Below are 72,089 nucleotides of genomic sequence, written 5' to 3'. Positions count from 1 at the left end.
AAAATATGTGTAAGCTGATGGGTATTAATAGCCGACTTCACACCCCCTACCGACCGCAAGCCAGTGCCAAGGTAGAGAGGATGAACGGGACTATTAAAAATAAGCTAAGTAAAATCATGGCAGAGACTGGACTAGGATGGCCAGAAGCATTACCCTTGGTCCTACATAGCATAAGGACCACTCCTAGACCTCCTCTGAATCTGTCCCCATTTGAAATATTGTTCGGTAGACAACCTCATTTGATTATAAGTCCACAGGAAGATCTAAAGGGTAACAACGAGGTAACTGTAAAGTATCTTATATCAATGAGTAGGCAGTTAAAGCAACAGCAGCAGAAACTGAAATTGTTGTCTAATGATATGCCTGAAACTAACTGTCATGATGTTGAACCAGGAGAATATGTAATGATCAGAAATTTCTTGCGTTCAGGTTGTTTGACTGACCGGTGGGAAGGTCCATACCAGGTGCTGCTGACGAGTACTACATCTTTGAAGGTGGCCGAGAGAGATACCTGGGTCCATTCGACTCACTGCAAAAAGGTCAATCAACCGGTGGAGAAACAAGTCGGAGACAAGGCTGATAGTGTGGACCTGTCACTCGCGAGCTTGTTCCGGGAGGATTGAAAAGGTCGTAGTGAGATACCTGAACCGAGAGAAATTTTGCAGGACTTGTTGTTAAAATGGACAGGCCTGCTGTGTTCATTTTCATATTCTCTTTTAGAGTGTTCACCATTCTGGTCAGTCCAGGGATATCCAGTGTCTGTGATGGGGGACCGATTGAGGAAACGGGAGCTGATGGCAGTGCCGATGGAGTGGAGACAGGAGGAGTGCAATGGCAATCAGGGGAGTGTCTTTCCAATCTTAGTACTGTTATTGTTAAAAGAGCTATCATTCCGGATACTCGGGGAAGGTGTGGAGGGTTATCGTCTGAGGATTCCTGTATTTGTGAGCTTTGTGGGTCCCTAGTTGATGAGAACTGTATCCAACGGTGCCAACCAAAATATAATCCGTACTGGGGAGGGTATCCTTTAGAGGATTATCACAGCATGGTAGGCAAAGTGTTAAATCAAACCGATTGCTGGGTGTGTTCACATGTGCCACAGGGACAGCATAATGTAGGGTTGGTGCCATTTCCGCTGAATATCACGGAAATTTTAGAATTGCAAAAAGGGAAAACATTGGATGGAAAATTCCTCTCATCCAAACCACCTCATTTCAAACTCTATCAATTCCAAGTAGATAGATCACTCTTGTGTTTGAACATAACCAACCCCAATAAACCCGGAGGTTGGGAAGTGACGGGGAATAATCAGACGATGACCTTCTCACAAAGAGCTGATAATGAGTCCATAAACTATGATCTGCTACGCTCAATTAAATCCAGTGGGAAACATTTTAGGTACCGGTATACATTGAGTTCCACCAAAGAAAAGATTGGTAAAGTACCAGATGGTTATTGTGCTAAAATAATACAACCAGAAACTTGCATATACCAGATGGAAGAGCCTGAGATAGGATTGTTTGCAAGAGAAATGTGTTTAATGGTAATGATGCATACCATTCCTTATGTTCTCCCTGATAATGTATATTTTATATGTGGAAGAAAAGCGTATAAATGGCTCTCCCCGAGTTCCGATGGTTTGTGTTACCTGGGAAGAGTAGTCCCAGAAGTTATGACCCTCACACATGTTGAAATGCTGAGTATACATAAAAACACACCGTCACCATATCTTCACACTCAATATGAACACAGAGGCAAGAGAAATATGATACCTGGTGATATGCATAATGCCGCTCAGTTAATCAGTGAGACAACTGGCTTCCAAGTTTTAGTCGCCCTGGATCCCACCAGAATTGCGAGGGGTACATTAAATTTTAGATATATCCAAGAACTTGCTAAATTAATAGATAATATCACCGAGATGTACGATGACACATTCAGGTACACAGGGAGAGAATTGCAAGCGTACAAGAAAGAACTGGTGCAACACAGGCTAGTGTTGAATTATTTAACAGCTGTTACTGGAGGGTATTGCATAACATTGGCCACTCAATTTGGAGTAAAATGTTGCACCTATGTCACCAATGATACCAGCGACCCTAAGGAGGTGATAGACCGGAAGATGGATGAAATTCTGCAGCTAAAGTGGGAATTTCGCAAGAACCATAATGCTTCAGTGGCTGAAGTAGGGGAAAAGATAGAAGGATGGGTGTCATGGCTGAACCCAGTGAAATGGTTCTCGGGTCTAGGGGAATGGGTCCAGGAAGTGATCACCAGTATAGGCAAATTCTTGATCCTTATACTGATTGTCATCATAGTAATTGGCATATGCGTCCGGTGTGTTCCTATTGTGTTGAAGTGTGGAAAATGTAAAAACAGAGTGGAACGAAGGAATGAAACTATGATGGTGGTTAGAAATGATAATATGTATACCGAGGTAGATACAGAACTGCATTACAACCCTGAGCTAGGAAGTACCATCATTTAAATGTGTAATATTTAGACATGCATAGAGGATATTATTGAAATGTTATTTATAGAACACCCAGAAAATGTAAAGTCTCAAATTCCCCTTCAAGACTGCTGTTATAAGACTGGTGCATTCCCACACCTGTCACATGATCTCCCAAGATCCGTGGTGTGCTTATAATAGTAGTTTTATGTCCCCACCCAGAGACACATTATTGATAGATTAAGAACCACCTTGTGCCATCCCATAATAACACTAAATAATATATAAATGTAAGCCTAAATTAAATCCTAATAGCAGATTGTGATAGCATGTTGTTTGCTATCAAAGGGTGGACTGTCAAAGCTGAATAATTGGCTGAGACAAGTTCAGTTTAAAATTTAATCGCGACGACGCCATTTTGCGACTGGCCTCAAGACGCCATCTTGTGAGTGGCAGCAAGACTCCATTTTAGAAAAGAAAGCTTACACAAGCGCCATTTTGTCAAAAATACATAGTACACAATCCACAGTGCAAAATTGCTAAAAGTAGCAATTTTGCTACTCACAACGCAAAGTTGCTAAAAAGTAGCACAAACAGCTTTTTCACAATCTTCCCCAAACACCTACCGACGGTGTTTAGCAGACATAAAATAACTTTGCAACACATTAAAATCACCACAAACATATTTGAGCAGTAGCAAAGTAGTGGTGTTTTCCCCTGCATTCACATTAACACATACGCGATGTAGCAAAAAGTAGCAAATTAGTGATGTTTTCCTGCACTTCATGTTAAACATAGGACAACGCAAAATAGCTATTTAGACGCACAGCCAGCTTTTTAGTGATCTTTCCCAAACCCATACTGGCATGCTCACACACATACACAGAAGCCTTTCCAACTTAGTGCTGGTCGCTAAGTGCCCCACAGACCCTCAAACGCACAACACAATTTAATGTCATTTCTCCCCGCATACACATTTAAAAGCAATGGTCCCGCAGCACGAAAGGAATGATTATTATTTGGTTTAATCGCAATGTCAGCATATGAAGAAATGAATGTTTTCTGTAACTATGGTTTAGTAACTGGCAAATGGACCGTGATTGGTGCCGTACTGATCTACTCTTTTCCCACAGCGTTCCGGTGGCATCGGTGAGGAGATCAGAACATGCGGCTATGAAATATGAATGATAGAGAGAATAACTCCTTGAAATGTTGTATGCCATAGTTTAGACTAGATTTATTATGCAGCGGGAAAGTGGACACAATCAGGCTGTTAGAGGCTGGTTTGAGTCTTTGCACTGACCTATGAATTGTACCGTAACGGAAGAAGCAAGAAGAGGAACCAGTGAGAACCTGCCAACGTATTCTATTGTATTGCTTATCCCAGTACGGGTATATATGTGAGTGCTCTGAAACGAGATGCCAGTCTGCGGTGGTCCTGTTATGCTGTTTCGACGAAGGTTTCATTACTGATGCCGGTATCTGGTCCCAGAGCGCTCGCGTATGTATTGACTGTACCTTATGACCTAATGTTTGTACAATTTAGTTTGCGCTCATTGTTAGATCATAGCGTGGTAACATCTGTACTTTTACCTGAATAATAATCTTTAGCGCGTTGGACCGCTATTCCACTGTCTTAGAGTCTTATTAATGGTATATTTAAAACACAGCGCTAATTAGCGACACCTTATGGTTTTAGGAGGTATAGGCAGGTTTTGTCTTAGAGGTTCTAGGCAGGTGAATCTTAGAGGTTTATAGGAAGGAATTTACTAAAGGCTCAGTTGCACGATTCAACAGGATTTAGACATTACCCTGCTGTGTGTGCCGAAGAGGAGCAGCGCACTTATGACCCAATGCCACAGCTGTATCTCCTGGAACCTGAAGAGGAGAGGAGAGGGGGCACTACCAAACACTATCAGGTAAGTGTGTACACTTTATTACTTTTTAAATCTGTTGCTCTTTACCCTAATGACATTTGTATGTATGTATGTATAATCACTGTATCTCCCCTCAATGTCCCAGCCCCCACCCTCCCTGTAACCCCCAATCAGTGTCTCAGCCCCACCCTCCCTATAACCCCCCCTCAGTGTCCCAGCTCCACCCTCCCTATAACCCCCCTCAGTGTCCCAGCCCCCACCCTCCCTATAACCCCCCTCAGTGTCCCAGCCCCCACCCTCCCTGTAATCCCAATCAGTGTCCCAGCCCCTCCCTCCCTATAACCCCCCTCAGTGTCCCAGCCCCCACCCTCCCTGTAATCCCAATCAGGGTCCCAGCCCCACCTCCGTATAACCCCCTCAATGTCCAAGCCCCACCCTCCCTGTAACCTCCAATCAGTGTCCCAGCCCCACCCTCCCTGTAATCCCAGTGTCCCAGCCCTAACCTTTCCTGTATCTCCCCCTCAATGTCTCACTGTAACTCCCTTCAGTGTCCCAGCCCTCACTCTCCCTGTATCTCCCCCTCAGTGTCCCCATCCTCACCCTCCCTGTAACTCCCTTCAGTGTCCCTCCAGCATGGCACTCCGCTGAGACAGTCTGCGGGTTCTGTCTCCACCAGCAGGTCGCAGTGTCCCTAGAGTGGTCAAAACAGCAGCGTAGCGGTCACCGCTAGTGAATGGATGCCGGGCACATGTGCCCAGCATCCATTCACAGTGACCGCAGCGCTTGGGGCTACCCGGCATGTACGTAAGTGCCGGGCACACTCCCAGGAGTGCCGAAAAGAGGACGCGTCATAAAGACACGCCCCCTTTTCTTTGGCCACACTCTCGCTTTGTATACGCAGCTGCTATGGGTCAATATGTCAATGTCACATACACCAGGAGATGTATTGAGCTGCCCACTGGGTCCTTGGCAAAGCTGAGCATCTGTGTACAAAGATGCATTATTGGTTCCAGATCATTCGATGATCTCACTCCTGAGTGAGCCTATAGGTCCCGCAGCATAGCCTTGGCAACTGAGACACCGGAGCCATATTTTTTGCTTATGGGATCGCAGACGCTGTGTGTGACACGTCCCCGATGCGCCTGCGTCCTTTGCCGACACTCCCTCCCTGATTGTCAATCACACGGCGAGTAAATAGTCGCTGTAAGTGATCAAGGTAATGTAGGTTGACGCATGCACAGTGCAACTTAAAATAATGCGCGGTTTACCAATAATCACCATAAACGTGGCCTAGCCTACAACTCTGATTTGGGCCCTATGTTTATTGGTGAAGGCAAGAGTAATGATGTCACAACAACTTAACTTACTGAAACTTCCCGTATGAGATCTCACTAGGGGACTGTCCTTATGGCACAAGGAGATGAGACTCTATTGAGGTTTCATTTTCACGTGGCAATTTCAGTTCTGCGGTTTAGTAGACTTTTAGATTTCTGCACAAATTATCAATTTTTCCCCCTGAATATACAGTCAGGTGCATAAATATTGGGACATTGACAGCATTTTCATATTTTGGCCTCTATTCACCACTACAATGGCTTTGAAATGAAACAAACAAGATGTGCTTTAACTGCAGACTTTCAGATTTAATTTGAGGGTAAGTACATCCAAATCAGGTGAACGGTGTAGGAATTACAATGGTTTCTATTTGTGCCTCCCACTTTTTAAGGGGCCAAAATTAATGGGACAAACTAAACAATCCTAAATCTAACTTTCACTTTTTAATACATTGTTGCAAATCCTTTGCAGGCAATTACAGCCTGAAGTCTGGAACGCATAGACATCACCAGACGCTGGGTTTCATCCCTGGTGATGCTCTGCCAGGCCTCTACTGCAAATGTCTCCAGTTCCTGCTTGTTCTTTGGGCATTTTCCCTTCAGTTTTGTCTTCATCAAGTGAAATGCATGCTCAATCGGATTCAGGTCAGGGGATTGAATTGGCCATTGCATAACATTCCACTTTTTAGCCTTTAAAAACTCTTTGGTTGCTTTTGCAGTATGCTTCGGGTCATTGTCCATCTGCACTGTGAAGCGCCGTCCAATGAGTTCTGAAGCATTTGACTGAATATGAGCATATAATATTGCCCGAAACACTTCAGAATTCACCTGCTTAATTGATAATGAAATAACGAAGGAATATCCCACACCTGTCCATGAAATAGCTTTTGAGTTGATAGTCCCATTACTTTTGGCCCCTTAAAAAGTGGGAGGCACATATAGAAACCGTTGTAATTCCTACACCATTCACCTGATTTGGATGTAATTATCCTCAAATTAAATCTGAAAGTCTGCAGTTAAAGCACATCTTGTTTGTTTCATTTCAAAGCCATTGTGGTGGTGAATAGAGGCCAAAATATGAAAATTCTGTCAATGTCCCAATATTTATGCACCTGACTGTATGCATTTATGAATGTGAGCCTTCATGCGTTGCGCACCAAAAGAGCACGCGGGGGGGGGCTTCTCACCATGAAGAGACAAGCAGGAGAACAGACAGCAAGTCAGTATGTGTTGAGTCTGTGCTCAGGGTATAGTGTGGAGGAAGCAGTATCAGCTGATGGAGGATAGGAGACGAGAGAGAGATGGTGATCGGGGAGGAGGTTAAGGACGTTAGGACATACTATAGTTGTGCTGGTGACGTGGATACTGAGATGAGCAAAGGAGACAAGGGAAGAGCGCCCTGTTTGTGAGAGCTTACAATCCATAGGAGAAGGATGTATAACAGAGAGGGTTATGCAGGATGGGAGAGGAGGTACGGGCAGAAGGGAGTGTGTTATTAGGATGGCTGGTAGACTTTTATGAAAAGGTGATTTTTTTTGGGCACATCATTCTGAAGCTATGGAGACTGTTAGATAGTATGGGTAGGAGTGAGTTTCAGACGTGGGGAGCAGCATGGGAGAGAAAGGGGATTGACATGAGGGTGGAGATGTAGGGAGAAGAGGAAAGACTGAGGACTTTATATTTATAGGCGAGGGTAAGGGGATGTAGTCGGCATCCCGGCGTGCAGGATGCCGACGGTCCAAATACCGGCGCCGAAATCCCGACAGGTCGGGATCCCGGCACCAGTATCTCGACCGCCGGCATCCCGAAGGTAAGTATCGAGGTGTTAGGGGGAGGTTACCGTTAACTAGCGGGGTTAGGGTTAGGCATTAGGGGAAGGGTTAGGGTTAGGCACCAGAGAGGGAGTGTTAGGATTAGGGTGCTGGGAGGGGGAGGTTAGGTTTAGGCACCAGAGAGGAGGTCTTAGGTTTAGGGTGCCGGGAGGGAGAGGTTAGGTTTAGGCACTAGGAAGGGGGTGGGGTTAGGTTTAGGCACCGGGGACGGAGGGTTAGGGAAGGGAAAAAACTTACTTGCCTTCTTATGGGTGTCAGGATTCTGGCTGTCGGTATTCTGAACAGCGGCATCCCGATAGCCGGGATTTCATACCCAACCACTAGACATCTGAGCTGAGTTGCTTAGGGATAGTAATCCATTGTTGCGACTGAGAGGAGTAGGCTGATGTAGAACAATTAGAGAGGAAAATAAGCTGAGCAGCAGCATTAAGGATGGATTGAAGTTGGAAGAAGTGGGTGAAAGGAAGGCCAGAGAGGAGGAGGTTGCAATAGCCAAGAGAGTGGATGAGTCTTATACCCCTTTTACTCCAGAGCTAAAACCCAGGTTATTTCTGGGTCTACCCGGGTCGCAGCTCAGTGTAAAAGGGTCCCTGAAAAATAACCTGGGTCAAGTGGCCCGGCAATCCAACCCATGTAGCTAGCAAGGTCGACCCAGGATGGACCTGGGTAATGGTGCAGTGTAATTGGCGCAACCCGGTTTATCTGACCTGGGTCATGCGTAAAATGAGCTGATTGGTGGTTGTGGGGCAGTCACCTCCCACTTTTTATGAACTCACAAAGTTAGCAGGGCAGACCCAGGTTCAGTATGAATGGGGCTGACCTGAGAATAACCCAGATCAATTGTGCTGTATAAACGGTGTCTGACATGTCTGAAAAGCCAGGTCGGACTCAGGTTTTTGGTGGAAAAGAGGTAGTAGTTGCATCCTGGGTGGGAAATGGTGTGATCCTTGGGGAAACATCTGGTTATCACAAGAAATCGTATAAAATACATGTTAGAATGTGCAGAACTGCAGTTATGCCCTGTGCCGTGGAGTGACACGCACTTTGGGACTGTTTCATGGGAATCGGTATGAATTCGATTCCCGGCAGCGCCTGGCCGACAAAAGCAGAGTTCCCGGCAGCGGAAGCCCGACAGCGCTGGAAATCCCAATCGTTGCTAAGGTATGTATAAACTAACCTAACCTAACCCCCTAACCTTAACCCTCCTTAGGGGTGCCTAACCCTAATCCCCCTTCTAAGTGCCTAACCCTAACCCCCCCTTCCCCGCTGCCTAAACCTAAGTCCCCTGGGGAGGTGCCTAACCCTATGTCCCCCCCGGGGGTGCCTAACCCTAACCCTCCCTCCCCCTAGTATAACCCTAACCCTCCCGGGTGGGAGCCTAACCCTAAGTCCCCCCCTTCCCTAAACCTAACCCTTCCCCCCGCAGCTGTCCGCTCGCGGCGCCCGGCATCCCTTCGATCGGGATGCCTGGCGCCTGTGTCCCGGCGTCGGGAAAATGTCAGGCGTCTACATCTAGACGCCCGGCATTTCACCCTCACCAGGATATGACAGTTGGGAAGCCAGCTGTCGGTATTAAGGCAGCCGGTTTCCCGATTGTATAACGTTTCATGCGGTGAAACTGTGACTGGAGCTTGTGACATGGTGAGGTCCAGTGAGCGATAAAGAAAAAATATAGGTTCCACCACTTTAGGGAATAATTAACACTGTAATAAATAATTAAGAGCAGTGTGAAACCAGCTACTGAATACCAGCCAATCAGAGTTCAGTAGTGCTGTGTAACTAGTAACAGTGCTAAAACAAGTTACACTTCCTTCCGAGAGTGGTGCCAGCTTGTGAGTGTCTGTAATGCCTACATCAGAAGTACAGGGGATTAGTGATAGAGATGTATACATTTATTGGCAATTTGTCCATTGGAATTAGCCCGAATATGGCCTCAAATTTTGAAAATGCTCAAAATTAGCATTTTTCTATTTCTACCAGTGAATTGGCAACTTGCTTTGGTTTGATTCCCAATGCTGAATCGCCATGCCCGCTCCCTGTCATTCATAACCATTTTTCTGATAAACACAGTGGCAAACAGTAGGTGGGGGGGGTACTCGAATGTTAATAATTAAAAGAATATTTACGGATATTTGCAAGCTGTTGCTTCTCGGTGGGTTTGAAAATCTAAATCTGCACTGATATAATGAGCACAGTAAACATATATCAAAGAATTTTTAGAGTGTTTTAGTTAGGTGTTGTTATAAGAGGAGCGCGCTACTGTAGAGACTTCAGTCATCCTGTCCCTACAGTGAGGCTTTGTGCCATACTCGCCTACTCTCCCGGGAGTTGCGGGAGGCTCCCGGTTTTTTGGGTAACCCCTGCACCCCCGAAAGAGTAGGCATATCTCCCGCATCCCACCCACTTCCCAGTGAAGTGTGCAGGATGGGGAGATTTTCCAAGATTTTTAAAGATCCGTAAGGAGGAGACGGAGCTAAATGCCACGAATCATATCATTTAGCCCCGCCTCCTGTTTACGGACTCGCAAATAGCGGGATTTCAATGTAAAGGGGTGGGGCCTATAGACGTACGTAGTCTGGCCCTGCCCCCCCCCCGACGCTAAGAGCAGGAGCACCTCTCCTGCTGCTACCGGGAAGGCTTAAAGAAAAGTCAGTAAGTATGCTTTGTGCCCCGTTCCAAGATGGCCAATGAGGTCACTACTAAGCATATGCAGGGGCCATCTTGTATTTACTGTGTAAGAGTGACATAGTGGGAGACAGAGGTCTTCTGCTTAGCTCCTATGAAAGACCAGGTTATTTCCAGCATCCTGCACCACTACCTGTTTGCAGTATACACTCACTGACTGGTGAAGTATATAGAACCCCACTTCGCTCAAACTCCGCTCCATTACCAGTGTGCATGTAATAGTGAGTACGACTGTACCTGTTATCTATCAATAAACCAACACCACTGGTTAAGTAACTGGGCTGTTCATAGTTTGAGTTATCCGCTGGTGTATGCCTATATAACTCTGCAATATCAACACCTGCACACACATCATTGCCAACAAGGGTGAACGATTGGTGTATTTGTTTTACTAATTAATTTGCATGGTATGCTTTCTTTTTGGTTGATGATTTTTAGTTTATTATAGGCACTAATATTTACATTTGTTATTTTTCATAGAAGTGTTTTTTTTTATTTTTTAGAGCAGCTTTGACCTTGGAGAGAAAGGTCAGGCTACTGGAGCCCCCGCACCTTCCACCTTCTGCTGACCCGTCCAGCAGCAATGCTAATGCAGCATCTATGCTGATGCGCTACATTGGCAGCTGAGAGACTTCAGTCTCGCCTCAGTTAATAGCCTCAGTTTCTGGTGAACAATGTTGTCTTTCCAGACTGAATGGGATTCTTAGTTTGGTGGATGAAGCGGGATGCAATCGGGAAGCTGACTGACATTATACCAACAGCCGGCTTCCCGACTGTCATATCCCGGCAAGGGTGAAATGACCGGCGTCTAGATGTAGACGCCGCTCATTTCACCGACACCGGGAGACCAGTGCCCGGCATCCCGATCGAAGGGATGCCGGGCGCTGGGGGGGATTAGGTTTAGGGCTCCCGGGGGGGATTTAGGATTAGGCACCCCCCGGGAGGTTAGAGTTATACTAGGGGGAGGGAGGGTTAGGGACCCCCGGGGGGGACTTAGGGTTAGACAGCCCCCCAAGAGACTTTAGGCACTTAGAGGGGGGGGATTAGGGTTAGGCACTTGGGGGGGAGGTTAGGGTTAGGCACCCCTAAGGAAGGGTTAGGGTTAGGGGGGTAGGTTAGTTAATACTTACCTAGGGACGATCGGGATTTCCAGCGCTGTCGGGCTGCCGCTGCCGGGATCTGTTCCACTGTCGGCCTGACGCTGCCGGGAATCAAACTGTTGGCCATGTGGCCGGCGGTATTACATACCGATTCCAATGAAGCTTCCAGCAGGAAGTGCCGTGCCTTCAATATTAGCAGTGTATCCATTTCATTGTGACAGCGCTAAATGGACCAGTGTAGTGTGTTGTACATCTGTGGAGGGTTAGGTCCAGAGACATGTTGTGCAGCTGTACAATATGCTGCAATGGACCTGGTCCCTTACTGCTGCGTTGTACTCCGGATCATACTTACTGGGGCTGATTCACAGTTGCAGGCGAGTCCGCTATGTGGACGTATCTCACGCTTTGGCTGCATCTGCATACACAACTTTGAGCAATTACCAGAGATTGGGAGTCATACGTATCTCAGCTGCATCTCCACTTGTTTAGGCAACGGGGTATACGCACCTGGTATAAGTGTTCTGGAGGCGTGTGCTGGGTGTATGGACTCAACTGCTGGCCATTCAGAGGTGAGCGTATGCAGAGGTCTGTCTGACTTCAGATGGATCTCTTGCACCAAGGATGGGACTGGTGGAAATGCCTGCTGATAATGATGACGGCTACTTTTACAAGTGACTGCACAGACTGCGGCCATCCCCAAATACAGATGAAGATATATTTCTGTGTACGTAATGCTGACACAGAAGGAGGATTGCACTTCCTCGGTATCAGCCCCCCAATTGCGTCACTTCACTGTGGTGAAATGTGTAGCGGAGGAGAAGCAGCCAGAAGCTTTAAACCTGTTGACTGCTACTCTTAAATATTAGTGATGGGTTGTGGGAGTGGTGCTGGGCATTGATATCACAGCCCAGAAATACACTCCAAGGGGTACATTTACTAAGAATCGTGAATGGTCCGAGATTGCACAAGTTTAAACACTCACAGCATCTCAGGGACATGGGAGAGTTTTGTCAGCTGAAACACTGAAATTTACCAAGAATTGTGTTTTGCGTAATCGTGATTTCCGATGGTTTATGTGATCGTGTTTCTCACCCGAACATGCAGCCTGTATACATCAGTGAGATACGTTCAGACTGCATGCATGTATTGTGTAAGAAAAAGGGTGTAAAAAAGAGAAAATAAAAACGTTGTGGGGTCCCCGCCATAAAAGCACAACCAGCCGCAGGCTCCGTGAGCCGGCCCTGGTTAACAAAATATGGGGAAAAAATTGCATAGGGGTCCCCCATATTTGTAAAACCAGCACCAGGCTCCACTAGCGGGGGTGTAATGTCGCAGCCGGGGGACACACTTGACGGGGTATTCCGGCTAAAGCATTAGCACCCCACACTAGTCAGCCCAGGCAAGGGATCCTTGGGGAAGTGGGGACCTCCCAAATAAAGGGGTCCCCCCTCTCCAGGGCTGAAGCTGAAGCCCGAGGGATACCACCCTGGGTGGTGGATGTGGGGTTGATAGTGGTAATTAATTTTATAAAAGTAATATTGTCTTTTACACATACAGCTCTTCCCCGCAAGTCACAGGACCCACAAAGTTTTTCTGCACTTATAGGGCCGCCAGCCAATCAGCGGTCACTATTATAGTAACTGGCCGCTGATTGACAACCGGGCTACTCACAGCCAATCAGCAGCAAGGTCGCTGATTGGCCTGTCTGTTAGCCAATCAGCGGCCTGGCTGTTGATTGACTTTTGAAATTATTTTTCTCAGCATACAAGATAACATGGTCTGTTTATGGTCGCCACCTGCAGTTATTGAGTCATATGTTTTATACAAATTATACAATTTTGTGATGTGTTGCTCAATACCACATAAAGTGGATATTTGTAATACATTTAATTTTATTTTAACATTTTTAGTCATATATCTACGTGCCCCCATTGGTGAATTCTTTCACCTTGAATTTTGTTATTTCTTTAAAGTTCTAGCTGTATACTTATATCTATCTCCAGCACCTCTTCCGTGTCACTACAGCAGTTCACCCCTTTGTGTCCCTCCAGCAGCTAACCCCCTTGTGTCCCTCCAGTAGCTCACCTTCCTCCATGTCTTCCCAGCAGCACATCCTCACGTCCCTCCAGCTCCCTCTTACCTTCTGCGAAGAAGAGTCTGCTCTTCTTCGTGGCTCCTCAGGTTTCTAAGGATGTCCAGCAAAATCATGCTGCCGGGGCCAGTGAAGCTGCGTCCTGCGCATGTGCAGATCATGAAACATTGAAGATTTACTTAAATATCGGATTTACATAAATTTTTGAATCAAGACCGCAGACACTCAATTTGGAGGCACCCTCAGATGGAAAATCTGTACCTGTCAAAGGACTGGTGCAAGTTTTGTTGGTGCGACTGATGGGGGCATCTAAAGATGCATCAAGCGGTATAACAGCGTCTACGGATGCAGAAAGTGGGCGTCTCAGTCCTTCCATATTCATACGCATGGATGTACACCAGGGAAGGCAGTGGCGTATCTATAATTGGTGCAGTGTGTGCGGGGCACACGGGCCCCTGGGTCCATGTGGGCCCCGCACCGCACGCCCTGCACCCATATTATTTTAAACTCACCTGTCCGTGGTCCCGCGTCGGGTGTCAGCGCTGCTCAGAACACCGAAAAAATGGCCACCGCGGCCATTTTTCTGGTGTTCTGCGCATGTGCAGTAGACTCCGGGCACACTCGAGTAATGCTCCTGGGGCTGGCCAGCCGCGTCAGTTGGCTGCCGGCCACCGGGGAGAGAGAAGGGGCCCCCTCCTCTCTTAGGGAAGGGCTTTGTACAACCCCCAAATGACGCAGCTGTGGCCTACATCGTTAAAACCGAGGATAGCTGTGATCAGCATGTGGCCCACCAGTTTTTTGAAGCATCACACAACTTGGCCACTTTATGCTATTGTATAATTAATCACATTCCTGTTCCTCCTAGAGGTGGAGACAGATCACAAGATCGGAATGTAGATGGATCCAAAGACTGGGCATCTTGTCTCCCAGGGGCTTAAATGAATCTTTTGAACTTTCCAACTTCTCATAGCAGACAGTAAATCTGTGTATGTTATATATGCTGATGCCTTGGCACCTTGCAGTATATATTTTCAATATTGATTTACTACTATTTGATGTTTGGGTACCTTGAAAGCAAATGTTCCTTACATAACTGCTTGGTGCTTTGATCCTTATGTGACGTGGTATTGAATAAACACTTTTTGTATTAATGATCTCTGCTCTGTGCTGTATCAGGGAAGATGTTACTTAGTACACTACTAGCTTGATTGTTAAATTAATGTGTAGTCACCTGCTCTCATTTTATTTTGGCAGATACTCCTCGTGATGTTGTGTCTTCCAAGACCCATGATGCCATCGTGCCACACCCCGGGATCACCTTGGGCCACCGCGCTATGAGCAGTTCCGTGATAGTACAAATATTGGTAAGTGTTACTTATTCTTTGGGCTTGATTCAGAGTTGTATGCTCCTCCGATGTTAACACAGTTAAGTGATTATAAGTGGTCTGTGCATTACACAGAGCCGGCCCTAGGCATAGGCATTCCAGGCGAATGCCTTAGGGGCATCCCGTGGCTCGGCGGCAGGGGCCGCGGAACCATCAGCGGTGCAGCCGGTGCATTGCATGAAGGGGACAGCAGCCGGGCAGTACTAATAATGAGTCACACTGACTCATTATTACAGTACTCTGAGTGTGCGCTGCGGCTGGCCGTGGGCTGTACCAAAGAAGGAGGCAGTCTGATACCGGAGGAGGAGGTGTGCCCTTCCCTTCTTATCCTCGCTCTACCACCTGAACAGGCTGACGCTATACTGCCTGAGACCCAGCCCCCTAACCCTGGGTTACCACCCCCTCCTCTCTGTTTATTCTATATGCACACTCCTTTCCCTGCCTGCGACCCCTCCCCCTAACCCGGTGAGCCTGGGCCTGATTCAGCTTGGAACACACGGCTGCATTCGCACGCACCCGCTAGCTGCAAAAATATGCTAATGAATGCAATCGCACAGCAACCGCAGCACTATACCAAGGCACCCGTCACTGTATAAAGCCGCCCACTTCCCATCCGCAAGTCAGTGAAAACATCGGTAACATTGAGTAACATCGGAACCATTCGCACAGATGTGGTTGACCTGACCCTACCTCACAAACTGCTAAACTTCCTGTCACCATCTAGACCTCTGCCAGCATATACAATCGCAGGGGCTTTATTATGCATGCCCCTGTAACGGTGTTCAAAAGCACAGGCACGCCTGCGTTCCTTCAACCACCCCCCCTCTCCACCCTCAAACGGTAACTTCATGTCAATCACTATGCGATTGGACTGCATGCTCACTGCAACTGCAGTGGCCTGTTTGCGCATGCGCAGAGTACAAACATCGACCGGCTGCATGCAAACTCAGCCGTGCGATTCAAGCTGAATCAGGCCCCTTGTCCCTTCTTCTCCAGTCTGTCACAGTCTCCTCTCCTTTCATGTGCCATGACGGAGCCCAGCCCCAGCAGGGACCAGGACACGTAAGTCATACCTGCCAACATTGGTGGTCCAGTGGTTGGGACATCCATGTGCCGAAGGTGTGCGCAGCTGAAATGGGGCATGGCCTATCAGCAAGGGGAGTGGTAATATGACACCCCCCCCGTTACATCCCCGGAAATGCTGGGCTGCCCCCAGGCCCTCCCTACACAGTGACATCTATTCACCCGCTTAGTGATTAAACTGATTTCTCCCAACATCCCCCCACCGCAGGATACTGCGGCCCACGGGTTGGACAGTACCTGAATAGCGGGACAGTTGGGAGGTATGGGTAAGTGGCAGTGTCAACTAGGGGGGTGGTATCTGTATGTAATGGGTAGGGGTGTATTTGTTTTTTCTTTCTGGGAGGGGGGTTGGAGTGTATTTTACTGTCTGTGGTGTGGTGGTGTATTAATGCAGTGTGTGTGTGTGTTAGGTGGTGTATTAATTCTGTGTGTGTGTGAAGGGTTTGTTCATATTATCTGTGTTATAAATTATATGTGGGTCACTGATGTTCTCTGCGTTATATGGCGCTCATTGCGACATTCTCTGTATTATATGGCGCTCACTGCGACGCTATATACATATATATGCGACATATATATATATATCCACCATAGGTCCGGCTCTCCCAGGTATAAGGCAAATGGGCCCGGTGCTCACAAAATAAAGTGTATACTTAGCATGGAGTTGCGGCACTCAGGGTACTTGAAATAGTGATTTAATCCAACATCACAAACAGCAACATTTCTGTGCCAACAACCAGCACTGTCCTCAACCTGAGGACAGTGACGGTTGTTGGCACAGAAACGTTGCTGTTTGTGATGTTGGCTTAAATCTTGCCTAGGCCACCAAATTGGTCAGGGACGGCTCTGCGATTGTGGTCGTAGTGAGGATTCAATTGAAAGTAACTGACAGGTAGCGAATGTTTTGTGGGATGTAACGCCTAAAATAGAGACGTGTTCCGGTTGTTATCGGCGTGTGTTTCTGGAATACATGCCGGCTTTCTGGCTGGCGCTGCAGGGGGCGTGGTGGCGGCAATGGTGGGTGGTGTGGGGATGTGGTGGCGCGATTGCGTCATTGTTTACCCGCCCCCCCGCTATACATTGCAGAGATTTCTGTCATTGTAAAGTAAGGGGCGGGGCTACAATGGTGCAATTCAGCGCGAATCGCGTCATCAGTCCCCCGGACCATCCACTTTCACTCGTTAAGTTCACAGCTTCGGGGAGGATGGGAGGAATTTTTCTACCATGGCGGTCGTACAAAGAGACTTGCCCTCTCTTGCGGGCGGCTGGGACCGACACCCGATTTTCGGGAGCCTCCCAGCCATTGCCGGAGAGTCAGCAAGTATGGTTTCTGGTAGTGTCTGTCTGTATGCAGATAACATGCCTCCAGCGTCTCTTGGCTCCAGCGTCCACAGTAATGCTGCGCGACCATAGACTCACTCAAGGAGTTGATATTTTCCTGACTTGCATTCCGATGCTGCGTACGTATTTGCAGTTGTGAATAGTTCAGGCTTGCCGACATCCTGGCAGCCCCCACCGGGAGGGGGCAGCCAGGTTGGACAAACAGGGAGACGTAGAGCAGCAGAGGGGGGCATGGCCGGGGATACTACCCAGCAATGAGGGCGTGGACACGGAATTGCGTCATTTTGGCCCTGCCCCCGGTACACAATGCCAAGATTTTTTGGTATTGTGAAGCAGGGGGCGGGGCCACAATGGCGTGAATCAGCACGAATCGCGTCACCGCCGGGAGCAGCACCCGCATTGTGGGAGGTTCCAGGCCGAATCGGAAGGTTAGGCAAGTATGGAATAGCTACGAAGGCTCTGGTGGGAGTATCCATACAAGTTCCTGCGGTTGTTGCATTTGCATATTTTCGTACAGCCGCAGCTGCAGTGGCAATAGCGTGCAAGACCTAATATATTAATGAGCTGAGCTACTCTATTAGAATGAAATTATAATGACACACCACATGCGTGGAGTTAGACATGCCCCTTGTACGAAACATGACACACACACCCTCAATGGCGTAGCGCGCCGCTTTCAGTGACCCACAGTCATCACCCTGAAATGATTTAGGCAAGTATGCTATACCATGCAGCATTTGTTGTTGCTTGCCGATTGTCTTGTGTTCTATGGCCTGATACTCCTCCGGGCATTATGTATTCAGCATCGGCTGATATTCTGGGCTATATGGCTATGGCCATATGAGGTTATGTTTTGGAATGTAAGGCTAGATGATGGCATGCTGGTGATAAAGTAGAATGTGGAACTTTATGAAGGTATAAGAGAGAGACAGCTGTGCCTGATGTACACAGTACTTATGTTCTAGCCATACCACTCACATTAAATATTTATCGCTCACATTGAATATTTATGTTTTTGCTATACTGAAAAAGACATGTTAATTTAATGTAGCATGCATGCTAATTATTCACTTTTATACTGCAATAAGTATAACTCATCTCGCCATAGCACGCGTGTTGTACAAAAATATAAAATTTTTGCTGTAATAAATGATCTAATTTAAAATTGAATATACATTTATGGAATAGACAGTTAGACTGGATTAAAAACAGCAGAGCAGTTTAAATCAGAGCTATACAGATATTACAATGTAAAGTGAGGGAGATATTATATGGGCGTTATAAATAGGCAAATAATTTCTAATAAGTTGTTAAATATTTTAAGATTTTATTTAGCTGTACGTACAGTTTAGCCAAACTGCAGTAACCTAACAATTCTTGTGATGACTGCCATCTAGTGGCTCAGGTAGGATACTTAGGATGGTCCTGCAATTCTGGGAACTAACCTGCAGCTAAAAGGTTGGACTGACGACATGCAGCAATGACTTATTACTCATACTGGCAGCCAGATGCTAAGGAGCTGCAGCCAAGCATAGTTCAGCATTACAGAGACCAAACTGGGCCAGGTATTGTTATAAATGTCATAAATGAATGATCCTAAGGGCAGCATAAGAGCATATGCGTATGTATAAATATACAGCACAATATATAACCTGAATTGTCGTCTTCTGTCCCTAATATACAGGTCCCAGATTTCAAAGATTTATCCCTGCAAACTTGTGTCCTTGGAAATGTCCTTGCTTTCAATATTGAGAAATGAATACATCATTTATTTATTTTTTTGTACATTGAAACTCTTACCATTATTTATATTTCTGGGCCTTATATGCTGATAGTTATTGCCAAGGAGTTATAATAAAATCCGGGAAACATCATGATGGCGATTGTAGTTGTCCAAGGTACTTTGAGTCAGTATGGCACGTGATCTGCTTAGATACACGTTTTGGGACAGAGCAGGACTGGTGCCACTTTGCAGCACCTAGGAGGCAATGCAGTCGCTGCCCCCAGTCGCATGTGCTTTTGGCAAAACAGTACCCTACATCCTGAAAACCGATCATCACTTCCTGGTCCTGTTCTTCCATGACTTCACGTATGCTGGATTCAGCATGGCCAGCCCTAGGAGCATTAACGCCCTGCTATGGCACTATGCCAGTGTCCCTATAAGCTATAAGGAAATTATGGCACCTATGCATGCTTACCTACCTACTTTTTTCTGTGCCCTCCAGAAGAGTTCATGGATGGTAGATGGCCACGGTGGGAGAGTGGGGCAAATGATATCTTCATGCAGAGTGGGCAGGGCCATGATGACACAGTTTGCTGAGAATCATGTCATCCCGTTGAACCTCCCCCTCCCCTCCTCATTTCACTAAGAAGTGAGTGGGAAGTATGAGGGTAACCTGCACTCCTGAGAGTCCTGGAGGCAACCTAGAATTCAGGAGCATCCCAGACGGTGCGGGAGAGTAGGTAAGTATGCACCTATGGTACATGTGTGTACAGCAAAGACCAACTATATTAACTAAACCAGTTAGTTAAAGAAGAAAAGCTACCTCATTTAAAATTTTCTCTGTTCTCATTTATTTTATAACTAGCTGGAGTACCCGGCGTTGCCGGGATTTTTTTAATTTTGTTTACACATCATCCTACAACAAACCTCTCCTTAGGCAGGCCTCAAGAAAAGTGTGACAAACTTCCCCATCAACAGTCATAAGGTCTTCGAAGGAAGTAGGACCTGTAACTGTGTAAAGCAAACTTCGGAGATAGAAGCATTCAAAATTTGTCGGATGTACAGTGTAAACACGGCCAAGAGCTTCTGTTGCTCTGATACCAGGATGACCATCTACAGCGACTCCCTGTTTTCTGCGCAGAAAAACTTTTCGAGAAGCATTCCATGTGTAATATGTTGGCAGCTCACAGTACAGCAGGGTCCTTGCAAAGTCATAATTTTGACACAGTTGGAAGAAAGAAGTCAATGTTGTTGCGTAATTTGGAGAGAGAGCTGAGAATGCTGGCAAAGCCTGCTAAAGCTTTCTTCGATAATAAACATTGATCATGACAAAACATGACAACACAAAACGCTTGCTCCGAGGCCCTACCCATATGCCGTGAGTCCCCACATTGAGCGTCCAGCAAAAATTGTGGTTTTAAATTAATTAAAAATTAACAGTAATTAATTTCGATTTACATTTTTTTTAGTTGCCTCCGCTGTGTTTTAATACGCTCGTATGTAAAATGTCACGATCTTCGCTTGTAAACTGTGGATTTGTATAGAAAAACAGAAGGACAAATTTTCGCTTTGATATAGTAGAGAAGACAGAAAAGAAAAAATAGTAGATAAGCTAAATCTTTTTGTAATTCTGTACCTGACCTGTAGAGGGCGAATGCTATGCAAAATTTGTGGTTTTTCATTAATTAAAAAATTAACAGTAATCAATTTCGATTTCAAATTTTTTTAGTTACCTTCGCCGTGTTTTAATACGCTCGTATGTAAAATTTCACAATCGTGGCTTGTAAACTGTGGATTTGTATAGAAAGACAGAAGGACACATTTTTGCTTTTATATAGTAGATGGTTCTCATACATGTTAGGATTCTGCCGGCTAATTAGCACAACTCCCAACATTGTGAGTACAGGGACTGGAACAGGAAGCGTTAGGCTGCCTCTTATCCACCTCGTTCTCCCCCAAGTGCCCTTTCGGTTGCTGCTAGATCTTAGTTGGAGAAGGGACCTCTCTGACGTCGTAACCACGTGACCGCTGCAGAAGGGCCGGACTGCTCCAGTGTTACCATCCACGTGGGCATAGAGGGGGGAACATATATTTGTGGGGAGCATAGCGAGCCACCGTACCTGAAGCGCGGCGAGCCCGTGAGGGGCCACTTTTGCCCCCCCATTCTGATCCTTGCTCCTCCGCCTTTGGTCGCGGGTCACGTGGGTGTGACGTCAGAGGTCCCTTGCAGCACCAAAGACTGACCTAACCGTGCCCTTTCACTGATGCATGTAACAAGTGCAGATAGAGCGATGAATTAGGGACTATTCTGCTGAAATCAGAACAATTGGGAAGTATAAATCAGGTTATTTCAGACCCAATCAGCCACAAATCACTGTGCATGGGCTCAAAATGACTAATGACCTTAAATACCACCTGGTTGGGATTTATCAGATATTGATCTGCGCTTGTGTACGGAAATTGTCTGACCAACCTAATAATGCCCCATAGGATCTAGTTCAGTGGTTCTCAATCTCTGCCATTACAGTCCAGGTTTTAAGGATATCCAAGCTTGAGTCCAGGTGGTTAAATCAAATTGACTGAGGTACTAATTAAGTCACCTGTGCTCAAGCATGGATATCCCTACTACGTGGACTTTAATGGCGGACTTTGGGAACCTCTGATCTAGTTATTCAATGCTCTTGCCCTTTCCCTGTTGAGTGACCTGACACCTTAATTATTATTTATTTATTTTTTTAAAAGGCTTTGCATCATTTGGGTTTTACAACATGCAGTTCTGTACATCGTGGTTTCAATGTGAACAGGCTAAAAAGCAATTTATGGACATGAATAATGTTAGGAGGTAAAACAGGTTGAGAGGAAACTAGGTCACCTGAGTTATTTATGAGCACTTGTGGTGGGTCACGGAGCAGCAGAAGATAATAATATTTTTACCACTTAAAATTACCGACTATTTAGTTCTTACAGACGACTGACACTATTGTACTCTGCACATGGCAGTCCAACGTCACAAACTGGAAGAGTGAAAAATCCCTCGGGGGCTTATTTATCATAATCCGCATTTTAAATGTGTATTGGATGGGATAATATTGCCTAAATTCACAACATGAAAAAGAAAATTTTCATTAAACTTTAAGAAAAATCTCTTGCCGGGAGAGGAGCTCCGATGAGAGTGATTGTTTACGTGATTGCTTCTGGGCTCGGAGTCTGTGTGCTTACTGTGCGTGAGTGGCCATCGGCCAGCACATGCGTCAGTGGGAGGTGACTGAGAGAGATCTGGAGTATCCTTCAACGAAAACATTTCTTTAGGTGGCAAATTCCGGAGCTTAAATCCTGGGGATCCTTAATATTTGAGAGTAACAAACATGCTTAAATAAATATGCCTCTTAAAAAGAATGAGAAACAATTAAGTAAACAATGGAGTTGAGTTTGATACTGTATATCGTCATTTACTAAAATGTCTGCAGCATCTTTCACCCACATTCTGCTGAGAGGTGTAGCAGAGTCTTTTCTCTCAACCAATGTAATAGCTACGTTAGCTCGCAGGTGCAGAAGCTTCATGTGTAAAGCTATTGAATTGTTTTTATTGCATTTTAACACATTTTGCTACATGGCTGCTGCTTTTCATGATCTGCCTGATGGGAGATGCATCAAGCCATGGAGAGATAAAAAATGATGAGGTTTACAAAGCAACTTCTCCACTTTATCTCTCCTCAAGGCTTGATACATCGCTCCTATATAGATGTGTCACTATTTAACTTTCATTATGTATGTATGTATGTTTGCACAGGGGTAAGGTCAGTGGCGTAACTAGGGCAGGGCGGGCGGGGTTCGTGCCCTGGGCGCCGTTGGACCGGCGGCGTGGGGGGCGCCGCCGGCCACGGTACCGGCCCGCCCGCCCTAGTTAGCCAGTGTAGCGCCGACCGCAATGAGTGTGGTCAGCGCTACACATTTACACAGGACCGGCGCTAGGCTTCCAGCGCCGGTCCTGTGCTGCACGCCTGAGCCCGTTCCCTCCCCCAGGAGGTGGGCTCAGGCTGTGCATAACACACGCATCGCCGCCAGCGCTGGCGGCAATGCGTGTGTTAAACAGCAGCCAATGAGAGTCAGATAGACTCTCATTGACTGCTGCAGCACCCACTGCAACAGCCGGACTTCCGTCCGGCTCCTGCAGTGGGTAATGGGACTGAAGTCATGACGTCTGTCCCATAATGCTGAGCGCGCCCGCCCGGGCGGGAGCGGCGTCGCGACCAGGACCAGGAGCAGAGATTCAGGTAAGTATATTTTTATAGATATATATATATATATATATATATTTTTTTTTTTTTGTAACCTATCTGCACAATGGGGGAGGGGGGTGGCTACTACCAGGGGGACCTCTACTGGGGGAGGGGTGACTACAACTGGGGGGACCTCTACTGGGGGAAGGGTGGCTACTACTGGGGGGACCTCTACTGGGGGAGGGGTGGCTACTACTGGGGGGACCTCTACTGGGGGAGGGGTGGCTACTACTGGGGGCACCATTAAGGGAGCACCTACTCTACTGGGGACTACTACTTGGGGGGGAACTACCACTGGGGGCATTATGAAAGGGGCCTACTAGAGGCACTGCACTCGGGGGACCACTACTGGGGGCAATAATAGGAAGGGCCACTACAGGGGGCACTGGATAGGGGGGATCACTACAGGGTGCCTGCATAAGGGGACCACTACTGGGAAAACTGCATGAGGGGGGGGACTACTGCTGGGGGCACTATATAAAGGGCACTGCATAGGGGGGGACTACTACTGGGGGCACCATATAAAGGGCACTGCATAAGGGGATACTGCTACTGGGCGCACTGCATTGTGGGGACTGCTACTGGGGGCACTGCATAAGGGGAACACTACGTGGGGCACTGCATTTGGGGGGCCACTACTGGGGGTACTGTATAAGGGGCACTACTATGGGCCTGCATAAGAGGGACCACAACTGCATACTGGGGGTACTGTATAAGGGGTACTACTGGGGTTAAGGTGCATATGGATAGGAATGCTCAGCGTGAAAATAAAGGGGTGTGTCATGTTGACACGCCCCATTTTTAAGTGACCGCGCCCATTTTTTCCAGCGCCTTCGGCGCTCGCGCATTTCGGTGTGTTGGGGGGGGGGCCTCCGTTTTGAAAATTTGCCCTGGGCTCCAAATACCCTAGTTACGCCACTGGGTAAGGTGCAATCAGGGAGATTGCTAGACGCTTCAGGGAGTTAGGGAGATTGCTAGACGTTTCCGGGAGTCAGGGAGATTGCTACTATTTCAGGGAGCCTCCCTGACAATCAGGGAGAGTTGGCAGGTATGTATCTAACTGTGGCAAAGGTTCTATCAGTGACAGTTCTATGGGCCTGATTCAGCTGATCGCAGATTCCCGATAATCGATAATCTGAATGTGCGCGGGACCCATTCTGCGAGTGTGCAGAATGGGTCCTGCATAGTCACACGCAGACCCTTGAATGCCTCTGCCTGATTGACAGGCAGAGGTATTTAAGGGGCAGTGCGGAGGCGGGATTCTATAAGAATTGTGTCATATGGCCCCACCCCCTATTTAAATATACACTATTTGCATCAATTTATAGTGAGGGCGGGGCTTAATGACGTGATATGTCAGGCCCCCGCCACCATCACCATCCACCTGCTTCTTCTCCCCGGGGAGGAATATTTAAACGTAGGCAAGTATGTGGTGATATCTGGAGCAAAGTTGCATAAGCTCACTCAGATCTCCTGTAAGGAGGAGTGGGTATCAGCTTTAATATCCTCTCCCAGGGAGGAAAGGAGAGTGCATGCTTTGTGTGGTGAGGGGAGTCCCTTGTATATTGTGCAGGGCTGCACTGGAAGAAGGCAGTGAGGAGCAGCGTCGGACTGGGGCATGAAGGGCCCACCGGGGGAATGCAGTGATAGGGGCCCCTACTTAGGGGTGTGGCTAACCATTAGAGAGTGCATGGTCTGGGTCCCTTTAAAAAAACTAAAAATAAAAAATATATATATAGTAAATACTGCTAGGGCATGCATGATAATATACCAGATTAATAACAGCAATGCATTGTGGATAATACACAACACTCCTGTGCAGTATAAGGTAACATATGTATAATGTATAATTCAAGTGCACAGTCTGGAACCTGATCCCTTAAGGAGGGGGTGGGCCCTCAGGCAGTGGGGCCCACCGGGGGTTTCCCCTGTACCCCTTTGGGCCAGTCCGACCCTGGTGAGGAGTCTCCTTCAGGCAGAGGGACAGAGAGATTTGTGTTATTGATATAGGAACCAGCATTCTGGGTAAAAAAAAGCCTCAATTATTATACACTATGTAGACAAAAGTGATTGGAGACCCCCGTGCAAGTGAAATTCACACCAATGTACACGAGTTCCAAATGGCCACTAATGTGATGGTTTCTACAAGAACACTTGGTAGGGAGGCCCATGCACTTGCAGCTCTACGGAAACAACAAGTGTTTTTATCAGGACGACAATGCCACCTGTCATGTTTTCAGGGCGAAGCTGGACTGGTATACAGAAAATTCGGTAACCCGGATGGACTGGACAGCTTAGAGTCCAGATCGTAAACCCTATTGAGAACCTCTGGGACGAATTGGAGTGATGGGTGCGTTCTAGGCAGACTCGACCTTCTTCAGTGTCACAGTTGGTCACTGTACTTAAGGAGGAATTGCAAAACATACCGTCTGCTGTTGTCAAGCAAATTGTGGACAGTTTGCGAAGAAGGATGTCGGCAGTAATCACTGCACGTGGTGGACCTACCAGGTACTGACGTCAATAAAATCTTGTTAAACCATTTGCTGTCAGTGTCCAATCACTTTTGTCTACATAGTGTAGCAGTGAAGGGTTACAATTTAGGGCCTGATTCTGATTTGGGAATAAAGCAAGATATAGCAAATAACTGTGCACTTTGGCAAAACCATGCTGCACTGCAGATGGGGCAGATTTAAAAAGTGCAGAGAGATTTTAAGAAGAGTGTGTCCTAGCTCAAATCTAAATTGCAGTGTAAAAATAAAGCTGCCCAGTATTTGTGTGCTGCATCCAAAAACAGCCAGTATTTATCCTGCATGCAAATAAAACCCCTATGTATTAGCATAGCAACATGGATTGTCCTAGAGCACAGTTACTTTTCAATCGGCCCTGAGGAGTATATTTGAGAGTTTTTAAAAATGCAGATGTTGCCCATAGCAACCAATTCTAGCTATTATCTTCTAGAAGGTACTATTTAAATAAGTAGAATCTGATTGGTTGCTATGGGCAACATCTCCATTTCTAAATACCCTCACCTTAGTAAATATATCCCTTATGCCGCATACACACTAGACTATATCGTTATTGCTCATTGCGTTCAATTTCGTCCAGTGTATATGCAAGACAACGTTAACGATGCGCGCTCCCGTGGATCGTTAACAATGTCTTTCATCACTTGTATTTGCAGGGCAACCTGACGATATCATCAGGTTCTGCAAGTACGGGGATGAGGGAGGGTGCCGTCACTGAACGATATCGTTAACGACATTGAGCCCGGCAATGCAGGGGAAACACTTAACAATATCGCTCATGGAGTATATTGTTAAGTGTATATAAGGCTTAAGTCTCAATGTGTCAAGAGGAGAGATAAAATAAGTATATCGGGCCTGATTCTTAGACGGAAACGTGGACAGATCTGGCAGATATCTGCAAACTGCGCCACAGAAAGTGATTGTATGACCATAAATGCACACACAGACGGAGAGTGAAAGTGCGGACGGTCCAAATCCATCTGTGGACGGATCACTCAGTCTGATATGGGCGTTTGTGTGCAGCAACTGGGTGCTTAAAGTGCGGACGCATGGAACAGAACCGTCTTGTGGCCATGTAGACCGTTTTCCATGCCCGGTTAGAGAATGCAGGAGATAGGGCGCCTGTTTCTGATGGATATTTTGCACCCAGCATGGGGAGGCTGTAAGTCCCGTTCCTAATGACGACGGCTGTAGACGGTAAAACAATGGGTGGATCTGTCTTCCACATGAAGACAGAAGGTTACTCGGCATAGACAGGTGGATACTGGCATTAGCATAAAGTATTCAGCAGGCTGCTGCGAAAACCGTCCTCAGATGCATTCGTCTCGGAATAAAGGCCCTGATTCAGAGCCGGACGCTCTGAATCAGGGCCGTCCCTCTGAATTTTTAGAGCGGCTGTGAGTGACCACCCACAGCTATAGCGAGCAGCCAGGAAGATGGTCGCGAAGGTCAAGACCATCTCGACCATCGGGCTTGCGACGAGACCCTTGTGGTAGCGTCTCGTTGCCGCAAGGCCTGGAGTGCTTTTGGCTCTATCAGAGCCGAAAGCACTCCCACTGATATCACTTGTGATGTCAGTGGGGCCGGCCCCAGACGGTAGGCGTTCCCATGCGAGCACCTCCGTCTGGCCAGCCACGCCCCCGGCACGCCCACCAATGGGGGCGTGCTGTCACTCACCATCGACAGCACGCCCCCTTTGTAGCGAGACCCGTAGCGACGGCTTGCCCATCGCTATCTGGGTCTCGCGCATGCGCACGACGGAGCCGCCTCCATCGTGCGCATGCGCAATGGGCTAACATCAACCCGCTTGAGAGCGGGTCTGAATTAGGCCCAAAGTCCATTGAGCAATGGTGCACTCATGAAGGATAATTCATTTAAAATTAAAAAATTACTTTTATTAGCTTCGAGAAAATTCATTCAAATATTTAGTTTCTGTATAAAACAGTAACTTAGATTTACAAAATAAAAACCTTGCAGCTAATTGAATTCCCCTAAGTGTTTAAAAACACTGTTAGTGCTAGATAGTGATTCATAAACGGACGCTAAGGGCGCCGCAAATTTATACGCAGCAGCTGAGCGAAATGTCGCAGCTGCTGGGATTTGTACTGAGACACCCACCAGTGCAAGTCCAAACGTCTGCGTACAAAGATGCAGCATCGGTGGCAGATCAGTCGATTATCAACCTTCTGAATAACCCTATGGTCGCACAGGATGGCCGCGGGAAGTGAGACTTCTACTGCGTACGTGATCGCAGTTGCAGGCAGAAACATGCTCCGAAAATGGTTGCAACACTCCTCCATTTGAGTCGCTACACGGTTGCCATCCACAAACGGTACCTGCCAGTCTATCACTTTGTGAATGAATCCTCGCTGCAAGCAACGGCAGCGTCCCAGAAACCGGGGTCATGTCGGCCCCATCTTCTGGGCATTCCGACGCCAGTGGCTGCGTCCGTGGACGCAGCTTCACTGATCCCAGCAGCGTGAAATACACGGCCATCCTGATTAACTTGAGGGTTACTCACATGACCGATGGTCACACAGCTCATTCGATGCTGCTTCTCTGGTCGCAGCACCTGATCAGAGGAGCCAGCAGTGGGCATCTTATTACTTAAGACGCCTCCTGCACTTTTGCAAATTGTAGCACAGCCGCTGCGTCTTCTGTGCTGCAGTGTCCATCCCTGAATCAGGCCCATATTACGTAAACTATATATGGTTGTAGAGTTTATAAGAAAAGCGGTTGTGTGTCAGTGATGATACTATTTTATGTTTAATGTTTGTTATTTAAAATAATCAATGTTATAGCTTATAGGTTCATGTAAAGCAGGGGGAGCTCCATACCTACTTTACATGAACCTGCCTGAATAAGATCTATTTAAAAGATAAGCACTTGGCACTTTCTATCACTCATTGAATTTAATACATATTTTAATATTTATTCTATGTATTATGCTGATTATGAAATATTTTTTTTAAATATCCTGCTATATCTTTTGTGTTTATTTTTAACTCTCTTTATATATTGTTATGTATTTTTTATTTCATTAAATATTGTTTTTTATTTTTATCTATGTTCCTTTTAACTGGGCTTAATATCGGTTATTTAAGCTTGCTATATAGAGATATATACGATAATTTACATTTATCCCAGAGGCTTTACTATCTAGCACGGTTTTATGCATTTTTGCACTGGCACTTTATTAACATAAGCTTTAAGCGTTATTACTCTCCCTTTTTTGGGAATTAATTTATCACTATTGTCTAAAATCCTTCTTTCATTCACTAAGGAAACAATTTTTTTCACTTACATATTTATTTATTCATATATCAATTTATGTATTGTAACTGAGCACGATTGTCACCTTGCACCAAGTCCACTTTAAACTTAACTTTTTCTTCATAATAGCAGATTACCACTGCTATCTAAATATTCTTGTGTTGGCTGAAACCCATAACCGAGTGGGAGAGTGAATATAGGTATATAAATATAATTACTTACCATTATATACTGTAAATATTATCCAGGTGGTGCTGTATTATCTTCAACTTTTTCTTATATGTATGTATGTATATATATATATATATATGTAAATGAGGACCACTGGTCTGCATAAACACCCCTCAGAATTAGCTATATAATTATGTAGGATTTCTCCTCAATTACTGTGAACACTCAGATAGCCGGATAATAAAAACATCTGACTTTATATTTGGCAGATTAATGCAAATTGAAGTTAATCATGTGCAATCACGATTCACTGTCATGGGGACACACTTGAGCAATTAAAATCTGAATAAGTACATGGATTCACACAACTGTATAAGGAGTAAGTATGACCGTTTTGTTTCACAGATAGTTGGTGAAGATTGTGTTGGTCTAGTTCTGTGAAATTTCAAATGCTCTGATTGGCCACAGGCCAGCTCTAGCTGGTGTCTTACTACTTGCCAATTATTATACCCAAAGAAGGCATTAAAGCGATGGGATACTTTCACTAAAGCTGGCCATACATCAGACCAACTTTCCTCCACCCATCCAACTTGTCTGTCCAACTAAAACGGTGGCTCCACACACCTAGCCAACTTTTTCAAAATACCAGTCAACTTCGCTCCAACTTGAGTTGTCACATATGTAGGTGGACAGCGTCTGCCTACTTCTGCGTGTTTTGAATACATACTGTACATTATATATATATATATATATACATACATACATACACTCACACACACACACCTTTTCTCAAAAAGCAGGCACTCCAAGTCACTTGTAGGTATCAAATTCCAGCGGTTCTCAAACTTATTACTAGATCGTATTAAAATTTAACAATAAATATATCAAAAAAGTCAAAGTTGGAAAAGGCAAATCTGAATATCAAATCCCAGGCTAGATCTTGGATAAAAGTTCAAGGTTTATAGAAACACTTTGTATGAAAGTTGATCATTTAGACCACATGGTCTTACAGTGTCCAATCTGAATATCCATTGTGCTTCAAGTTGAAGCAGGCGTTTGTTGCGGTCACCAACATGCAAATTTTCTTGGACCTGGTCTATAACCATATATTTCAATGAAGAGAGAATATGCTTCACCTAAGCAAAATGCTTAGCTATTGGTTGGCCATTTTCCTTCTAATTTAAAGCAGCTCTTATAGCTGATCAGTGCTGGTTCATCTGTTCCGTAAAGGTACTGATAGTCCTTCCTATGTAATAAAGTCCACAAGGACACTTGATTAATAAATTACATAGGAACTTGTACATGTAAGAGGGTATCAAATTTTATATTTATGTCCAGAATGTGGATGGAAAAGAAAATGTAGATGGCATCATAACTACAGGTGGTATATCCTAGACATCTGTAACATCTTCCAGGCTTCTTATGGACGTTGGGGGATAGCCTTTTAGAGATGTCTGTACATACTACCCATTCCGAATATTCTGTCCCCTAGTGTAGCAGGACATCAAGCTTGTATGTTTGAGACTCTTTAGAGCCTTATCCTGTTGGATGATTGGCCATTACTTATCAGATACCTGTTTGATACTTTTATCCACTGTGGAAAATGTATGCACCCAATGTAAGCGATCTTTGGTAGTACTTACAGTTTTCTTGAGGGTTTAAATTCTTGGTATGTAATTAACCTTGGATTTAGCCTTATCCAGGATATGCGATGAATATTCTTTCTGTGCAAATCTATGTAGCATTTTTTGAATACTTGTTTCCAATTCCTTTTCACTATTTGTAATTCTTGAGAAAAGGGTAACCCTCTCTTGAGTGCTATCCTTATTTAGTTCTGTATCAAAATTTTTGGATCATTTTATGTAACCTTGCATTCAGGTGAAACTAACTTACCTTCAAGACACTACAACCTTATTGAATAAACTTGAAGATTTGGAGGACATTCCTTGGCTTTGTTCATTAGCCATTACCAGCTTATACACCAGCATTCCTCATGCTGGTGGGCTACAAGCTGTAGTGGAGTTGCTTCAGGATAATGTCAACTATCAAGGACAAGTGACATTTTTTATCAAACTTTTGGAACTCACGCTTACCCATAAAGTTTTCTTCGTTAATGCCAAATAATTTCAACAGCACATGGGGTGTGCAATGGGTTCGCACAACACACTCTCGTAAGCTAACGCCTATAATGTTTTTGAATGAACAAATCTTTTTCTTTAGTGCAGACTTGTCTCTTTGGATTTATTTCTATACTGGTTATATAGATGATGTACTGCTTTATTGGACGGGTTCCGGGAACTCCTTTACAACTCATTTAAATAGAATTAAATCTTTGGATTGTCCGGTTAAATTTACCTTTGAGATGAGCCTTATGGATACACACTATCTGGAAGATGATACTAAAGTGGTAACATTAAATTCATTACCAGTATGTACACAAAAGCCACGTACCGCAATACACTTCTTGCGGCACAAAGTCATCACCCTCCAGCACTCAAGAGAGGGTTACCCTTTTCTCAATTATTACTTGTAAAAAGAATTACAAATAGTGAAAAGGAATTGGAAACCAGTACTGAAAAAAATGCTAGATAGATTTCCACAGAGAGTATATTCATCGCATATCCTAGATAAGGCTGAATACAAGGTTGATTACATACTAAAAAAAAACCAGAGAAAACTGTAAGTACTACCAGAGATCGCTTACATTGGGTGCATACATTTTCCACAGCGGATAAAATTATCACACAGGTAAATGGTCTAAATGATCAACTTGAAAATTTATCCATGACCTATACTGGGACCTGATATTATTCAGACTTGCCTTTTCAAACTTTGACTTTTTTTCTTTTATATATTTATTGTTAAATGTAAGTATAGGATCTAGTAGTTAATAAGTATGGTTACATTCTTTATATGATCCACCGGAAAATGTTTTACATTTTTATAATTATAGTGTTTGTGTATTTGTTTCCATAGCAACGGCATGCTAGTGGTAGCCTGATGTCCGCACCCGCACTTCCGGGTCTGCGGACTGCCATGATGACGTCAATGAATGCGATTAGTGATGGGGGTCTCGGCACCACAGGAACGGCGCCTGTAATATGGAACACCTCTTACCTGTTAGATGATCACTTAGGTAAGCCAGAGTATAATGTGAGAGGAGGTGGTGGGCCCAGGGTGAGGGCTTCACATCAGACCTTTTACAATGACAACCTGTTAAGATTTAGGGCAGAATACATCTAATCATAGCCGACACATGCTTATTCTGATTTATACTCATACTAATTTGTTATTTTATATTTCCAACACCTAATCATGGGCATAACTACCATAGGTGCAGCTGCTAGGGGGCCCATCTTTCTTGTCAAAGTTACATGTGTTATATAAACATTTAACCATTGGGTGGTACATAGGGGCCCTTACAAATTCGTACTAGGGGGCCTTCAAATGCCTAGTTGCACCGCTGTACCTGATAAGCTTTCCTGTGTTAACCCAGTTTCTGCCGGATTAAACAGATCAACTACTAATTGGCAAGTTTGTTTAAGGTAAACGTCATGCGATGCCCTAATAAACCGGGTCTAGTTGGACATTTTCTATATCTGATCTGGCATTTGTGATTTATGGATCTAGTTCTGCAGTTATGACACTGAGGACAGAGTGCACTAGATCTGCATAATTGTGTTTTCTTTCCATTAAGCATTTTTGTCCTGGATATTATCAGCACACAGAGTTGAGTGCACACTGCAGGTATACAAAGCCATCCCTCTCTGCCGAATTACCTGCAGTCCCTTCTCGATAGCAGTACCATTACCCCCTGAGCCACTCTCAAAACCTCCCATATTTCTGTACCCCCCCCCCCCCCCTTCCCATCCATGGCAGTGTCAATGTACCACCCCCTCCTCCATATTTAACCATCTCTCTCACTCACACACTCCTCCCCTCCGTAGCAGCACATACATTTTTCTGTAGGCACAGTACATTTCAGTCACACATAGAAAGTTGGTAGCTCCCTGCAGTGTGGAATGAATCTTCTTTAAAATGACTTAGTTTCAAGTCGATTTGTTCCACCAAGTCTGCTTGCAAGCATGTTAAGGGGCAGATCCAATTACAGGCAAGCTGTTGCCAGAGCAGTACACAGGATGAGTCTCCTCTACATATCTACTCACAGCCCATGGAGGTACAAGCAGAAATCAGCTACCTTAATTGCTGTTATATACGCAACCAGAGCCGTAACTAGACTTTTTGGTGCTCTGTGCTAGAAAGAGCATTGGCTCCCCCCCTCATTTTTCAACGGGACATAATACACCCAAAAAAGAGCCATGGCTTCATGGGGAAGGGCCAGGGAAGAGATAGGAGATGGGGTTGAAATAAGAGGAAGCTACAAGCAAGAATGATAATAAAACATAAATTTGACAGGCCCAAACAGCGCCCCCTGACCTGTGGTGCCCTGTGCGATGACACCGGCCGCACTACCCTAGCTACGGCCCTGTACGCAACACACAAAGCTTCCTATGTGCTATCGAATTTGCTCTAAGATTCAAACACTACATTACCACTGCTATGTATTTAACTTATAATATAAACAGCTGTGTAAACAAGTACAAGAGTAATTTTAAACTTTAGCAAATCATTTAACAGTTTCGTTTGTTGATTCAAACTTTAAACGGCATCCCCAGTTTAAGTTATATATTTTTTGCGCTGCATGAAGTCTCCAGATTTTTTTATAACGGCTTAAGCCGCATACACGCGGAACAATATGCTCCATGAGCGATATCGTTCAGTGCTGTCCCCTCACCTGCCAGACTCAGTCATTCCCGAGACATTAGTGACTTCACCGGCCAGGCCCCGAACATGCAGGGCCTGATGATATCGTCAGGTCAGCCTGCATGTTCATGCAACGAAAGATAGTTAACGATGTCTTGCATACACACGGAACAATATTGAACTGTAATGTGCTTGTTATATTTTGTACCAGCAACTTCTGTTTACAGGAATCTCAGCTATGTACTACACAGATCTATCTAATAAAAAAAAACTATACATAGATTGGATTTAACTTGCAGCTACCACCAGCCCCCCTAATGTATCCATTATAGAAACTCCTTTGCCCTCTACATAACAGCACTTTGACTCTTCGCATCCTGCTAGTCAGTCACTGCCAGCTGCAGGATGTGTAATTTGCAGCATTGGGAAAGCAAGTCATGAGTCAGACATCACCTGCGATAGCTGTATAATAGAACGTCAGGATTACCACTACAGTTCACATGACAAGGACAGCGCTCAGACAGAGGCGCAAGATTGGCTCAGCGTGGGGATTAGGAGAGTTGTCAGTGTATTTGTGTGGGGGAGTAGGAGGGTGTGTTGGCATATTAGTGTGGGTGAAAGTTTGCAGGTGTGAAATATTACAGCTAACAGATGTACAGTAACTAAAAGTGCATCCAGTTTTGTTAACCACTTCAATCCCAATGCATTATTTGAATACATTTTATAGGGCAGCGTACGTAATGCAGCTGTTCCTGCAGGGATTGTTGCAGCAATAATATAGTGATCATATTGGAGTGGTTCATTAGGAACTGAAAACCTAAACTCCAATGTATCCTAATTTAATTCAGAGTAATACATTTCTGTGTGGAAATCCTTAACAGAACCTTGCTACATATAAAATGTAGAGAAAAAAAAATTATGTTTTAGCTTTTGCTCATTTCTAAACTTTAAGATATGCCTCCACAGTGTAAAGGGATTTGTTTTGGGGGGGCGGGGGGAGATGGGAGGAATTGTTAATATTGCAGTGAGGTTTTACTCTTCATAAATTTGCCATTTTATTGCTGTTGCAGAGACATCGGAAGATGATCGTACTACACTTGTCAGTTCAGAAACTTGCTGCTTAATGTTTAGAACCTCAAGGAAAACCACCAAGTACTTTAGTAGTGAAGGCCAAAAGGAACATGATGCCACAGGGTGTAGTCACATAACCAAGGGCTTCATTTAACATACTAAACTAATTATACAGTCGGTGTTTAGTATCAATGATACTAACAAATATGCTGCGGCATTTAACATTGCTGGACAGGTAACCTTTAAAGCTGCGCAGCCAACTGTCTAATACGGATGGACATTGTACATATGCTTCATGCCAGAAAAACCTGAAGGGTACCCATTTTCCAGCAATTGAGCCGTACTGCTAACGCCATCTATAGTGGTGCAAGCGATTGTCAAATAGTGGTAATCTAAGCTTACAGCAGTTTGCCAATTACACAATAAAGGTCATAACCCCTTGAGAGGTGCTAAAGACGGCCCAGTGTTCCATACTGTTAAAATGCTTTGAGCACCAAAATCCATCACATAAGCCACATCAATAGGTGGATGAACAAGACTTGACAGATTAAAGCCGTACTGTTGTCATTAAAGAATGTTCCTAGACCAGCGTTTCTCCTTATGCAACAAGGACAGTGTGTTTCTCCTCCCCCCCCCCCCATTGTATCCTTAAGAATAATTACCACATATAGATCTATTGTGTTAAGGTGTGTACACACTACACGATATGCTCCCTGAGCGATATTGTGTAGGGTGTCCCTGGCAGGCTGTGCTCAATGTCGTTCATGACATTGAGCACAGCCACTGAACGATATCATTAACGATATCGTTCAGCGCCAGGCTCTCTTCCCCCATTCCCCAACATGCAGCAACCTGACGAGGTCGTCAGATTGTGCTGCATGTTCAGGCGATGGACAATGTCGGAAACGACCAGCGGGAGTGCGCATCGCTGGTAGTTTCCGACATAAAGGTGCACGATGTGAGCGATTGCACGATTACGATGTCGTAATCGTGCAGTCGCTCAGTAATATCGCCCAGTGTGTACCCACCATTAGTCAATACGCCTGTGCTTTGGCTACATGATCTGGAAAACAAGCACTGTTAGGGTTCCATGAGGACTGAATTTGTGAAATACTAGACTGATCATTTGTATATCCCATCTGCAATTTTTTTTTTTTCTTCACACAGATTTATTCTCCATCTATATTCCCTTTGTGCATTCATTTTGCTGTCCCAAGAGACAGGATTCTTGTGATAACTGCACACAACAGTATCAGAGGACAGCTTTATGCCGCATTTCCAATGGAACAAGCACAAATGTCATGGCAAAAAAAAACAAAAAAACAATCCAAACAGATCAAGAAAATTCAATTAACAAAGAGTTGCAGGAGGGGACCAAAGTGCATAAGTGAAGGTCATCTAAAGTATCGTTAGGGGATCACAGACAGAACGTTAGTATCAATGTAGTCTATGCATTTTCAAACTGATTATCTGCACCCCACCCACTACATGCAGAAGCAACCACTTAGGATACTACACTTTAAAGTTAAATTGACAAAGGGTAAAATGAAGGTATTACTTTTATTGAACAAATTATACACATTATGGACATCAAATCAATATAATTACAACTGTAAAAATTTGAGTATTGCCCAGCTTGAGATATACAAATTAGTAAATAACTGTACATTTAGAGGTCTGTATGAACCCTCTTGAAGGGAACAGCATAAAAACGTGGTTTCAAAGAGCCCCTTTCAGATAAACCACCCGATAACAGTCGGTGCACTGAAAATTAGCCTAGAAAAAAGTAAAAATGACAGATTAGCTTTATTACACAAATGCTTCAATCATCAGGTAACAAAGTTATTTATAATGTATAGCAAGGTTATCTGGAGGTTAAACTAAGGGAGATAATCAATGCATTGTCTTTATCTCAAAGCAGTCACAAGCAGCCAAGCTAGCTCAGACTGGCTGTTGGAAAACTCATCTAAGTAAATGGGAGAACTTGCAGCAAATTCAAGTGAAAAACCTGCAAAAAATTTTCTACAAACTGATATTTTGTTAGTATTAATGTATTTATAAACCATCAACATTGGATAGGTCTTTTGCCCTTTGCTACAGAGAAGACACTTGGTCAAAAGGATGCGGAGGCCTATGTGCACTAGGTCAGGATACAATTTGATCAGTTAGTGTACTCTGGGAGAGATTTACCTTCCCCCTCCTACAATTCACAGAATATAAAGAGTAATCTCATCCCAATAACATTTCTCAATAGGTATGACTTATGCACAGACAAAAATAAATGGAGAGAGGGGGGTAATAAGAATCCTTTCCCATGTGGGTATATCTCCATTTCCAGCAAGGGAAACCCACATGGGAAAGGATTCTTATTACCGCCCCTCTCTCCATTCATCTTGAAAGGCTTTCAGGTTCTCAATACCCATTTCCTCTTCAATAAATACACTACATGGCTCCAACTATATTTGGTTATGATTGTTATGGTTTTCGTCTTTGCATAGGCCATAACTAGTGAGAAATAGGTTATCGGAGTGAGCGCTCACAGATACGACACTTATCAGTCCTTTGGTTAGATGATTGTTACCTGGTTTAGCACTACATAGCCATTTGTTCTTCTGCACTAGGAAGTCAGGTTGTGAGCTTCTATAACAGGGCTGGACATATCAGGTGACTGGTAGGCAAGTTCACACCTAAAAAGAGTTACAGCTGGTGCCTAACTTTTTTTTGTGAGTCCTTTCTACTGAAGTCGTCAATGGATGCACATCTCTCCTGGCTCCTTAAGAGATCCTGCCGTCTCCTAGATTTGATAGACTTCTGAATTATACATTCTGTCGCCCCTTCCATAAAGACATGATTTAAGTATTCGTTGAATTCCAACATCCATTGTTTTATTGTAGTTTTCCCCAAATAATGCCTTTGTTCATTTACTCCTTCACTGAATACATTAAGGGCCAGACTAATTTTACACTTAAACTACAGTGAGGACCACATATTAAACACAACCATTACAATTCAAATACAGGCTAATTGCCAGTCATGTACCAGGTTTAGTCAGACCTTTAAGGGTTTCCACTGCATATAACTACAAATCTGCAATAATGAGGGGGGAAAACTCAAGACCCTTTCATGCACTTTGAAACAGCAGTCCCTCATACTTATGGTGGTAAACCAGGTACTAAGGCAGAAAGCAGGCAACAACAAGTATACTGATCAATCACCTTAAATGAAAATAAACCAATGACACTGCAAGTACAAGGGTCAGAAGTAGATATTACAGGTAGCAGGGAGATAGCTTACCTTTCCCTCTATGCCTCAACACCAACCAACTCTGGAGGCAGCGGAACTTTTGGATGTTTGCTCTCAAAGTGCTGCTTGAAGGTTTTGGGATCTGGCATTTGCGTCTGACAATGGGAGAAAATAAAAAAAAATTAAAAAGCCAACTACACAACCACTATATTGGGGGGGTTAAGGATTAATTTCTGAGTGAAGTGCAGTCAAAATGCCATGGGAGGGGGGATGGACAAAATGCTGCACCTCTGGACTCCATACAAATAAGACACTGGCCTGTGACCAAAGTGAGGTGTTTTCTATAGAGATTATTTTTTTATTTGCTAGAATAAAATTCTACTTCGTTGGCCAGTATTAATTGGTTAAGATGTCAGCATGCCACCACAGGGCTGACAATGCGGGATTGGAATAAGCAGATGGAGATTCTTATTGTTTATGCTCTAACAGCAACAGTTGACAACTGGAATGCTTGACATAACATCTGTAACAGGATAAGTCTAAAGCAGATTACACACCTATACAATCAGCGGCTGATCTGGTAAAACTCTCCGGATCAGCTGTGCAGTGTCCCCAGTGTGACCCGTCAGCCGCGTGCAGACATGGCAGTGTGTATGGACTTCTATGGGATCGGGTGGTCGGCCTGATTATTAAGAGCACATAAGATTCACCCACCCGATCCCAGCCGTTGCAGGAGGTTTATAAACAGTTTATCAGCTAACTTTCCTGCATCGGGACAGTGTACACAGTTATACAATCTAAAGTACATATCGAAAGAACAGCCCGACAAATTATATAGGCATTTACCCAGCACAGATGGTGCAATGGTTAGCATTGCTGCCTCACAGCACTGAGGTTAGGTGTTACCATTGCAACCTTAACTGTGTGGAGTTTGTATGGGTTTCGTCCGGGTAGACCGGTTTCCTCCCACACTTCAAAAATACACTGGTATATTAACCCTAGTGTGTGCTCGCGCGCATGTGATCGGGAGTATAGAGTGTAAGCTCCACTGGAGCAGGGACTGATGTGAATGGCCAAATATTCACTGTAAAGCGCTGCAGAATGTGTGCGCTATACAAAACTAGCATTCAAGGGTCTCTTCTACAGCCACCAATCCCAGACGTGTGCAATGCTTACAGAGACACAGGAATCAGACATTGACATCAGACACCAAACCCAGAAGAAATACTACAGAGAACCTTCTCAAGTTAGAGGTCCAAACAACTAGCGACTTTGGATGGGTACAAAAGTGAGTGGAGAAAACCCATTTACCTACTGTACAGTCCAGACAGCTGGGTCTATTCTGAAATCTGCATTGTATGGGAGTAAAGAGTAGAGGGGGGGGTTGTAATTTAATATGCATTCCAACAGTCTTTCCCCCACAGGGGAGCAAGGGGGGGGTAGTGGTAGTTTGACAACTGCATACATGTGTCGTGGCATGGATGCCAGGACAGCACTGTTGAACAAGTTAAGGGTCAGAGAATGTGAGCTGACAGTCGGATAATTATTGCCCTACAGTGACATAAGCATTTGGAAACAGCGTTTTGTTACAAGGTACAATGAAAATAAAGTAGGACTGATAATATAAAGGGACATCGCTAAATGCCGCAGAAGGAGCTTAGGGAGAAGTTGGGAATACCTTGAGTGAGTAACCCTTGTACAATAAAAAGGTCAGCGCAAAGATTACCTGCAATTGGTCAGGCATTTTTGGAAAGGATTATCCAAAGCACGCTGCAGATTCTCCACCCATGCAACATGCTGGGAGGAGTCCAGTATCTGGGGAACAATAGAGCTGGACACTCCATACAAGGCAAACATGGAATAGTTCACTGCACTGGCAACATAACCATAACAATGATCACACTCCTTGCTTGGCAGAGAATTCAATGAAAGTGCCTCTAGAGGCCACATAAAGGGGTAGGGAATTTTTTACATTTGTACATTCTTAGCTTTACCAAAAAACGTTTTCATCAAAGCATCTCAGTTTTCAAAGTAAAAGGTCACATTAAGCAGTGTCTGTTCATATTATCCAACTTCTGATTGGTTGCTTAAGAAAAAAACAAAACAATTTGCTGAAATGCAGCGATAGGTTATGCTGGCCACAGACTGATATAACTCACTATTAGACAAACCAAATATCAGACATTTCCCTACACTTCTAGCATTATTGGTCTCTGACTAAATACACTATCAGATCTGAGCACCGATTACCACATCAGTCAGGCAGGCTGAAAGATCTCGCGCCCAACTCAGCGATAATTGGCGCTTGGTCTTAGCCATACACTGCAATTGTCTCGTTCAGCCAATAATCGGCAAGTTCGTTGCACTGTATGACAGCCTTTATTTACTTTGCCTAAAGCGTAAAATTAGTAGCAGCCTCCTTAGTAAAGTGTCCTCGCCAGGCAGAGTTAGCAGAATACCATGCCCATTTTGCAATAATGCTCCTTGACCTGTTAGGATAATCAGGCCTGATCTGGACACTCCCCCTGAGCATGGCTGTTACCTTCCTCCTTCAGGCAGGTCCACTGCAGCAGCAACACTAGTAACTAGACCAAGTCCCCCATGGCACAAGAGACTTGGCAGAGAGCCTCAAGGTCTGCTGTGAACAAGTGCTTCCACCCCAGACACATCTGACCGCAGCAGAGAGCCTGCTAACCACACACCTCTGCTCCCTGTGCCTGCAGCACACACTCAGGTGGCTGGTGTTTTACGCTCCCTCACTGCTAGGTGATTGCAGACAAGACTGCACCCAGCCCCCAAAATTCCTAGTGTGAACAGTCGTACAGATTACATGAATGCATACACCTGGCAACTAGATTTGTCAGGAAAACATGACCACATTTAGATGGAGAAAGTGGTTAGAAGCCCCAAACTGTTCAGAGAAAAACAAACAAAAAAAGTCTCAGGTTTCTATTGCAGATATTCTTCTCCATATTTTTAGTATGTGTAGTAAGGTATGGAACCATTAGACCAGATACAACTAGTGGCTTTATACATTATCTTTATCTGGAACAATGTTATAGAAATAAAGTTTTACCCGACAAACAGAGCAGGTGAATACTAGAGCAGCTTTAGCTGCTGCTTTCTGGTCATGTCCTTGTTTCTTCTTCTGTTCCGCTTGTTTCTTGGCATTTTTCTGTTGTGACTGGATCTTCTGATGTCCTCGAGCCATATCTGTGGTGTTAAAGACTTTGTTAGTTACTTGCACAGAAAGAACTACCCACAACTCAGCAGGTGCACAAAGATCCTATTTACTAGAAAGTAGAGGTAGGGGAGAGAGGGGGGGGGGGGGGTTCTAGACCGCCAGTCACCAACACCTGCTAGGTTCCGTGATGATAACAATGATAAATGCAGTTCCAAATGGTAAATATTACAAGGAGTTTCTAGCTGTTTAGTACCATGCAAACTTTTCCCAAATGGGGGTGAATCCTAGCAGCTGTTGTATTTACATTGATCATGCGATCCAGTATCACTCATACATGGCAGAAATATTACCTACAATATGCCATTAGCTGCAGTGAAAGCTATTCATACAATCAAATATTTATTTTAAAAGTGCTCTTCGTCACTGCCCAGCCTGTGTACACTCATGTTCCCCATTCAGCAGCTGGGGAAGGCTCTTCACTCAGGGTAGGGTATTGCCCTTGGTTCTATAAATAAGCCTGCTTCTTTTCTAAAAACTGCAGATGGTGACCTGCTCATTAAGGTAGGTAAAAACCAAACACCTTTAAAAGCTTAGTAGGTTAAAAAAAAAAAAAAAAAAAAAACCACCAGCTTTGCCCATCTGGGCACTGATGTTTGCACACTCTCACTAAGTGTATTACTGTAATTCTGTCAGGTCTGATTGGTGAACAGCAATGATTACAACAGTCTACATTATTAATGGAATATAAGAACATACACTATATCTATAAAGTCCTAGGGTCTCTTATGGTGCATACACACTGTCAGATTTTTCCTTCAGATCTGAACGAAAACGATTTAAAAATCGTTCAGTCGTTCATATCTGACAAGCCTGAACGATGCGCGTTCCCATTTGTCAGATAACGATATCTGACATCTCATGTGTTTGCAGTCAGACTTGGACGATTCCATTCATTTTAATGCAGTCAAAAATCGTTCAAAACTTTGGTAAAATCGTTCATCTGACAAATTTGACCGTGTGTATGCTCCATTATGGAGCATACACACGGTCAGATTTGTCAGACTTGTCAGATGAACGACTGAACGACTTTACCAAAGTTTTGAACGATTGAACGATTTTTGACTGCATTAAAATGAATGGAATCGTCCAAGTCTGACTGCAAACCCATCAGATGTCAGATATCGTTATCTGACATCTGTCAGATATGAATGATTTTCCTTCAGATATGAACGACTGAACGATTTTTAAATCGTTATCGTTCATATCTGAAGGAAAAATCTGATCGTGTGTATGCACCATAACTTGCAACCAGACTTTGCAGAGCTTGGTTTGTTGCAATCTCAAGTTTACATCCAGTCTAAAGGTGCGTACACACTGGGCGATAAAGTGGACGACTGAACGATAACGATATCGTTCAGTCGTCCACTTTATAGTCAATTTTTAAGCCCAAAAAGATGAACGATGACGACGACGCGCGTTCCCGCGGGTCGTTAATCATCGTTCATCGGGCTGACATGCAGGCCAACCTGACGATCTCGTCAGGTTGCTGCATGTCAGGGAATGGGGGAGAGAGCCCGGCGCTGAACGATATTGTTAATGATATCGTTCAGCAGCTGTGCTCAATGTCATGAACGACAGATGTAAGATCACTAGGGATAAAAGATGATCATCATGTACACACTTTTGAATCCAGTTTTATACACAAATTAAATCAGAGAAACTCTCTCCAGTTGAGAATACAATAAACATGAGCCATTTTTAGTTGTAAGAGACACAAGTGTAATACTTGAATGCAAAAACAGGAAGTCATCTCATTTAGTCAATTGAGGAAAAAAATATAACAGACATGCACATAAACGTACAACAACCAAAAATCCAGAGTGGGTGGAACAAGTGTCATTTCCTCTGTACAGAAATGTCAAATGGCTGCGGCAGCTCCGCATACAGGAGACTGCATCCTGAAGTCACCAGCTGCCAGGCAGACTTCTAGAAAGAATCGGGCTTGGACCCAAATAAACCCCTCAGATACCAGTGTGAACAAAAGACCAGATTGTTTTTTCCCCAAGGCCATTAAGTTCTCATTTTGCACCAAGCATGAATCAAGAAAACAATTCAATGTAAATAGAGCAAGTTATGCAGAAAATGCACTCATACAAACGGGCAGATGCCACAAACTACAACTACTAGAGCAGGTTCTATGCCACTGCAGTCTCTAATAGCAGAGCTCCAGACAGGAGTCTTTAATCACAATGCTAACATATGAGATGGCGATAATTACATTAAAAACACATAACAAAACCAAACAACTATTTTACAAAGTAATACAACTAGAATATCAGCACTTGTATGTACACAAGTCTCATGGTAACTGCTACAAAACTAGGAGACAATCCAGAGTGGAAAGCAGATGTACAACCTACACCTCACTGCAGCATAAGCAAAAAGACCAGGTCAGCTGCAGAGACCCCTGTACAAAATATAAGCACATAACCTATAGCCACTTGCTGGAGGTAGACCCATCTGCAGAGACCCCTGTACACAATATAAGCACATAACCAATAGCTACTTGCTGGAGTCAGACCCATCTGCAGAGACCCCTGTACACAATGTAAGCACATAACCTATAACCACTTGCTGGAGTCAGACCCTGGATTTTGGGCAGATATTTGAGCTGGAGCAGCTTTTTGGAAGGGGGGACAGTGACAGAAGCCCCTCACCATGTACAGATGGTAAGGGGGGAGGATTAGCTAGTAGAAGCTCTATATAAGCAGTGTGGGGGGGTTACAGAGACCCCATCCATTATGCAACCAAAGTTCACACCCAGGGGGTTCTAGATTGCCCCAAGGAGTTTGTTTATTTTAAAGGAGGGTGTGTGATGTGCTGGGGGCTCTGCTGCCTGGGGGGGGGGGGGGGCAGTGAAGGGCTCTGCTGCCTAGGGGGCAGGGGTAAGGGGCTCTGCTGCCTGCATAGACACCGAGATAAGGCGCATGGAGCCCAATGGGACACTTGGTCCCAACCATATGTTTCCACCTCTCATCCCCTGGCACAGGACCAACCCGACCTTGGAGAGCCGGCCCCAGCTCACTCACCCTGGCCGGGCTTACCTCAGTCACAGGCAGGCACCGGCAGAGCGGCGTGCAGCGGTCTCTCTGCTACCACCGGGAAGAGGGGGGAGGCAGAGCGTAGAACCGCCTGTATCCGGACCTGCGCTGCCCACCACGACTCCTCCTCCCTACTCTCAGGTAACCACTGCGCAGGCGTGCTTGCACACGGCCGTATCCAGGGGAACAGGGAAGTGGGTGGTGCCCGTGTGAGTCATTATTTCTACCGCGATGGACCAATCAGAGAGCTCAGCGGTGACGTAATGTACATGGGTGAAGGGGGCGGGGCAGTGCGCGCAGGAGGAGGAGCGAAACTGCGCCCGTAAATGTACACTACAGCAGCCTCTAGCTCTAGTCTACTCTCTGCTGCAGCAGCAGGAACTGGGATTTTCTCAGGTCCTCCCGTGTCCTCAACTGCACTCTGCTGCCCAAATCACGGCCAATCTCATGCATGCATACTGGCGGCTGCAGTGCAGTATAGTAAGGTACTGATGCATGTGGTGCCTCATCCATTGTACATTATTACACTGCAGCATGTAGCCGGTGCTTATCTGGTGTTTGTTGTAGTTGATAAATCATAAATAAACACACTGCCCCCACCCGACCCCATTCTCTTTTGTCTGCACTTTTCATATATCTCCTGTATTAGTAAAAACATTTCCTAATAAGACCCTGATATCAGCACTGCCATATACCTGGATTCCACATATTGCAACATAGGCAAACGCAGTGGGGGTTTCCGTCTGCCTGGAAACCCCCCTCCCTAGACATCACACACCATGATCACAATAGAAATACTAATATAATAGAATTTTACTAGTGCTGCATGTTCTCAGTATCACAAATGAAATAATTAGCACCATCTGTGGATATTTTAACATGTATCAGTCAGTAATAAATAACCTGTGCACCAACTAGGAGATCTGGAAAACATGCACTGTTAGGGATGTGCTGCTATAGAGCCCAATATGTACATATATGTCCAGGGCAGTGCTAGGTTCTGCTGCTGCTCCCAGACTCCCGGACTTGCTCCCATGCTCTGGAATGGTTCTCACATCTAAAATAAATACATTCAGCTCAGACAGGATGGCCCTACTGCCGCATTTAATGGTTTACTGTGATCGCTGGTCCTGTATATGCTGGAATTATGACACACAGTACACTTTGTATGACGCATATTAAAGCTGGATAAGTGCTAATTATGCCCTCTTCGTGGACTGGCCACACTCACTCTAAAATAAAGCATTTGGAAACCCCCTCTAGAAATCCTGCATTTGCCACTGTGGAAGGGGACAAAGGTTCTGTCTAAATTTGCTGGGACTACTTATACCCCTTTTACACCAGAGCAAAAACCTGGGTTTTTGCTGGGTCTACCCGGGTCGCAGCTCAGTGTAAAAGGGTCCCTGAAAAATAACCTGGGTCAAGTGACCCTGCAATCCAACCCAGGTAGCTACCAGGGTTGGACCCAGGATGGACCCAGGTAATGGTGCAGTGTAAACAGTGCAACCCGGGTTATCTGACCTGGATCATGCCTAAAATGAGCGGATTGGTGGTTGTGGAGCATTCACCTCCCATTTTTTATGACCTCACAGGTTTAGCAGGGCAGACCTGAGTTCAGTGTGAACAGGGCTGACCTGGGAGTAACCCAGATCAAAGGTGCAGTGTAAATGGGTCTGACCTGGGTCTGACCAGGGTTGGAACCATGGGCCTGATTCAGACCCACTCGCGAGCGGCTGTCCGCTCGCAAGTGGGTCGATGTTCTGGACTGAGCATGCGCACGACGGAGGGAGCTCCGTCGTGCGCATGCGCCAGACGCGACGAGCGAAGGAAAGTCCTTCGCTCGTTGTGTCTGATCAAAGGGGGCGTGCTGTCGATGTTGATTGACAGCACGCCCCCTTTGGTAGGCGTGCCGGGGGCGTGCCTCCCTGACGGGGGCGTTCCCACGGGAACGCCTCCCGTCAGAAGCCGGCCCACTGACATCACTAGTGATGTCAGTGGGAGTGATGTCTGATAGAGCCAAAATCACTCCGGAGCTTGCGGTTGAAAACCTCAACCGCAGGCTCCGGCTCGCAGTTTCGATGGTCGCGATGGTCAAGACCATCGCGGCCATCAAACTGCACGCTCGTATAGCCTGTGGGTGGTGACCCACAGCTATACGAGCGTCCAGGAGGACGCTCCATTTTCATGGAGGCCGGCCCTCATTCAGAGCGTGCGCTCTGCTCAGAGCGTACGGCTCTGAATGAGGGCCCATGTTCAAAAACCCAGGTCGGACCTGGGTTTTAGGTGGAAAAGAGGTATTATTTTCACCCCAAAAAACCTGCTAAATGCCATTCTTCACCACTTGTGCAAAGACGCTAATTAGCAGCTATTGAGAGCAATTAAGTACCCCAAATAGCTTCAGTAGGGCTATTCGGGGGCAACTACATTGATCCCCATTGTTAGAGCATCTTTTGGGGGGGTCAGGCTGATTTCCCCAAATCTGGCAGCACTTTTCACCTGTTTGCGTTTCGCCGGGTCCCGTTTACGCGTCCTTTGGAATTGAATAGGGCGAAAAGAGGGGCCGTGCTCGAAAAGTGAATTCACCAAAAACACGCGATGTAGGTGAAAAGTACATTTCGCCGATGGAGGATAAATTATTGCGGCTAATTCAATACGGGCCCTAATTGGTATTATGTTGCAACTTTGAGATATGCTTGCAATCGGATTATGTACTTTGTATCATACTGTGAATTCGAGACATGCTTGCATGAATCTATGATACATATACAAACAACTGTTGATCTACAGAGTTTTATGTCTAACCTGATAATCTTCCTCTATATGTTTATTATACTAATGTCATCTGATATTTGTATTTGCTTATATGCTTGCAATAAAAAGACTTTGACAATAAACACTTGTATATAGTAAGTTCAGTATTTAAAGCAGCTTTATAAAGGGAACCTTGATACTACTTTTACACTAATGATTGATATACATCACAATGATTATAAAGTGTTCAAACTATGATATACATATTGTAAACTAATGAGATTGGAATTCCTTGTCAGTGACTCCATGTTAAGTTTAATCTGTTGTGATCAATTAATTACTTCTATACATTCACATGGCATAGTAATTGTACTAACTAAAGGATTAAAATAACTCAGCAAAATTATTTTGTCAGTATTATGACTGCAAGTTTGAATTAATTTAGAATAACAATTATTTATTCATCAAATTTGTAAAGTCACATAATATACTGTTATATTTACATTCTGAAATATAAATCAGGAAATAATTGAATTACTTTTAGATTGTTATATCCTTTGTTTCGACTTTATTAAACATTAAGTAATAAAAGTAAATTTTGAATCACATATGTACTAAAGAATGCCCCAAAAAGGGTTGTTCTATCTGTCTTCTTTTGATATCAGTTTTCTAGTCTACAAGCGTTTAATGCTTCTTTGAGCTAAATAAAATTTGCCCTTCTAATATTCATAGTAGGTTTTTTAGGAAACACACTTAATGCACACCGAAAACATGGCTTTGCATCACTGCTTCTGGTTCCGGATGGTATTCACAGAGCACATCAAGGTGCATCCCTACTCTCTGGGCCTGATTCAGAGCTGCTCGTAAGCGGCCGCTCGTTTGTTCCGAGCGATGTTTGCCCAACTGCGCATGCGTACGGATCGTAATATGCATGCGCGAACCAGTCAGTGCGGCCGAAAATCATTTGTTCGCTAAATAGCGAATGCCTGCTATTTTGAGTGACAGGAGGAGGCGTATGTGGGTGGTAACAGGGTAAGGTGCTTGAAAACGGGGAGTGGAGATCCGAACGCAGGCGCGCTTAAAGTTCAAAACGGCCGTTTTAAGGGTGTGCATAATTAATACAGCAGCGTCATTGACCACGTCACTGGGTTATTTTATAGTCAGAACTGCTCGCAAGATTGCGGTAGGAAAAACCAACCACAAGAATAGCAAGCAGTTCATACGCTAATCGATGTACTCGATTAATCTAATAAATAGTGGACATGACGTAGGATGTGAGCGGCCAGGGGCGTAGTTTTCCAAAAAACGACCGCATGTTTTGTTGGCTCGTTCAGACCTAGAGGCGTGAACAGACCGCAAAGAGCGAACGGTTCATTTGAATAGCCACCCCTTTTTTCTGAACGAGCGAGCGCAAATAGCGTCCGGCTCTGAATGAGGTCCTCTGTTCCCAGGACACAGCCCCACAAACCAGAGCTGCAAAATTACATTTAATTTCTACATTGTTCAGCAAAATTCTGCCACTGCCCTGTAATTCTCCCTCACTCCACCAAACTCCTCCCAAAGTACTTGCAAACTTCAGCTCTGACGCAGACATTGCCTTCTCGCCCCAGAAACCTGTGCAGACCAGTATAAAACTTGTTGCACTTGCACACAAGCTGGTACTGTACAGCGCAGTGGCTTATATTTATAAAGCTGGGTACACACCAGACGACTTGCAAACGATGCAATGGTTGTCTAAATTTCCCTTAAACTCCCAGACAAACTACCAAACGTTATAATGTATCATTCGGTCGTTTCATCGTTAACTATATAATGTTAACATATTGCCTGGTCGTTCGGTAGAGCGTACGCACTACACCATCTGAAGGGAATCCTTAACGATATTGACAGATTGAGCTGCTTGTATGGAAGATCTGAAGATGTGATGGACACCGCAGGAGCGCTCATCGTGCATGCACACTTGACGATTTGAACAATTTGCGGTGCGTCGGAATTGGCCATATCATTCAGAAAATCGTCTAGCGTGTAGGGGCCTTAAACTATCTTACAAAATGTTTTATAGAAGTTTATTTCAAACATTACCTTGTTGTGATCGCTCTTTCCTAAATGCCTCCTCACCTGCACATTAGAGGTTCAGCATCTCCCCCTCTAGTTGGTTGTACAAATCATGAGGAGGACCACATGCATTTTAATGATGTTAAATTTGTAATAATCTATCTATACTTTTAATAAAATTGTAATGGTTGTGTCTGTACATAGAATTTTTTGGGGAGAAATGTACTCCTTGGGACCGTGTATGACCTATGGAGACAAAAAGTTTTTCAGAATTTTTGTTTGTCTGTTCATTCTGGCTTCACGCAAAAACTATGGGATGAATTTGGATTGCGTTTTCAATATTGTATAGCTTAGTCATCTAGAAAGAAACTGAGGTATGTATTATCTCAATGTGACATCAGGGACTGGAGCAATAAAGGAAAAAAATGACGCTTGACACTCAGCATGTGCAGTGTGCAGGCTCCTCAAGAAGCTAAAAATGATTAGATGTATATAAATATATTTTTTTGGGGACAAATATACTTTTAGGGACTGTTTATGAACTATGGAGACAAAAAAATTATTTTATCGGAATTTGCACAGGCTCCTCAAGTCCAAAATTACTAGTTTTATATAAATATACAGTATATACATAAATTGCACACCACGAACGCAAGCATTTATATATGTATGCATATATAAATACATAGATATACTGTATATATCTCAAGATCTATTTCGCAGAAAGATCCAACTATAAAGCACAAACTAGGCAGTTTATCTTGACTCATGGAATTGCAGTCTACATGTCAATCCAGTAGATGGTACACCAAGACAAATACCACATATCATAGAGTCACTGCTCATATTACTTGCAACCTGTCAGTGTTACTGTAGGTTAAGTGGCTTGTTCACGAGTTAGTAGCCCCAAGCATAATTTTGTGTTAATCCCTGAAGAAAACAACTGCAAATATTGTTTACAAAGACATTTTGTGATCAATGTCTACACTATGAAATATACATCACAATATTAGATGCCACTGCTATTTTTGTAAAACTAGTTCCGCTGAGCTATAACAGACTTCCACGTGAGCAAAGCTGTGGGCAAACGCTAGTAATTGAATAATTTTTTATAGTCATATATGCTGAGTGTCTTATAAGAAACAACAATCAATACTCTACTGGTATGTCATCATCTTCGGAGATATCCTTATATTAAGAAAGTGTTAAGCAGTTATTTACACATGCACAGGCTCATTCCCTTTTCGACATATGGCAAATTGACACAGTGAAAAGGTCTACATTACCGTTAGGGTTATGGTTAGCTTTAGGGTTAGCGTTAGATTTCAACATTGTGAACATGTCGACATTATGACATGTATGTACATAACATGCCAATACAGCCAAAATACTGAAATGAGAATCCAGGTTCCTGCAGTAGGCCAATGGAAATGTCAAGCAATACAAATAGGTTGCCGTGACTTGATATAATATAGCGATGACACTTATAGCAAGTGCTATGTGACAGGATTACTATTCAAGCTGGACACATTTGTGGCCAAAACAGGAATGAGTTCTAACCAGTCACTCGGCACTGTAGGCAAATCATCCGGATCACTTTGGCATCATTGGGGCCTGTTTGTGTGTTTGAAAGATTACCGGGCACACAATCTGAGAATGAACTTCTGCTGTCATTTCTAACCGCATCCACCAAAACGCTCGGTAGCGATCCCATTACAATGTATCAGATAATTGTTGGACATCATAGTCGTCTTCATGTCACACTCGCTACAATATTAAGCACACTGGGAAAAAAAATTACAGTTCAAGCAGTGTTTTTCCCTGCTCAATGCACATACCCAGAATTGTGGCTGAATCTATTTTAACAAACGAAAATGAAGCTGTTACACTAAGGGGGCGATGTATCCAGTCTTGGGGAGAGTTACACAACAAAGCAACCAATCAGCTTTTAACTGTCATTTATGTAACGCAGTCTATGAATTAACAGAAGCTGATTTGTTGCATTGGGCAACTTCTCCACTTTATCTCTCACCAAAGCTTGATACATCTCCCTTTAACAAGCATTGTAATATATCTGTCAATTTATACTTGATATATATAATGCTCTCTTTTCCTTCCGCCTTCCAAAATCCTATTTCCTGCTATTCTTCTGGGCACATGGTAAGTAGATGAACAACACCTCTATTTCCCAATTTTATCACCTTGTCTTTTAGAGAGGTCAGCTGTACCATGGAAAAGTGCGGCACCTACAGTACGAGATCTCACTGACATATCTAGTGCAATTGCAACTGAGAACTATAATAATAATAATAATAATGGACGCAGCGGCTGTGCAAATATAAACTAATTCCTGCAGGAGGCGTCTGGAGGAAAAAGACAACTCTCCTGCCGGGCATCTCAGCTCCAATGGCTGCGTCCGAAGACGCAGGATGGGATGAACATGGCAACCATCCGAAAGGCCACCTCCTGCCCGCTTGCGAGGCCAGTAAATCTGTGTCGGAAGTCGCAGATATTGTTCTTGGCACTCCCAGAAAACGGGGCCAGCACGCTCCGGTTTTATTAAAATGGAGGCAGCGCTGCCCTGTCCCCACCCCCAACCAGCTGCAGCGTATCAATTATACTCTGCAGCTTGGGGGCACTGTATGCGATCTCGCAGGACTCGTTCTGCACATGTACAGTACAGGATCCTGTACAAGTGCAGTCCACGGACCATTGGACCTGTACGCAAACCATTAGGCCTATAGTTGACTAAGAAAAAACAGGTGGCAATTAGTTCAGAGCGAATATAGAAATTAAACTAAATATGAAATGACTTCTAATAAATTAAATGCAATGCATAATACTCCTTTGTAGCCACAGCTTAGAGTACTATATGCCAGGGTTACTGTATTCCAGTTAAATTCAGTCCAACTTCATCAACATTTCATTATCTTACACATAAACCTTAGAAAATCATAAGCATAGATCAGGGGCATTTTAAGAGAGGAGGGAGCCCATGTGCAGACTCCATTTGGGCCCCCTCCTCTCTGACAGCGGCTCAGTGGCACTGAGCGCTGTTGATTCTGGCCTAATGCCAGAATCTACAGTGCATGCACAGGTCTCCGGGAAAATGGTGCCCGCGCCTACTTTCCCGGGGACATCTTTTTTGTGCATACGCAGATCACTGGCAAAATGGCCGCCGCCATTTTCCCAGTGAGTGTTTGCTGCTCTACAGTGCCGGTCCGGCACTGTGGAGCAGCACTTCGGGAATCGGCGGAGAGGTAAGTATAAATACCTATGGGTGCAGGGTGTGCAGTGTGGGCCCCCAGGTCACCTCGTCGAGCAGGTCTCTAACACTCTGGGGTTCACATCTGGGGTGCAGAGCACCCAAAAAGACAGCCCAGCCAAAGACCTCCCCAGGGCATAAAACGACAAAACCTTTTACCTTTATTATTATTTCCAACACTTATTAGCTACCTTCACACACCTATTACTTTATAATACTTCACTGTCACTCTTTTTTTCGTGTGATGCCCTGGGGAGGTCTTTGGCTGGGCTGTCTTTTGGGGTGCTCTGTGCCCCAGATGTAATCCCCAGAGTGTTAGGGACCTGCTCGACAAGGTGACCTGGATGCTGGTGGGCAGGCTCGTATCACTGGCCACTGATATGCTAACTACCTCTGAAATTATGTTTAATTACAAAATACATTAAAATTTAAACTGTAATGATCGCATACTGCATCTGCAACTTCTTTTCTTGTAACACTACCAAAATCATCCTTCCTTACTATCACTTCTCATTATAACCACCAAGATCATCCTTCCTACTACCACTTTACATTTCCACTACCAAGTTCATCCTCCCTTACAATCATCTACCATTACCACCTCTAAGATCATCCTTCCTTCCTATTACCTCCCATTATCACCTAATATCATCCTTCCTTACTATCACCTCCCATTACCACCTCTAACATCATCCTTCCTTACTATCACCTCCCATTACCACCTCTATGATCATCCTTCCTTCCTATTACCCCCCATTACCACCTCTAAGATCATCCTTCCTTACTATCACCTCCCATTACCACCTCTGTGATCATCCTTCCTTCCTATTACCTCCCATTACCACCTCTAAAATCTTTTTTCCTTACTATCACCCCCTATTACCACATCTAAGATCATCCTACCTTCCTATCACCTCCCATTACCACCTCTAAGATCATCCTTCCTTCCTATTACCTCCCATTACCACATCTAAGATCATCCTTCCTTACTATCACCCCCTATTACCACATCTAAGATCATCCATTCTTAATGTTACCTCCCATTACCACCTCTAAGATCATCCATCCTTACTATTACCTCCCATTACCACCTGTAAGATCACCCTTCCTTACTATTACCTCCCATTACCACCTCTAAGATCATCCTTCCTTACTATTACCTCCCATTACCACCTCTAAGATCATCCTTCCTTACTATCACCTCCAATTACCACCTCTAAGATCATCCTTCCTTCCTATTACCTCCCATTACCACATCTAAGATCATCCTTCCTTACTATCACCTCCCATTACCGCTTCTAAGATCATCCATCCTTACTATCACCTCCCATTACCACCTCTAAGATCATCCTTCCTTCCTATCACCTCCCATTACCACCTCTAAGATCATCCTTCCTTCCTATCACCTCCCATTACCACCTCTAATATCATCCTTCCTTCCTATCACCTCCCATTACCACCTCTAAGATCATCCTTCCTTCCTATTACCTCCCATTACCACCTCTAAGATCATCCTTCCTTACTATCACCTCCCATTACCACCTCTATGATCATCCTTCCTTCCTATTACATCCCATTACCACCTCTAAGATCATCCTTCCTTACTATCACCTCCCATTACCACCTCTGTGATCATCCTTCCTTCCTATTACCTCCCATTACCACCTCTAAAATCATTTTTCCTTACTATCACCCCCTATTACCACATCTAAGATCATCCTACCTTCCTATCACCTCCCATTACCACCTCTAAGATCACCCTTCCTTACTATCACCTCCCATTACCACCTCTAAGATCATCCTTCCTTCCTATTACCTCCCATTACCACATCTAAGATCATCCTTCCTTACTATCACCCCCTATTACCACATCTAAGATCATCCATTCTTAATGTTACCTCCCATTACCACCTCTAAGATCATCCATCCTTACTATTACCTCCCATTACCACCTGTAAGATCACCCTTCCTTACTATTACCTCCCATTACCACCTCTAAGATCATCCTTCCTTACTATTACCTCCCATTACCACCTCTAAGATCATCCTTCCTTACTATCACCTCCCATTACCACCTCTAAGATCATCCTTCCTTACTATCACCTCCCATTACAACCTCTAATATCATCCTTCCTTCCTATCACCTCCCATTACCACCTCTAAGATCATCCTTCCTTCCTATTACCTCCCATTACCACATCTAAGATCATCCTTCCTTACTATCACCTCCCATTACCGCTTCTAAGATCATCCATCCTTACTATCACCTCCCATTACCACCTCTAAGATCATCCTTCCTTCCTATCACCTCCCATTACCACCTCTAAGATCATCCTTCCTTCCTATTACCTCCCATTACCACATCTAAGATCATCCTTCCTTACTATCACCTCCCATTACCACCTCTAAGATCATCCTTCCTTACTATCACCTCCCATTACCACATCTAAGATCATCTGTCCTTACTATCACCTCCCATTACCACCTCTAAGATCATCCTTCCTTACTATCACCTCCCATTACCACCTCTAAGATCATCCTTCCTTACTATCACCTCCCATTACCACATCTAAGATCATCCTTCCTTACTATCACCTCCATTTCCGCTTCTAAGATCATTCGTCCTTACTATCACCTCCCATTACCACCTGTAAGATCATCCTTCCTTCCTATTACCTCACATTACCACATCTAAGATCACCTTTCCTTACTATCACCTCCCATTACCGCTTCTAAGATCATCCTTCCTTCCTATTACCTCCCATTACCACATCTAAGATCATCCTTCCTTCCTATTACCTCCCATTACCGCTTCTAAGATCATCCTTCCTTCCTATCACCTCCCATTACCACCTCTAAGATCATCCTTCCTTCCTATTACCTCCCATTACCACCTCTAAGATCATCCTTCCTTCCTATTACCTCCCATTACCACATTTAAGATCATCCTTCCTTACTATCACCTCCCATTACCACCTCTAAGATCATCCTTCCTTCCTATTACCTCCCATTACCACATCTAAGATCATCCTACCTTCCTATCACCTCCCATTACCACCTCTAAGATCATCCTTCCTTCCTATTACCTCCCATTACCACATCTAAGATCATCCTTCCTTCCTATTACCTCCCATTACCGCTTCTAAGATCATCCATCCTTCCTATCACCTCCCATTACCACCTCTAAGATCATCCTTCCTTCCTATTACCTCCCATTACCACCTCTAAGATCATCCTTCCTTCCTATTACCTCCCATTACCACATTTAAGATCATCCTTCCTTACTATCACCTCCCATTACCACCTCTAAGATCATCCTTCCTTCCTATCACCTCCCATTACCACATCTAAGATCATCCTACCTTCCTATCACCTCCCATTACCACCTCTAAGATCATCCTTCCTTCCTATTACCTCCCATTACCACATCTAAGATCATCCTTCCTTACTATTACCTCCCTTTACCACCTTTAAGATCATCCATCCTTATTATTACGCTCAGTTTTACTTCCACAGCTTTTCTCATAATACACATACTCTGAAATGTCTGGTTAGATCAAAATGTTTAATCTCCAATAATACCCAACACTGTAACTGAATGGTGAGTTTGCCTAGCATTAGCTGCAATTATACAGCACTATTGAGCATTTGACTACCTTCACCATTATGAATGTACAGGTTCTAAACAAAAAGGATGAATACACTGATATAAAGTCAGAAATAATATACATATAACTGCGCTAGAATTATGGTTGCTGCTCCAAGACCCGGGTGGTCACCCTCTTAGTAGACAAATAATAAAGAATATGGTCCGGGCGCTACTCTTGCTGGGGTGCTTGATGAAATTTGATGCTCTAAGAAGAAATAAAGCTATATGGTATAGTACATCTATAATGTTCTATGGTGTATCATATGGTCCTACTCACACAATCTATTCTTGTATTCCTGCATGTCAAGAGGCCTTTAAAGGCCTGCGTGCTCCTCCCCAATGATGTCAGCCACCAATTTGCCTTCAAACTCCACCGAAGTCTGAAGGAACTCCAGTGACTGGCTTGCACAACTATTTCTGTGGCTGGGTCCGTGAGCCTGAATGCGACCACACACGTCACTAATAGATGACATTTCTCAAATGTGGATCAACACTTTTCTTTCCAATGTGAGATCCTGGTTATCATACCAACATTGAATAAATAAACAGTGTCCCCCAGTGTTTAATCTTTTCCATTTGCCATTTTATTCTTTTTTCAGATGCCAGGGCAAAGTCAATTAAACCTTGACATTTTTCACTTTTCAAACTGCAATTAAGTACAGGGAATGTTAGTGCCAAAATATTGCAATAATTTGTCCAGCTGACCAACCAACTCAGTTGCATGCGCAGACAGGCGACAATTGCTCAACTGCGAAAATATCAGCATAGCGCACATCTCAGAAACAGGCCCTTGGTGCAGTGCAAATCTTGAATTAGCTTTACAGTGGAATGCTGAGACATCACAATTTTCTATATCCTTCGATAAGGGCACTGGTTTGCTTTGCTGGTTTGCCATATCAAACATTGGGAGTAAAGCAACAAGCTGGACCGAGAACAGATCAACAGGACATCATGAGCTAAACAGTTGAAACTGTTGGTAGACTTTAATGTGTTTTGTTCAACCTAATTACAGTATAATTATGTAACATATGGTGAATATTTTACATAACCTGGTCATGTTTGGTCCTCGCTGTTTTTGAAAGTAATTCACAAGATGCAGAGCTTTAACTCAGGACTAAAGGACTTTTAAATGCAGCCAGCTGTCCAGTGTAACTCCGCAGTAACAAGAATAATCATATGCTAACCTTTATTCTTGGCAGGAAAATCAAAGTCACAGCAATGCCGGCCTCTAGGGCAATAAAGGAATGTTACTGTTTTACATAAGTTCACTTTAATCACTTGGAGCCGACACATTAAAATTCATTCTAGGCTTGTTCTTTCTTAACACTAGTGTTTTTATACTTTATTTTTGCGCAGTTGAGTTATATTATGCTACTGCACATGCACGAAAAGCCTAGAAAATCCTCACTGTGCATGCGCGAAGCAATGTGTGCGATGATGTACGCATTTGCGTACAATTCACTATGACTTGAGACGACGTCTGAAAGGGCCTTTCTGGGTGGAAACTGGGAGGTGACCTAAAGGGACTGTAAAAAGAGGAGATGACATGGGCGTGTAATGGGAGTGTCATAGGCGTGTCCTCGGACACGCGGCTGCGTTGTTTTTCGTAGCACCGCAGCCACAGTGGCCATATTTTGGGAAAGTTACAATGGAGGCCGTGCGCCAGGCAGGGCACACTCAGGGTGAAGAGATTGGATCCACCAGCTCAGATATGCAAAGTGGGCATTGCAGGGTTTGCTCGGTCCGTCGCATAGAAGTATACAAGAGGAATGCTCAAGCCGACTTTTGCATTTTTTTGCCCTTGCGAATATGTGAGAAATTGCAACTGCTCACCTCTGAATCAGGCCCACATTCTAATAATTGTATCTGTGATGAAAACTAAAATCCTAACTTATAATGTCTGCACAACTGGAATTCATGTGGAAAGTACTGACTGTACCCACAAGGGTTCGCAGTTAACGTTGCAGATATCTTTGCGAGAGATAGAGTGGAGAGAGATAAAGTACCAATCAATCAGCTCTTAACTGCCATGTTACTGGCTGTGTTTGGTAAATGACAGTTAATAGCTGATTGGTTGGTACTTTATCTCTCTCCAAGGTTTGATACATCTTACTTGACGTGAGATGTATCAAACCTTCAAGTCATAGTTGTGGATATGCAGTCGGGAAACCGGCAGACCTAATCCCGACAGCTGGCTTCCCGACTGCATAATCCCGGTGAGGGTTAAATGACCGGCGTCTAAATCTATATGCTTGTCATTTTACCAACGACGGGAGACCGGCACCCGGCACCCCGATCGAAGGGAAGCCGAGCGCGGATGGCCGTGCAGGGGGGAAGGGTTAGGTTTAGGGTTCCCCCCGGGAGGATTTAGGGTTAGGCACCCCCCCCGGAAGGTTAGGTTTAGGCTAGGGGAAGGGAGGGTTAGGGTTAGGCACCCCGGGGGGACATAGGGTTAGGCACCCCCCCGGAGGACTTAGGTTTAGGCGGCAGGGAAGGGGGGGTTAGGTTTAGGCACTTAGAGAGGGGATTAGGGTAAGGCACTGGTGGGAAGTTTAGGGTTAGGCACCCCTAAGGAAGGGTTAGAGGAGGGAATTAGGTTAGTCAATACTTACCTTAGGAACGATTGGGATTTTCACCCATGTCGGGCAGGCGCTGTCAGGATTCCAACCGCCAGACATGCGTCCGGCGGTAAATCATACCGATTCCATAGTAGTCTACCCTCCCACATCACTGCAGAGTCTCCCGCTGTCCCAGAATGTTTAACAAAACCCTGAATTCCCCACTGTCCCATATGGAATCTGGATTGCGCATGCGCAAGTCCGGATGGGACAGACTGAATGAGAGGACGCCATGACCAGTGACTTTCGCTAAGGTCAATGGCTGTGGAGGCACACATGGAGATGGGTATGAGTGCTGGAAGCCTGTCTCACAGCCTACTCACTGTAACTCTATCCTCACTACACTAAGCTTCAGTGTCCATTGATTCTCCTATCTGCATCACTGTGTCTTCTCTTGCTGCTGCTGACTGAGCTCCGATCTCTAAACACTGCAGTGCACTTCCTGGTCACATGACACATCCAAGGTGTCCATAAGTGCTCAAGGTACGCCACCCCCATACTCAGAGGCATACCTCTGTTATCTCTTTTTGTGCAGCTTACTGCCCATGGTGTGGCCCCTCCCCCAGCTCTGCAAGTGGTGTCTGACTATACAGAAGCGAGGCTGAGCTGTTGCTGCCTCATCTCTTGTCTCCCTGCAGTCCCAGGGAGCTCCACAAAGCTGGTGAGTGTTAACTATAAAAATTATTACAATAAACAAAACAGTTGTTTCTAAATTATGAATATCTTCTTTGTATTATTCTAATCATTTTTATATCAAATCTCAGGAGTATGACAGGTGAGGCTCTGCCTGGCCATGATGTGTGCTATGGATGCAGGGCCTGATGTCGTTATCGCTCCATCAAGGCCCCGCTCAGCCCACTTCACAAGAAAGAGAAGCAGGATTTGGGGGGTTGGCCTATCTTCCGGGAATCTGAGAGGTCTACCCAAAGCGGGAATATGAGTTACACTGTTTGAACATTTTTATAGCAGCTGGTTGCTAGCTCAGTCCTCTCCATCTCATGTGGTTGTGGGTGTATAGGTGTACGAGTGCCCCAATAACTTAATAATAAGGAAAATGTTTGTATTGGGAGCCAAACCATCTCTCTTTGATTAAATACATGTAACAGCTTTATTACATTTTCCATTCCATTCTCCAGCACAGGTCTTGGTTTAATTTACTGAATTACAGAACATTACATAGTTGATCTCAAGAGCTGAAATTTTCCTCAACTTAGTGCTATTGGTTTGTGCTCTCCCCTCCTCGCACAAATAACTGGGGTCTCATTCCTTGTCCTTTCTCTCCCACTCTCGAGACATCTTGGTGGACAGAGGTGCTAGGGTAGCACAGAGCATATTCCCACTCTCACTCCTCTCAACTCTCTGACTAAACTAACAACCCTACACTTTCAACGGAATCGGTATGTAATGCTGCCGGACCTATTCTTGGCGGACCAAATACTGACGCCGGAAGCCCGAACAGTGAAGATACCGACTAGAGCTGGAAAGTACCCTAACCCTCCCCTCTCTCCTCCATAACCCTCCCTTAGTGGTGCCTAACACTAACCTCCCCGGGAGGTGCCTAACCCTAACCACCCTCTTCCCGCACCCTAAATCTAACCCTCCCGGTGGGGTGCCTAACCCTAACCTCCCCATAGTGGTGCCTAACCCTAACTCCCCCCTTCCCCTAGCCTAACCCTAACCCTCCAAGGGGGGTGCCAAACCCTAAGTCCCCCCGGGGGTGCCTAAACCCAACCCTCCCCCACCCATACATTAGAAAGCCCTAGCTTACCTTTGTTCGGGATGCCGGGCATCGGGATTTCGGCGTGGGGCTAAAGATAGGGCGGCGTCCGCTTTCAATTATCTATACTATCAACTATAGATTTCCGGCTCCTCACACTATCACTTGGTTCTGGAGCCTCTGCCTCGGAGCTCATACTACTAAAAATCCACATCTCCTATTCACAAGGGCAGTCAACGGGAAATAGTCACATCAATCTTGAAGCCAAGACCTAGGTGGACTAGGAAGGAAAACAAACCTTGCACAAGTGGTTTTCCTGGACACCACACAGAAAATACTTAAATGTTCTGGTCTCACCACTTCTCCTAGTCACATCCTAATCCATACATCACACAACGAGGTAACTCCCTCACCTGCAACCAGGGGGTCATTATAAAGAAAATATAATAACTCATTGGTTGCAGGTCAGAGTGAGTGCACTCTTATCACATACATTAATCATGGCAGGTGGGGATTACCTATTTCAAAATCAACCCTTGCATATCCCAAATAACACCAACATGTTGCATGTTGTAAAATGAGACATTGCAAATAATTCACAGTTAAACCGATACAGCGCAATCCATTGTCCTTTGTGTTTGTGGGAGAGCAGATGACGCATTGAAGTAGTCCCCTTTGCCTGCCCCTATTTATCTTGTCTTTGCAATATGAGTACAGACATGTCGTGTTCCTTATGCAGTACATTGTGAAAACACTGAACCGATTTTTTTTCCTACTTAAGCATCAGCCCTCGGAGAAAATGAAATAACCTGGTTGCTCGGTTTTGAAATTGAACCAAGCAAGTAAATGCATGAAAGTATTGGTCATATTATGACAAGAAAAACGAAACATGAGCCAATTAAAGCACATGTGAAATTCAAACTCGTTATACTAAATAGCAGCGTGAGTCAGGATGCAAGCTGGAACCCATCCAAGTGACCAACCCCTTACAATTAGGTGTACGTGATGAAGAAAAGATAGTGAAGAAGAAGAAGAATGTGTAACCTTATATAATGCAATTATTGAAATGTACAAAATTCAGAAAGGGGGTGTGATAAATATCATTACCTGCTTCTCCTTTCGTATTGATTCAAATGAAATGTAAGATTCACCTGCTTGTATTGTGTTTGCTGGCATTACTTATTGCTCTTACTTTGTCTGTCTGCGTTAACTCTATAATAAGCCTAACAGGTGATCAGATTAATCAGGGACATAGCTCTGCGTAAGAAGCGTTGTACTGTAGTTTAAATTCCATCAACTGGAAATCAGAGCAACCATTTTGTATACGGTAACTTAATTCCATAGACATGATCATGGCTGTATCTCTGAAATCTTCCACAAGTTTCAAGTTATTATATATTATTATTACAATGCAATGTGTATTGCATCTATAAGAATACAGGTGTCTTGATAGAACATATTACCGGTTAATATAGCCACATGTGGAGTGATCCAGCAACTATTTCAATTTGGCTACACGTGGGTGGCCAAAACAGAGGCGATCTGTCCATTCAAATCACTCTGGCTAGTCATCTGGGTGGTTTCTAGCAACTTTGCTGCCCATTATAATGTTTATTCCATATGTGGGCCTGCTAAGAGTGTTTATGTAGCAAGCAGTGAAAAGCGTGGAGAAGAGGACCAGTGGAGAAGTTGCAGATAGCAACCAATCAGCTCTACCTATTATTTTATAGACTCTACTTGATAAATGCTACTTCAATGCTGATTGGTTGCTATGGGCAACTTCTCCACTGGTTCTCTTCTCCGCGCTCTTCACTGCTTAATACATAATCCCCTAAGGTGTAAATTTAGTAAAGGTTGACGTTGTGTTTTAGGAACTAAATTGCACATCTACTAACAGACAATGGGGTCTATTTATCAAGCAGTGAAAAGCGTGGAGAAGTGGACTAATTGAGGAGTTGCCCATAGCAACCAATCAGCTCCTACCTATTATTTTATAGACTGTACTTGAGGAATGCTACTTCAAAGCTGATTGGTTGTTATGGGCAACTTCTCAACTGGTTTACTTCTCCACACTTTTTACTGCTTGATAAATAGACCCCATAGTTTTATATTGATTTTTAAATCTTAGTAAATGTGCAATTTAGCCCCTGAAACACAAAAATGATTTAGAACTTAGAAATCAGAGACTGGTGGAAATTCAGTCTCCTCCAAGCATCCCCAGATAATAGTCTATGCTGCAGGGACCAAACAGGTCATGTGTCTCAGGCTGGACAGTTGATGTCTATCACAAGGGTGATAAACAGAATGGTGGTATTGGCCAATGTATTGGCCCATCACAGGTGCATGCAAGGGAGGCCTTAATCTAGACTAGAAAAAACTGAAAAAATTCAACCAGCACACTGTATTGCTATTATCATGTAAGATGCAAGTCTCTTTTGCTGGCCCATTGCGGGGTGCTGGGGGAAAGTTTTTACTTGACTGTCACAAGGGTGCTCAGTTAACAGACTAATGTAAGGGACAAGGCCAGTACAGAGGGTGAAATGTCAGGAGCAGCTGGCACAGATTGGTAAATGGTAAACTAAGCAGATTCAGGATCTCCAAGTTTAAGATAAAGGTTGTTGCCCCCTGAGACCCTTAAGTACACAATGTCAAATTGGTAGAGGAAATTGATATAACAGGAATATGTGGACGTACATATTCCTTCAGCAATTCACGAATATATGCATGCTTATGTTATTTAATTTTTTCTGCATTGCAGTTTAGAGCATATAGAAATGATTGAGAATATATATATTAGTTGTGCGAGTTTCAGAAGGCCGCATTTGTCGAATGGCCTCAGGCCTGGAGAGGATAAGGCCTTCCCTTTCCTCACTAAAGTAAGCAAGTATCTGTTTGATGCAGCAGCCATCTTGTTTGATATTTTAGCTAAAAGCATGTTAAATGATGTATTAAAAAGTATGTAGAAATTAGTGTTTTATTTCTCTGCAGGTGCGATTAACTGTGGAGATATGTATAAGTTAAACTGCTATATACAATTTTCTAGCAATAAGAATTATAGGTTTAAAATGTATAAATTTTAACATGTTCAGAACAGCTGACAGCAAGTCTCAGTTTTTATATGAACAAATGACCTAACTGAAGATAGCATTTAACTGCAATAAGCAGAATTGAAGGCTAAATGGGCGACCATGTCAGATTTCTACATGGAATCAAAAAGATAACACAGAGTTATGTCAATATTATGTCTAAAGCACAGATGACCAATGAGGGCCTAGCATGTACAAATATTCATTAGATTAATTGGACTAATTGGATTAACTGGAGGTATAGACAAAATTATAGTACAAAACTCACCAGAGAAAGAGGGAGGTGGGGAGCAGTCAGAGAACAGAGGAGAGAGCACACAACGAGGTTCGGGGGTGCCGATGCCGTTATGCATGTATGAAGTATTGGCTGGCTGCTATTCTGTACTGGGTGTCACAAATTTATTTTGCAAGTATTCCCTACTGCTGTTGGTATAACTTATGTTTTTTGTTGTAAGTCTGCATTGGCAAAATATATGTATGATTAAGCTGTCTTTAAGTAAAAGCATTGTCATTTATTTTAGAATCTGTATTTGTGTGAATTATTTAAGTACTCTTTATGACAAGTAGGGTTTGAAAGTAATCCAGAACACATTGCATTATCACAACGCATAATATCTCATTGATGAAGGTCCTCACAGACTGGTGGGATATTGCTTAGGTCAAAAAGCATTACAATGTACTTATGGAACCTGCCTTCATTATTAAAGGCTGCTTTCCACTCAATCCCTTGGTTTATTTGAAATAGTTTCTAGATTCCACAAAGATCACGCTTGCTGAAAATGTAGGAAACTCAGTCATAAATGTTCACAAAACAGTGTAAGGGGATAGTAGCTTTTAAAATGGTTTTGTTAATTTCTATATTAAACAATTTCCCTGCACCAGTAGCCAATGAAGATGTGGATAAATTCACTTATGGCTTCAATTTGTGGGATGGACAAAGGATAGACCCAACCTCTGGGAGGAGTAGTACAAGTTACCAGGGTTGTAGTATATCACCCTTTTCTTTACAGAACATATCATAAAGAGAAATACATTGCTATAATCAGATTCTGAGTATTTGTATTCATTGAAGAAGAGTTCATCTTTCCTAGCATTGCCCCTCTGATTCCAGCTAGGGTGTATAATTACTGAAGTGCGGGTTTTTGTTGCCCAGAGCAACCAATCAAATTCTTCTTATCATTTATCTTGCACCTTCTAGAAGATAATAGCTAGAATCTGATTGGTTGCTATGGGCAACAACTTCACTTCTAAAAACCCGCACTTTAGTAAATACTGTATATCACCTAGATGTCAGAGTTTCACAGGACATTGGATCAGAAATTGGTCCTTGCTCCACAGTAGAAGAACAAACTAAGCGACTTCTATGAGAACCCCCCTCAATAGATAAATGGGAGCAACCTAAATGCAGCAATTCCTCAGCAGGAAATGTCATATACTGCTTGAGCTTGGAAGCATGTCCTGAGGGCCTGATTCAGAGCCGCTTGTAAGCAGCAGCTCGTTCGCTCCAAGCGATGTTCGCACATCTGCGCATGCGTATGGGTCATAATGCGCATGCACCAACCAGTCATTGCGGTCGGAAATCGTGCGCTCGCAAAACAGCGAGGGCCTGCTAATTTGAGTGACAGAATGAGGCGTTTGTGGGTGGTAACAGGGGAAGGTGCTTGAAAACGGGGACTGGAGATCCGAACGCAGGCGTGCCAAACGGTCAAAACGGGCGTTTAATGGGTGTGCATAATTAACAAAGCAGCGTCATCGACTACATTACTTGGTTGTCTTTTAGCCTAAACTGCTCGCAGTGATTGCGGGAAGTAAAACCTACCACAAGCACTGCGAGCAGTTCAGACGCCTTTCGATGTACTCGATTAATCTAATAAATAGCGGAGATGACGTATGATGCGAACGGCCAGGGGGCGTCTTTACAAAATAGCGAGCGCATGTTTCGTTCGTTCGCTCGCTCAGACATAGAGGCGTCAACAGACCGCAAAGAGCGAGCGCTCAACTTAAATAGCCGGCCCCTTTTTCTGAATGACCATTCGCAAATAGCGTCCGGCTCTGAATCAGGCCCTGAGTGCACTCTTGAATGCGTATATATCTTCCTTAAAATATATTGACCTCACCACATGTCACTGGCACATTCCATATGCTGCAAGAATACCTCCCAATATGCATTTCATGTTCAACCTTTGTACAAAACCAGCATTTAGAAGTGAATCACATCTTGGCCAACTGTTAAAGTTCCTTTTCTGATCTCAGACACATAGTAGTTTGGTAACAATAGTCAAAGGGCCGTATTCAATTAGAGGTAAAAAGCCGTAATCAGCGAAAAAGTTCTGTCTACTGCCGCTTTTCACCTGTTCGGAACTTATCTCCAAATTCAATTCCAGGACGATTTCTCCTAAGCGGAAACTCAATGCAATGTAATAGGCGAAAAAGTTTCTCCTAAGAATAGCAGGTGAAAAGAAGTGCAAAATCTTTATTTTGGGGTGCAAACGAGGGAAAATGACCCGGAACCCTTGGCACACTCCCCCAAAGGACAAATCTGGCCAAAAAAATAAAAAAAAAACCTAAGAACACCCAAAAAAGTACTTTCATTTTTGGGGCAAAAAAGTAAAAAGCAGGGGACAAGCATAAAAACTAGCAAAATAGACTTCTTGGGGGTCTACTAGGATGGGTCAGGAGTTTTTGGGATTGCAGGTGCATGCAGCAGGTGCGTTTTTGACTTTTTTAAAAGTTCACTTTAGAGACATAAAAATATGCTAGCCCCCATTTTCAAGTAACCCAAATGTGACAGGACTACTTATTTTCTCCAAACAACACTGCTTTATGCCATTCTTCACCAGTTTTGCATGGATGCTAATAAGAAGCTTTTTAAACAACTTAACTACCCCAAACACTTTTATTAGGGCTATTAGTACACATCTACATTGATTCTCTATGTTAGTGCTTCTTTTTTGGGGGTACAGACTGATTTCCCCAATTCTGACAGTACTTTCCACCTATTTCGCATTCACCGATTTCCGTTTTCGCCTGTTTAGGAATAGAATAGGATGAAAAGTGGGGACGCGCACGAAAAGTTTTCGCCTCTGAAACAGGCGAAGGAGGCTGAAAGTCGGACAGGCGAAACTTATCCGACTTTTCACCTCTAATTGAATATGGGCCCAAATCGGAGTGGTAAACACTGGATGAGACACACACAACCTGAAAGATGAGCTTCATATTCCCAAAAGTAAAGCCTCCCTGGGACTCCCTAGTCGTTTATGTGTTGCAGTGAGTCCCACCAACCTCACCGACCAGACCCCCATTATGTCTTACTTGCTAATGTGTCACAGGTTTGTCACTCTTCCCAGAGCTCACAAGAGTGTTACACATCGGAGAACATTATTAAGCTTTTTTATGTATTACAACGTGTTTTAGGGTCAGTGGCCATTTAATGACTGTTCCTGGACAAACAAATCAAACCAGCAATGCTAGAAAAATTAAAAAGTGATTCTCCCCCATGAATTTTGCTGTCAGTTGTCCTTGAGCCTCTTGCAATATCTAGTAACCACTCATGCTACTCTTTCCACACTAAAACTTCCCATCAAGTTTGTCCTTCCAATGCCTAATACCTTGTTCACAACTCTCCACTGTTCTCCCTACCCATTTCATTTAAATACCAATCAACCTCCTTGCTATTACAGAATTCTGGTTTACCTTCTTTGACCCTACTCTCTCTGCAGCTCTCTCCTATGGAGGACTCTCGATTATCCACCCTCCAAGACTTACAAACAGGCACAGTGGTGGAATAGGCATCTTCCATTATCATGCTCCATTCTCCTGCTGCATTTCAAGGATCATACAGTACTTCTGGTCCCTCCCTCGTCTTCTCTTTCTTTGAAGTCCAAACTATCCATCTCTTCTCCCTGCTTCACCATCATGATGCTGTCATTTATTGCCACCCAGGTCCAGTCTCCCATTGCATTGATAACTTTGATGCATGGTTCACACATTTCCTATCATTTGACCCAATGCCATAACAGGGCTTTAATGTGCCCTGTGCCGTCCCCATCCCATTTGCGCATAATGTCGCGCATAGGGGGCAAGCTAGCCAGCACCTGGAAGCACGGCAGTGCATGGATCATCTAGTAGATGCTCCGTGCAGCTTTATACACCGCAGAGTGCCTGTCTGTAGCCTCCACCAAACCCGGGCTGGTTATGGATTAGGCGGACCCCACACATTTTTTTGTTACTTTTTAACTTCTATTTTTTGTTGGTTTTGAATGGAAATGTCAAAAACCAGTGGACTTAACATCAGCAATAAATGACTAGCATTGATGCCAATAGGTTTTCAATTGAAACTGGAATTTGGGGATACAGTCAGGATATCGGCGGGCGCTATCCCGACACTGACATCCCAACATGGGACTAAAGATAGGCATTGAAATCTCGACTCCTATCATTAGCCCCACTACAAAATCCTGACACCCGGCATACCGAACAAAGGTAAGCTGGGTGTCTTATCGTTTAGCCGCGGAAGGGGAGGGTTAGGTTTAGGGACCCCTAGGGGGACTTAGGGTTAAGCATCCCCCCGGGAGGGTTAGGGTAGGGAAAGGGGGGGTTAGGGTTAGGCTCCACTAGGGGGGGTTAGTGGTAGGCATCCCCCGGGAGGGTTAGGTTTAGGGCGCAGGGAGGGGGGCTTAGGGTTAGGCACTAGGGGGGAGGTTAGGGTTAAGCACTAGGGGGGAGGTTAGGGTTAGGCACTAGGGGGGAGGTTAGAGTTAGACACTAGGGGTGAAGGTTAGGGTTAGGCACCACTAAGTGAGGGTTAGGGTAGGGAGAGGAGAGGGTTAGGGTGCCTACCTGCTGCAGTCGGGATTTCAATCCGTCGGGCTGCCGCTGTCGGTATTTGAACCGCCGTCATTACATATCGATTCCTGGAAATTGGCAGATAGTAAATAGACATTTTTTAGATGCAGACATGCAGTTATAGAGTACAGTCAGTTTCCGTCGGTTTTGGAAACAACCCAACACCGATGGTTAGTAAATTTACCTCCAAGTTTCTGCACTCATTGTCTCACTTCTGCCTATTCCCTCTCAATGTCTCATCTCCAGTATCTACAGGATTTCCTCTTCGATGTCTGCCCAGGATAATGTTGCAGAGCCGAAACTAGATTTTTGGTGCCCTTTGCCAGAGAGAGCATTGGTGCCCCCCATTTTTTAAATAGTAACATAAGATAGTGCACCTTAAATAGGGCCATGGTCTCATGGGGAAGGGCCAGCAAAAAAGTTTTCCTACCGTGTTTACCTGCAATGTGCACATCACTGAAGGTTCCATTCTTAATTGAATCTCCTCCTCCAAATAGGATGTATCGATTTTGCAACATTTTTCAATCAGTGTACCAACACTTTATCGCTTTGCCACTTTTTCTGCAGATGTTCATCTATGACCTTTTTGCTGTAAGGAATTCAACTGTGTGACTAATGTCAATCAGGCCAGTAAAGAGATACAGATCCTGTAATAGATGCCATATACTGTACAGTGACTGCAAACAGCAAAGTGCATTACCTTTGGCACCGTGTATGTAATATTGGCAATAGGATGTATACAAGATAATTCACACCAACATGAGTATTATTATTAGATAGTGAAAAAAATGTTTTACGCTCCTTGGGTATGGAGATGTTAGCGGCAGAGCTCTGGTTACCTGCCGTGACAGCAATTGCCTCATTGCCCAGCAGCTTGGAACATAAAGCAGCAGCCGCCTCACCCAGTTTATCATTATTATTATTTATTTATATGGTGCCCTAAGTGTTCCGCAGCGCCTTACAAAGTACATGAACAAATAGGTGACCAGTGACTTACAGTATTATACAATACAAGACAAGGAACATGAATAATATACATTGCTACATTAGTGACCATCAGCGCCGTAGCAGGACAACAGTGCGTCCCCTCTCACTCCGCCCCGACCCCTCCTGACCCATAAGCGCATACCTTTTCGAGCGGCCGTCGGGTGGAGGGTGGGAACTTCTTTAGCATTGCTCTCCTCTGCTGCGCAGCATTCCAGGACGTCTCTTCCTGCAGACCTCCGGAGCCCGGCAGGTAGCAACCGGTGACCTTCCAGGCTTCCGCTCTGTGCGGAGGCACCGGCCGCACCACCCTCCCTACGGCCCTGGCGACCATAACACCCAGATAAGCAATAAAGCAAAGTAACCAAGTGTTAGGTGCCCTAGTGGGGAGTAAGAAGTAGATGAAAGTAGAGTAAGGAGAAACACAAGAGGTTAGAGGGCCCTGCTCGTAAGAGCTTACATTCTAAAGGAGTTCACTGCCGAGCAGCCGGGACAACCAGCAGTAGAGGCCACGCACTGCCACTGACATCTCCATACCTCTAGCCATTGCCCCACGTAAAGACAGGAGCACATGGTCCTTGGACCCTCGTAGCGCGGCCACACAACAAGCGGACCGAACGGTCACCCTAAGGTGCTGTAATACTCTGGCTCACTTGGACTGAGGTAACTTATTTACTATAGGAGATTACTTGGACAGTTCAATTGCAATACTGGGACACCAGTGCCTACATAACTGCTTATTAACAGCTGCGAATATATGACCAGCGTGACTGTTTATGAGTATCTTGGAATGGCAACATAGGCCCTCATTCAGAGCCGTACGCTCTGAGCAGAGCGCACGCTCTGAATGAGGGCCGGGCTCCATTTTCATGGAGCATCCTCCTGGACGCTCGTATAGCTGTGGGTCACCACCCACAGGCTATACGAGCGTGCATTGTGATGGCCGCGATGGTCGAGACCATCGCGACCATCGAAATTGCGAGCCGGAGCCTGCGGTTGAGGTTTTCAACCGCAAGCTCCGGAGTGATTTTGGCTCTATCAGAGCCAAAATCACTCCCACTGACATCACTAGTGATGTCAGTGGGCCGGCTTTTGACGGGAGGCGTTCCCGTGGGAACGCCCCCGTCAGGGAGGCACGCCCCCGGCACGCCCACCAAAGGGGGCGTGCTGTCAATCAACATTGACAGCACGCCCCCTTTGATCGGACACAACGAGCGAAGGACTTTCCTTCGCTCGTCGCGTCTGGCGCATGCGCACGACGGAGCTCCCTCCGTCGTGCGCATGCTCAGTCCATAACATCGACCCACTTGCGAGCGGACAGCCGCTCGCGAGTGGGTCTGAATCAGGCCCATAGTTTATTAGCCAGACATTTAACAACTAAGTTGCGGACTTGCTTACTAACAACAAAGTAATTTGCCATGAGCCCTGGATTCCAATGATCGAAAATAGCAATAGATATTATACAGCTATTTGTGGCATTTATATATAGCTAGAATCTCTTATATGTATATTCTAGACACTATTGTCACATGTGAATATTGCTGCTATATGTGTGAATAGTTTTTTGGTTTTAACATGTTTGTGTTTTTAATAAATACTAATACTGATAGAATTTTACAAGCCTCCTGATCATTAATAGAGAGCAAACCTTGATTTATTGAAAATAAATATTAATTAAGAACTACATAATACCAGTGCAGTAATTACTGTTATTAAGTTTCTTATTACTGTACCAAGGCAGCTTTTGCGCCATCTTTTGAGAACTTCCAATTTTGTTTTATTACAGTGCACTACTAGTTGTTGCTCTAATTGGTCAAATGACAACATGAGGCGTGCCTATTGAATAAAGAGACTGTACTGGTAAAAAAATAAACCATACTAAAAAGGGATTCAGTAAAATTCACCTTGGACTAGCCCAAAACGTTTTTGCAAGTTTCACCCCTCTCACACAGATAGTTTGCTGTCACATTCCGCTCAAAGAAGTGTGTTTTTCCCATGCGTCGTAAAAAATGCTTAGTTCAAAATTAGAGCAACGTGTTAACTTAAAACTGTTAAATTGAACAAAACGCCGACCGAATTTGTCTGTATGCTAACCAAGGCAGATTGTAGGTCACATACACGTGTGGTTGAGAGGCACAAAAGATTTATGGTCGTGAGGATGTCGAAGATGATGTCCCAGAAGGCCTTGCACATCAAAAACAAATGAAAATGTGGAAACATTTTTTACATTTGTTCAAATTGACCACCCGAATGAAGAATCAACATTACTTCTTCAAAAATGTTCTAGCAACTTTGCTGGAAAGAACCAGAAGAAAGAGACCAGAGATGTGGAAAAATGGTTTCATCCTCCATCAGGACAACACACCGGCCCACACAGCTCTCTCTGTGAAGCAATTTTTGGCTGAGAAACAGATGCAGTGCTAGAATTCCCTCCATACTCGCCAGACCTAGCACCGTGTGATTTCTTTCTTTGCCCTTAAGTGAAATCTGTACTCAAGGGAACCCGTTTTGCATCAGTTACTGAGGTAAAGATGAAAACAACAGAGCTGTGGAGACAGCTGACAGATAATGAGCTACAGTGTGGCTTCAACCAATGAAAAATA

At 44.4% G+C, this 72,089-nt stretch overlaps 1 protein-coding gene across 2 annotated transcripts; it reads right to left on the bottom strand.

Annotated features, from left to right (window-relative positions):
• Nucleotides 1-36,529: 36,529 nt before the first annotated feature.
• On the bottom strand, nucleotides 36,530-44,696 carry ZNF706 (zinc finger protein 706). 2 transcript variants are annotated; one of them, XR_015869379.1, is made up of 5 exons: nucleotides 44,520-44,696; nucleotides 41,308-41,444; nucleotides 38,283-38,386; nucleotides 37,570-37,782; nucleotides 36,530-36,764 (listed from the first exon to the last, which is right to left on the bottom strand). XR_015869379.1 is itself a non-coding variant. In XM_088442671.1 (4 exons), exons 2-3 carry the CDS (start codon nucleotides 41,440-41,442, stop codon nucleotides 38,291-38,293), a joined length of 231 nt encoding a protein of 76 aa, XP_088298797.1. In that variant the 5' UTR covers nucleotides 41,443-41,444; nucleotides 44,520-44,696; the 3' UTR covers nucleotides 36,530-36,764; nucleotides 38,283-38,290. The 2 variants fall into 2 exon arrangements, 1 of the variants encoding a protein (XP_088298797.1); XM_088442671.1 differs by lacking the exon at nucleotides 37,570-37,782.
• Nucleotides 44,697-72,089: the final 27,393 nt, after the last annotated feature.

Source organism: Taudactylus pleione, unplaced genomic scaffold, assembly GCF_031769625.1.
Source record: "Taudactylus pleione unplaced genomic scaffold, aTauple2 ptg000314l, whole genome shotgun sequence".
NCBI classification, from domain to species: domain Eukaryota; kingdom Metazoa; phylum Chordata; class Amphibia; order Anura; family Myobatrachidae; genus Taudactylus; species Taudactylus pleione.
Note: the sequence above shows the minus strand (reverse complement) of the source record. Positions and strands in the feature narration are given on the sequence as shown.

Coding starts and splice junctions, on each gene's coding strand:
- ZNF706 (XM_088442671.1), bottom strand. CDS start 41,442: ATGGCTCGAGGACATCAGAAGATCCAGTCACAACAGAAAAATGCCAAG. Junction 38,387..41,307: donor TCACCTGCTCTGTTTGTCGG/GTAAAACTTTAT, acceptor TCCCATTGTCAG/ACGCAAATGCCAGATCCCAA.